This window comes from Helianthus annuus, chromosome 2, assembly GCF_002127325.2.
Source record: "Helianthus annuus cultivar XRQ/B chromosome 2, HanXRQr2.0-SUNRISE, whole genome shotgun sequence".
Classification (NCBI taxonomy): domain Eukaryota; kingdom Viridiplantae; phylum Streptophyta; class Magnoliopsida; order Asterales; family Asteraceae; genus Helianthus; species Helianthus annuus.
In genome coordinates, this window is record NC_035434.2 from 99,948,825 (window position 1) to 100,020,913 (window position 72,089).

Consider the following 72,089-nt stretch of genomic DNA (forward strand, 5'->3'; position numbering starts at 1 on the left):
TGGGTATCCCGGGGAGGGATAAGTCGTTTGGGTAAAAACTGGTATATATTGGATAATATTCTCATCCTATCATTCTTAAGTCCCATCTTTTGTTACCGGGGAGGTAACGGGGTATTAGTTGGTAGCGCTACTTAGGTTTGCACCCTCACGCCGTACCGGGGAGGACGGTTGTGAACTAATGACCCAGTCGGGCCCAGTGCTTTGATAGGAGCTCTGGGGAAAGGGCAAAACATATATTAGGAGCTGTCTTGTTCAGAAATGCGATATTATCAATATTACTTGCATTTGTTAATGAACTGTTTTATACATCTGGTAACAAACGTTTTCTTAAACTGTGAACTCGTCAGCTTTGTCTGATACACTTGTTGCATGCTCGCAGGTCGATAGGTATCTTGGATGTGGAAACTTGCTGTCTGGAGGAGCAGGAGTGGTCATGGGTCGACTGAAGGGACTCATGTGATTACTTAATTATTATTTTACATTGGTTTTTGAACAACGTAGTTATGGTTTGTTATTTGCTTCCGTTGAAGTTATTGGTTTTCGAATAAACTTGTGATGGGATTTATTTAATAATTTGAAAACTTTATTTGAAACGTGTGGGTTCAATGTAATTAGTGGCTCATTGTCAGTACGTCACACACCTATCAGGGACACTCCCTAGGTGGTATTTTGGGGGTGTGACACCATATTCAAGTTGGAGACGGGTTATGAGAATAATTAAGTTATTTTTACGGGTTTGGACATCAGTATGGTATTTAGGTGATTATTATTTGATTATCCAATTTTTTTAGGTCAATTGTCTTTTGTTTTTTTTTTATTTTTTATAAACTTTGAATTTCACACCTTAAATTATAAATAATATACACATTTAACCCATTTGGTTATTATTTAGTTTATTTTTCTATATTAACTTACGTTCGTTAACTTTAAAAAATATATAAATATATTTTATTCTAAACATTCCGAAATAAATATTAATGAAAACTAAAATGAGTAAAGAAATCGATCTAACAAAATCGCTATATGCTTTTATAGTTTTTGATAGATGTATAACACGTCTTTCAGCGATATAACAACTATAAATTTTGAATTACCTTTTGGTTACATGGAGGCGTCATATTATGTAAGTGAAAAAGTATGCATTATTATTACTATTATTATTATTAATTATATATGATATGTGATACCATATTTTTATGCAAAAAAAGTATTTATGATTTAAAAAATCATAATTATATATTATATATCATATCATATTTTCATTAAAACAACATCTTAGATTTAAACATTGTAAGAGATTTGTATACAATTAATTACTTTAATCGTAAATTCCATATAAAAATGATTCAAAATAATGTAACGAGATTGTATCACATTCTATCATTTTAATAATAATTCCATATAAAAATGATTGAAAAATAATGTAATGAGATTGTATCACATATTACGTTATTACTAATAAATTTCATGTATAACGATGGAAACAAATGCAATGAGTTACAAGCTTTCTAGGTTATTTTGCTTTCCACCGTTACCAAACCTTAATCTGAACAGGGGGATTTTGGTAGTTGGCTAAACCCTAGATGAGTAGATGACATTAACGAAACTTAGTAAGGCTTAAATAGAAGGGACTGTGACTCGATTGAACCGGGTCACAAAGCTTCTCTATTTGTGAGTTTATTAAAAACAATAATAAGAAAATCTTGACTTTAAAATTGAAAATATATAAAATATATGGTGTGAGCATATTCAAGTTGGAGACGGGATATGAGAAAAATTAAGTCATTTTTACGGGTTTGGACATGAGTATCGTATTTAGGTGATACTTATTTGATTATCCCATATTTTTTAGGCCAAATGTCTTTTTTTTAATTCTTTATAAACTTTAAATTTCACCCCTTAAATTATAAATAGTATACACATTTAACACATTTGATTATTATTTAATTTATTTTTCTCTATTAACTTACGTTCGTTAACTTTAAAAAATATATAAACAGTTATGTTTAATATTTTATTCTAAACATTCCGATATAAATATTAATGAAAACTATATGAGTAAAGAAATCAATCTAACAAAATCGCTATTCGCTTTTCTGGTTTTTGATAGATGTATAACACGTCTTTCAGCCAAATAACAACTATAATTTTTGAATTACCTTGTGGTTACGTTTAGGCGTCGCATTATGTAAGTAAAAAAGTATGCATTGTTATTATTATTATTAATTATATATGATATGTGATATCTTATTTTCATGCAAAAAATAAGTATTTATGATTTAAACATTTTCATACAAAATCGCTATAATTATTAATTATATATTATATGTCATATCATATTTTCATTAAAACAAGTATCTAAGATTTAAACATTGTAAGAAAATTGTATACAATTTATTATTTTAATCATAAATTCCATACAAAAATGATTCAAAATAATGTAATGAAATTGTATCACATTCTATCATTTTAATAATAATTCCATATCAAAATGATTGAAAATAATGTAATGAGATTGTATCACATTTTACCGGATTACTAATAAATTTCATGTAAAACTATGGAATCAAATGCAATGGGTTCCAAGCCTTCTTGGTTATTTTGCTTTCCACCGTTACCCAACCTTTAATCTGAACATAGGGATTTTGGTAGTTGGCTAAACCCTAGATGAGTAGATGACATTAATGAAACTTAGTAATGCTTAAATAGAAGGGACTGTGACTCGTTTGAACCGTGTCACAAAGCTTCTCTATTTGTGAGTCTATTAAAAACAATAATAAGAAAATCTTGACTTTAAAATTGAAAATATATAAAATATATGGTGGGACCATATTCAAGTTCAAGTTGGAGACGGGATATGAGAATAATTAAGTCATTTTTACGGGTTTGGACATCAGTATGGTATTTAGGTGATACTTATTTGATTATCCAATATTTTTTAGGCCAAGTGTCTTCTCTTTTTTTATTTTTTATTTTTTATAAACTTTGAATTTCACCCCTTAAATTATAAATAATATACACATTTAACCCATCTGGTTATTATTTAGTTTATCCTTCTATATTAACTTACGTTCGTTAACTTTAAAAAATATATAAACATATTTTATTCTAAACATTCCAAAATATATATTCATGAAAACTAAAATGAGTAAAGAAATCGATCTAACAAAATCGCTATACAATTTTCTAGTTTTCAAAGAGGTATAACACGTCTTTCAGCCATATAACAACTATAATTTTTGAATTACCTTTTGGTTACATGGAGGCGTCGTATTATCTAAGTGAAAAAGTACGCATTATATTAATATTATTATTATTAATTATATATTATATGTGATACCATATTTTTAAACAAAAAAAAGTATTTATGATTTAAATATTTTCATAAAAAATCGCTATTGTTATTAATTATATATTATATATCATATCATATTTTCGTTAAAACAAACATCTAAGATTTAAACATTGTAAGAGATTTGTATACAATTTATTACTTTAATCTTAAATTCCATATAAAAATGATTCAAAGTAATGTAATGAGATTGTATCACATTCTATCATTTAATAATAACTAGTTGATTTTTCATCCGCGCGTTGCGGCGGGGACCTAATGTCTGCAAAACGCTTGTCGGCAACGGCAAGCAGATAACGAAAATCAAAACATAAATAACAATGACGTGGTAACGATAGTCACTCCGTCCTAAAAAACGATTTTAAATAAACTAATATATAATAATAGGACCCCACACGTCCTACACGTTGGAAATTCAGTTTAATTATTATGGTGCTAACACGTTAAAAATGGATGAGCTCGGTACCGGTAACAGCACCAGAGTACCGATCCGGAATACCATCGAAATTAGGTACCTGCACCGAAAATGCTCAGTACGATAAGGTATGGTATGATATGGTATTTGAAGGTAAAAATCAGTAAATACAAGTATGGTGCTAGACCGATGTCGAACCGAAACTGACGATTTTGAAAACGCCAAAAGGTGGGTACCAAATTGGTACCGAAAATGATTGGTATAGTAAATTTGGTACCAATACGATACCAGTTTGATTACAGGATTTAATACGATTTGCTCATCAATAATCTAAATATCCAAGTTAATTTTACATGCTACAACTCATTCATTATAGAAAAAGACAAAAAATAAAACAAAATAAGTTGTTGTGTATATAAAACCTCAATCAAACGAAATACAGTTTACTTACAATTTGTATGAAAAGTAATCTACACGGTGCAATTACGTGCGTTGCTACAAGATTTGATGAGCTCGGTACCAACCGGTACCGAAAATACCGTTACCGAAAATCCCCAAAAGTGGGTACCGGTACCGATTATACCTGGTACGGTACAGTTAGGTACCGGTCGGTATTGGTATGGTACCGGTATTTGAGGGTAAAAGCTGGTGAATACCGGTGCCGAACCAATATCGAAAATGTCAAAAGTCGGTACCGATTAAGTACCGAAAATATACTCGGTTTGGTAAATTTGATACCAGTACCGATACCCGATACCATTTGCTCATCCCCTTGATGATGTTACTATTCATTGGATTGTGTATGACAAATAATCTAAACCGGTGCAATTACTTGCGTTGCTACATGATTTGATGAGCTCGGTACCAACCGGTACCGAAAATACCGTAACCGAGAATCCCCCAAAGTGGGTATCGGTACCGAATATACCTGGTACGGTACGGTTCGGTACCGATCGGTACCTTTACGTTATCTGTATTTGAGGGTAAAAAGCACTGAATATCGGTGCCGAACCGATACCGGGAATGTCGAAAATCGATACCGATTCGATACCGAAAATATACCTCCTTTGATAAACTTGATACCTTATTTCCTTTACTGTTCATTTGGTTTGATTTTTAATATAAGGATAATTCCATATAGAAATGATTGAAAAACAATGTAATGAGATTGTCTCACATATTACGGAATTACTAATAAATTTCATGTAAAACTATGGAATCACATGCAATGAGTTACAACCTTTCTAGGTTATTTTGCTTTCTACCGTTACCAAACCTTAATCTGAACAGGGGGATTTTGGTAGTTGCCTAAACCCTGGATGAGTAGATGACATTAACGAAACTTAGTAAGGCTTAAATAGAAGGCACTGTGACTCGTTTGAACCGCGTCACAAAGCTTATCTATTTGTGAGTTTATTAAAAACAATAACAAGAAAATCTTGAGTTGAAAATTGAAATTATATAAAATATATGGTGGGAGCATATTCAAGTTGGAGACGGGATATGAAAATAATTAAGTCATTTTTACGGGTTTGGACATCAGTATGGTATTTAGGTGATACTTATTTGATTATCCAATATTTCTTAGGCCAAGTGTCTCTTCTTTTTTTTTTTATTTTTTATAAACTTTGAATTTCACCCCTTAAATTCTAAATAATATACACATTTAACCCATTTGGTTATTATTTAATTTATTTTCTCTATTAACTTACGTTCGTTAACTTTAAAAAATATATAAACAGTTATGTTTAATATTTTATTCTAAACATTCCGATATAAATATTAATGAAAACAATAATTAGTAAAGAAATCGATCTAACAAAATCGTTATTCGGTTTTCTGGTTTTTGATAGATGTATAACATGTCTTTCAGCCATATAACAACTATAATTTTTTAATTACCTTTTGATTACATGGAGGCGTGGTACTATGTAAGTGAAAAAGTATGCATTATTATTACTACTACTACTACTATTATTATTATTATTATTATTATTATTATTATTATTATTAATTATATATGATATGTGATATCATATTTTCATGCAAAAAAAAACGTATTTATGATTTAAACATTTTCATACAAAATCGGTATTATTAATTATATATTATATATCATATCATATTTTCATTAAAACAAGTATCTAAGATTTACACATTGTAAGCAATTTGTATAAAATTTATTATTTTAATCATAAATTGCATATAAAATGATTCAAAATAACGTAATGAAATTGTATCACATTCTATCATTTTATAATAATTCCATATAAAAAAGATAGAAAAATAATGTAATGAGATTGTATCACATTTTATATTTTATGGTATTACTAATAAATTTCATGAAAGACTATGGAATCAAATGCAATGGGTTACAAGTTTTCTAGATTATTTTGCTTTCCACGGTTACCAAACCTAAACCTTTAATCTGAACAGGGGGATTTTGGTAGTTGGCTAAACCCTAGATGAGTATATAACATTAATGAAACTGAGTAAGGCTTAAATAGTAGGGACTGTGACTCGTTTGAACCGGGTAACAAAGCTTCTCTATTTGTAAGTTTATTAAAAAAATAAAAAGAAAATCTTGACTTGAAAATTGAAAATATTTAAAATATATGGTGGGACCATATTCAAGTTGGAGAGGGGATATGAGAATAATTAAGTCACTTTTACGGGTTTGGACATCAGTATGGTATTTAGTTGATACTTATTTGATTATCCAATTTTTTTAGGCCAAGTGTCTTTTCTTTTTTTTATTTTTTATAAACTTTGAATTTCACCCCTTAAATTATAAATAATATACACATTTAACCCATCCGGTTATTATTTAGTTTATTTTTCTGTATTAACTTTGTATTAACTTACGTTCGTTAACTTTAAAAAATATATAAACATATTTTATTCAAACATTCCGAAATTAATATAAATAAAAACTAAAATGAGTAAAGAAATCGATCTAACAAAATCGCTATATGCTTTTCTGGTTTTTGATAGGTGTATAACACGTCTTACAGCCATATAACAACTATAATTTTTGAATTACCTTTTGGTTACATGGAGGCGTCGTATTATGTAAGTGAAAAAGTATGCATTATTATTACTATTATTATTATTATTATTAATTATATATGATATGTGTTACCATATTTTTGTGCAAAAAAAGTATTTATGATTTAAATATTTTCATAAACAATCGCTATTATTGTTAATTATATATTATCTATCATATCATATTTTCATTAAAAGAAACATCTAAAATTTAAACATTGCAAGAGATTTGTATACAATTTATTACTTTAATCTTAAATTCCATATAAAAATAATTCAAAATAATGTAACGAGATTGTATCACAATCTATCATTTTAATAATAATTCCATATAAAAATGATTGAAAAATAATGTAATGAGATTGTATCACATATTATGTTATTACTAATAAATTTCATGTATAACGATGGAATCAAATGCAACGGGTTACAAGCTTTCTAGGTTATTTTGCTTTCCACTGTTACCAAACCTTTAATCTGAACAGGGGGATTCTAGTAGTTGGCTAAACCCTAGATGAGTAGATGACATTAACCAAACTTAGTAAGGCTTAAATAGAAGGGACTGTGACTCGTTTGAACCGGGTTACAAAGCTTCCTATTTGTGAGTTTATTAAAAACAATAATAATAAAATCTTGACTTGAAAATTGAAAATATATAAAATATATGGTGGGAGCATATTCAAGTTGGAGACGGGTAATGAGAATAATTAAGTCATTTTTACGGGTTTGGACATCAGTATCGTATTTAGGTGATACTTATTTGATTATCCAATATTTTTTTGGCCAAGTGTCTTTTCTTTTTTTTTAATTCTTTATAAACTTTGAATTTCACCCCTTAAATTATAAATAATATACACATTTAACCCATTTGATTATTATTTAATTTATTTTTCTCTATTAACTTACGTTCGTTAACTTTACGAAATATATAAACAGTTATGTTTAATATTTTATTCTATACATTCCGATATAAATATTTATGAAAACTATAATGAGTAAATAACTTGATCTAACAAAATCGCTATTCGCTTTTCTGATTTTTGATAGATGTATAACACGTCTTTCAGCCATATAACAACTATAATTTTTGAATTTCCTTTTGGTTACATGGAGGCGTCGCATTATGTAAGTGAAAAAGTATGCATTATTATTACTATTATTAATTATATATGATATGTGATATCATATTTTCATGCAAAAAATAAGTATTTATGATTTAAACATTTTTATACAAAATCGCTATTATTATTAATTATATATTATATATCATATCATATTTTCATTAAAACAAGTATCTAAGATTTAAACATTGTAAGAAATTTGTATACAATTTATTATTTTAATCATAAATTCCATACAAAAATGATTCAAAATAATGTAATGAAATTGTATCACATTCTATCATTTTAATAATAATTCCATATAAAAATGATTGAAAATAATGTAATGAGATTGTATCACACTTTACCGGATTACTAATAAATTTCATGTAAAATTATGGAATCAAATGCAAAGGGTTACAAGCCTTCTTGGTTATTTTGCTTTCCACAGTTACCAAACCTTTAATCTGAACATTGGGATTTTGGTAGTTGGCTAAACGCTAGATGAGTCAATGACATTAATGAAACTTAGTAAGGCTTCAATAGAAGGGATTGTGACTCGTTTGAACCGGGTCGCAAAGCTTCTCTATTTGTGAGTTTATTAAAAAAATAAAAAGAAAATCTTGACTTGAAAATTGAAAATATATAAAATATATGGTGGGACCATATTCAAGTTGGAGACGGGATATGAGAATAATTAAGTCATTTTTACAGGTTTGGACATCAGTATGGTATTTAGGTGATACTTATTTGATTATCCAATATTTTTTTAGGCCAAGTGTCTTCTCTTTTTTTATTTTTTATAAACTTTGAATTTCACTCCTTAAATTATAAATAAAATACATATTTAACCCATATGGTTATTATTTAGTATATTTTTCTGTATTAACTTACGTTCGTTAACTTTAAAAAATATATAAACATATTTTATTCTAAACATTCCAAAATAAATATTAATGAAAACTAAAATGAGTAAAGAAATCGATCTATCAAAATCGCTATACGATATTCTAGTATTTGATAGATGTATAACATGCCTTTCTGCCCTACAACAACTATAATTTTTGAATTACCTTTTGGTTACATGGAGGCGTCGTGTTATGTAAGTGAAAAAGTATGCATTATAATTACTATTATTATTATTATTATTATTATTATTATTATTATTATTGTTATTGTTATTATTATTATTATTATTATTAATTATGTATTATGTGTGATACCATATTTTTATACAAAAAAAAGTATTTATGATTTTAATATTTTCATAAAAAATCGCTATTATTATTAATTATATATTATATATCATATCGTATTTTCATTAAAACAAATATCTAAGATTTAAACATTGTAAGAGATTTGTATACAATTTATTACTTTAATCTTAAATTCCATATAAAAATGATTCAAAGTAATGTAATGAGATTGTATCACATTCTATCATTTTAATAATAATTCCATATAAAAATGATTGAAAAATAATGTAATGAGATTGTATCACATATTACGGTATTACTATTAAATTTCATGTAAAACTATGGAATCAAATGCAATGGGTTACAAGCTTTCTAGGTTATTTTGCTTTCCACCGTTACCAAACCTTTAATCTGAACAGTGGGATTTTGGTAGTTGCCTAAACCCCAGATGAGTAGATGACATTAACGAAACTTAGTATGGCTTAAATAGAAGGGATTGTGAATCTTTTGAACCGGGTCACAAAGCCTCTCTATTTGTGAGTTTATTAAAAACAATAATAAGAAAATCTTAACTTGAAAATTGAAAATATGTAAAATATATGGTGGGAGCATATTCAAGTTGGAGACGGGATATGAGAATAGTTAAGTCATTTTTACGGGTTTGGACGTTAGTATGTTATTTTGGTGATACTTATTTGATTATCCAATATTTTTAGGCCAAGTGTCTTTTTTTTAATTCTTTATAAACTTTGAATTTCACCCCTTAAATTATAAAAAATATACACATTTAACCCATTTGGTTTTTATTTAATTTATTTTTCTCTATTAACTTAGGTTCGTTAACTTTAAAAATATATATAAACAATTAGGTTTAATATTTTATTCTAAACATTCCACTATAAATATTAATGAAAACTATAATGAGTAAAGAAATCCATCTAACAAAATCACTATTCGCTTTTCTGGTTTTTGATAGATGTATAACACGTCTTTTAGGCATATAACAACTATAATTTTTGATTTACCTTTTGGTTACATGGAGGCGTCGCATTATGTAAGTGAAAAAGTATGCATTATTATACTATTATTATTATTAATTATATATGATATGTGATATCATATTTTCATGCAAAAAAAACGTATTTATGATTTAAACATTTTCAAACAAAATCGCTATTATTATTAATTATATATTATATATCATCTCATATTTTCATTAAAACAAGTATGTAAGATTTAAACATTGTACAAAATTTGTATACAATTTATTATTTCAATCATAAAGTCCATATAAAAATGATTCAAATAATGTAATGAAATTGTATCACATTCTGTCATTTTAACAATAATTCCATATAAAAATGATTGAAAATAATGTAATGAGATTGAATCACATTTTACGGTATTACTAATAAATTTCATGTAAAACTATGGAATCAAATGCACTGGGTTACAAGCTTTCTAGGTTATTTTGCTTTCCACCGTTACCAAACCTTTAATCTGAACAGGGGGATTTTGGTAGTTGGTTAAACCCTAGATGAGCAGATGACATTAATGAAACTTAGTAAGGCTTAATTAGAAGGGACTGTGACTCGTTTGAACCGGGTCACAAAGCTTCTCTATTTGTGAGTTTATTAAAAAAAATAATAAGAAAATCTTGACTTGAAAATTGAAAATATATAAAATATATGGTGGGACCATATTCATGTTGGAGACGGGTTATGAGAATAATTAAGTCATTTTTATGGGTTTGGACATCAGTATGGTGTTTTGGTGATACTTATTTGATTATCCAATATTTTTTAGACCAAGTGTCTTTTCTTTTTTCATTTTTTATTAAATTTGAATTTCACCCCTTAAATTATAAATAATATACACATTTAGCCCATTTTGGTTATTATTTAATTTATTTTTCTCTATTAACTTACGTTCGTTGACTTTAAAAAATATATAAACTATTATGTTTAATATTTTGTTCTAAACATTCCGATATAAATATTAATGAAAACTATAATGCGTAAAGAAATCGATCTAACAAAATTGCTATGGGTTACAAGTTTTCTAGATTATTTTGCTTTCCACGGTTACCAAACCTAAACCTTTAATCTGAACAGGGGGATTTTGGTAGTTGGCTAAACCCTAGATGAGTATATAACATTAATGAAACTGAGTAAGGCTTAAATAGTAGGGACTGTGACTCGTTTGAACCGGGTAACAAAGCTTCTCTATTTGTAAGTTTATTAAAAAAATAAAAAGAAAATCTTGACTTGAAAATTGAAAATATTTAAAATATATGGTGGGACCATATTCAAGTTGGAGAGGGGATATGAGAATAATTAAGTCACTTTTACGGGTTTGGACATCAGTATGGTATTTAGTTGATACTTATTTGATTATCCAATTTTTTTAGGCCAAGTGTCTTTTCTTTTTTTTATTTTTTATAAACTTTGAATTTCACCCCTTAAATTATAAATAATATACACATTTAACCCATCCGGTTATTATTTAGTTTATTTTTCTGTATTAACTTTGTATTAACTTACGTTCGTTAACTTTAAAAAATATATAAACATATTTTATTCAAACATTCCGAAATTAATATAAATAAAAACTAAAATGAGTAAAGAAATCGATCTAACAAAATCGCTATATGCTTTTCTGGTTTTTGATAGGTGTATAACACGTCTTACAGCCATATAACAACTATAATTTTTGAATTACCTTTTGGTTACATGGAGGCGTCGTATTATGTAAGTGAAAAAGTATGCATTATTATTACTATTATTATTATTATTATTAATTATATATGATATGTGTTACCATATTTTTGTGCAAAAAAAGTATTTATGATTTAAATATTTTCATAAACAATCGCTATTATTGTTAATTATATATTATCTATCATATCATATTTTCATTAAAAGAAACATCTAAAATTTAAACATTGCAAGAGATTTGTATACAATTTATTACTTTAATCTTAAATTCCATATAAAAATAATTCAAAATAATGTAACGAGATTGTATCACAATCTATCATTTTAATAATAATTCCATATAAAAATGATTGAAAAATAATGTAATGAGATTGTATCACATATTATGTTATTACTAATAAATTTCATGTATAACGATGGAATCAAATGCAACGGGTTACAAGCTTTCTAGGTTATTTTGCTTTCCACTGTTACCAAACCTTTAATCTGAACAGGGGGATTCTAGTAGTTGGCTAAACCCTAGATGAGTAGATGACATTAACCAAACTTAGTAAGGCTTAAATAGAAGGGACTGTGACTCGTTTGAACCGGGTTACAAAGCTTCCTATTTGTGAGTTTATTAAAAACAATAATAATAAAATCTTGACTTGAAAATTGAAAATATATAAAATATATGGTGGGAGCATATTCAAGTTGGAGACGGGTAATGAGAATAATTAAGTCATTTTTACGGGTTTGGACATCAGTATCGTATTTAGGTGATACTTATTTGATTATCCAATATTTTTTTGGCCAAGTGTCTTTTCTTTTTTTTTAATTCTTTATAAACTTTGAATTTCACCCCTTAAATTATAAATAATATACACATTTAACCCATTTGATTATTATTTAATTTATTTTTCTCTATTAACTTACGTTCGTTAACTTTACGAAATATATAAACAGTTATGTTTAATATTTTATTCTATACATTCCGATATAAATATTTATGAAAACTATAATGAGTAAATAACTTGATCTAACAAAATCGCTATTCGCTTTTCTGATTTTTGATAGATGTATAACACGTCTTTCAGCCATATAACAACTATAATTTTTGAATTTCCTTTTGGTTACATGGAGGCGTCGCATTATGTAAGTGAAAAAGTATGCATTATTATTACTATTATTAATTATATATGATATGTGATATCATATTTTCATGCAAAAAATAAGTATTTATGATTTAAACATTTTTATACAAAATCGCTATTATTATTAATTATATATTATATATCATATCATATTTTCATTAAAACAAGTATCTAAGATTTAAACATTGTAAGAAATTTGTATACAATTTATTATTTTAATCATAAATTCCATACAAAAATGATTCAAAATAATGTAATGAAATTGTATCACATTCTATCATTTTAATAATAATTCCATATAAAAATGATTGAAAATAATGTAATGAGATTGTATCACACTTTACCGGATTACTAATAAATTTCATGTAAAATTATGGAATCAAATGCAAAGGGTTACAAGCCTTCTTGGTTATTTTGCTTTCCACAGTTACCAAACCTTTAATCTGAACATTGGGATTTTGGTAGTTGGCTAAACGCTAGATGAGTCAATGACATTAATGAAACTTAGTAAGGCTTCAATAGAAGGGATTGTGACTCGTTTGAACCGGGTCGCAAAGCTTCTCTATTTGTGAGTTTATTAAAAAAATAAAAAGAAAATCTTGACTTGAAAATTGAAAATATATAAAATATATGGTGGGACCATATTCAAGTTGGAGACGGGATATGAGAATAATTAAGTCATTTTTACAGGTTTGGACATCAGTATGGTATTTAGGTGATACTTATTTGATTATCCAATATTTTTTTAGGCCAAGTGTCTTCTCTTTTTTTATTTTTTATAAACTTTGAATTTCACTCCTTAAATTATAAATAAAATACATATTTAACCCATATGGTTATTATTTAGTATATTTTTCTGTATTAACTTACGTTCGTTAACTTTAAAAAATATATAAACATATTTTATTCTAAACATTCCAAAATAAATATTAATGAAAACTAAAATGAGTAAAGAAATCGATCTATCAAAATCGCTATACGATATTCTAGTATTTGATAGATGTATAACATGCCTTTCTGCCCTACAACAACTATAATTTTTGAATTACCTTTTGGTTACATGGAGGCGTCGTGTTATGTAAGTGAAAAAGTATGCATTATAATTACTACTATTATTATTATTATTATTATTATTATTATTATTGTTATTGTTATTATTATTATTATTATTATTAATTATGTATTATGTGTGATACCATATTTTTATACAAAAAAAAGTATTTATGATTTTAATATTTTCATAAAAAATCGCTATTATTATTAATTATATATTATATATCATATCGTATTTTCATTAAAACAAATATCTAAGATTTAAACATTGTAAGAGATTTGTATACAATTTATTACTTTAATCTTAAATTCCATATAAAAATGATTCAAAGTAATGTAATGAGATTGTATCACATTCTATCATTTTAATAATAATTCCATATAAAAATGATTGAAAAATAATGTAATGAGATTGTATCACATATTACGGTATTACTATTAAATTTCATGTAAAACTATGGAATCAAATGCAATGGGTTACAAGCTTTCTAGGTTATTTTGCTTTCCACCGTTACCAAACCTTTAATCTGAACAGTGGGATTTTGGTAGTTGCCTAAACCCCAGATGAGTAGATGACATTAACGAAACTTAGTATGGCTTAAATAGAAGGGATTGTGAATCTTTTGAACCGGGTCACAAAGCCTCTCTATTTGTGAGTTTATTAAAAACAATAATAAGAAAATCTTAACTTGAAAATTGAAAATATGTAAAATATATGGTGGGAGCATATTCAAGTTGGAGACGGGATATGAGAATAGTTAAGTCATTTTTACGGGTTTGGACGTTAGTATGTTATTTTGGTGATACTTATTTGATTATCCAATATTTTTAGGCCAAGTGTCTTTTTTTTAATTCTTTATAAACTTTGAATTTCACCCCTTAAATTATAAAAAATATACACATTTAACCCATTTGGTTTTTATTTAATTTATTTTTCTCTATTAACTTAGGTTCGTTAACTTTAAAAATATATATAAACAATTAGGTTTAATATTTTATTCTAAACATTCCACTATAAATATTAATGAAAACTATAATGAGTAAAGAAATCCATCTAACAAAATCACTATTCGCTTTTCTGGTTTTTGATAGATGTATAACACGTCTTTTAGGCATATAACAACTATAATTTTTGATTTACCTTTTGGTTACATGGAGGCGTCGCATTATGTAAGTGAAAAAGTATGCATTATTATACTATTATTATTATTAATTATATATGATATGTGATATCATATTTTCATGCAAAAAAAACGTATTTATGATTTAAACATTTTCAAACAAAATCGCTATTATTATTAATTATATATTATATATCATCTCATATTTTCATTAAAACAAGTATGTAAGATTTAAACATTGTACAAAATTTGTATACAATTTATTATTTCAATCATAAAGTCCATATAAAAATGATTCAAATAATGTAATGAAATTGTATCACATTCTGTCATTTTAACAATAATTCCATATAAAAATGATTGAAAATAATGTAATGAGATTGAATCACATTTTACGGTATTACTAATAAATTTCATGTAAAACTATGGAATCAAATGCACTGGGTTACAAGCTTTCTAGGTTATTTTGCTTTCCACCGTTACCAAACCTTTAATCTGAACAGGGGGATTTTGGTAGTTGGTTAAACCCTAGATGAGCAGATGACATTAATGAAACTTAGTAAGGCTTAATTAGAAGGGACTGTGACTCGTTTGAACCGGGTCACAAAGCTTCTCTATTTGTGAGTTTATTAAAAAAAATAATAAGAAAATCTTGACTTGAAAATTGAAAATATATAAAATATATGGTGGGACCATATTCATGTTGGAGACGGGTTATGAGAATAATTAAGTCATTTTTATGGGTTTGGACATCAGTATGGTGTTTTGGTGATACTTATTTGATTATCCAATATTTTTTAGACCAAGTGTCTTTTCTTTTTTCATTTTTTATTAAATTTGAATTTCACCCCTTAAATTATAAATAATATACACATTTAGCCCATTTTGGTTATTATTTAATTTATTTTTCTCTATTAACTTACGTTCGTTGACTTTAAAAAATATATAAACTATTATGTTTAATATTTTGTTCTAAACATTCCGATATAAATATTAATGAAAACTATAATGCGTAAAGAAATCGATCTAACAAAATTGCTATTCGCTTTTCTGGTTTTTGATAGATGCATAACACATCTTTCAGCCATATAACAACAATAATTTTTGAATTACCTTTTGGTTACATGGAGGCGCTGTATTATGTAAGTGGAAAAGTATGCATTGTTATTACTATTTTTATTATTGTTATTAATTATATGATATGTGATATCATATTTTCATGCAAAAAAAACTTATTTATGATTTAAACATTTTCATACAAAGTCGCTATTATTAATTATATATTATATATCATATCATATTTTCATTAAAACAAGTATCTAAGATTTAAACATTGTAATAAATTTGTATACAATTCATTATTTTAATCATAAATTCCATATAAAAATGATTCAAAATAATGTAATCAGATAGTATCACATTCTATCTTTTTAATAATAATTCCATATAAAAATGATTGAAAATAATGTAATCAGATTGTATCACATTTTACGGTATTACTAATAAATTTCATGTAAAACTATGGATTCAAATGCAATGGGTTATAAGTAGGGGTGCAAACGAGACGAGCCGAGTCCGAGCTTGACCAGGCTCGAGCTCGAGCTCGATTAACTTTATGTGAGCTCGGGCTCGAGCTCGGCTCTATTCGAGCTTTATTTTCAAGGCTCGAGCTAGGCTCGTTTGTATTTTCTCAAGCTCGAGCTCGGCTCGGGCTCGGCTCGTTTATTATCTATTAATTAATATATTAAATAAAAATAATATAAATAATAGACTTTTTAGGCTCGTGAGCTCGATAAGTGAAGCTCGGGCTCGAGCTCGTTTACTAAATAAGCTTAGTTTTAGGTTCGAGGTCGGTTTGTAAACAAGTTTGAATAAGCTCGGCTCGACTCGGCTCGTTTACACTAAGGCTCGATAAGGCTCGACGAGCCAAACGAGCTTCACATGCGAGGCTCGAGCTCGGGCTCGATAAACAAACGAGCTTAAGCTCGGCTCGAGCTCGATAAAGCTTGGCTCGTTTTGAGCTTTTTCTCGAGCCGATCTCGAGTAGCTCGCGAGCCGCTCGGTTCGTTTGCACCCCTAGTTATAACCTTTCTAGGTTATTTTGCTTTCCACCGTTACCAAACCTTTGATCTAAACAGGGGGATTTTGGTAGTTGGCTAAACCCTAGAAGGGTAGATGACATTAACGAAACTTACTAAGGCTTAAATAGAAGGGACTATGACTCGTTTGAACCGGGTCACAAAGCTTCTCTATTTGTTAGTTTACTAAAAAAAATAATAAGAAAATCATGACTTGAAAATTGAAAATATATAAAATATATGGTGGGACCATATTCAAGTTGGAGACGAGATATGAGAATAATTAAGTCATTTTTACGGGTTTGGACATCAATAATATGGTATTTAGGTGATACTTATTTGATTATCCTATATTTTCTAGGCCAAGTGTCTTTTCTTTTTTTAATTTTTTATAAACTTTGAATTTCACCCCTTAAATTATAAATAATATATTTATTTAACCCATTTAGTTATATTTAATTCATTTTCCTCTATCAACCTACGTTCTTTAACTTTAAAAAATAAATAAACAGTTATATTTAATATTTTATTCTCTACATTCCCATATAAATATTATTGAAAACCATACGGAGTAAGGAATCTGGAACAAAATCCGTACTCGCTTTTATAATTTTTGATAGATGTATTCTTTTAGCCATATAACAACTTTAATTTTTGTATTGACCTTTTGGTTACATGGGAAGCCATATTATGTAAGTGAAAAGTATGCATTATTATTATTATTAATTATATATTATATATCATATCATATTTTTATGCAAAAAAAACTATATATCTAAGATTTAAACATTGTAATAAGTTTGTATACATTTTATTCTTTTAATCATAAATTATATATAAAAATGATTTAAAATAATGTAATGAGATTGTATCTCATTTTATCATTTTAATAATCGTTCCATATAAAAATGATTTTAAATAATGTATGTATCACATTCTACCGTATTACTAATAAATATCATGTAAAAGAATAATTAGAATCCAAAATGTGTAATAAGATTGTTTAACAGACTCTTCAAATAGATCGTTTAAAAACCAAAATAAGTATTATCGTTGCATCTAGCAAACAGGAAACAAAATGATGAATTCCTAGGTGAACAATCCGTCAGGAGTAAAGCTTAAAGCTTTACTCCAAACAATATTGGTGATATGAGGGTTCGGATGCTACATATATACACATTACGTAACTTACCTATATATATATATATATATATGTGTGTGTGTGTGTGTACACACAAACACGTATAATATACACACATACACACGTACATACGTGGCGTAATTTGGACGTAATTATTTATATAAGCTGTGTAACTATGGTGTGAAACTATATTAACATATACACCCGTGTCTCAAAATACATGACGTGCGGTGACTTTCTATATTTTGTAAGTTAAGAATACTTGGTAAACCCTCCGCTTTGGGGATCATTCATTGGATCAATAATGCAAAGAAAAACGGCTGAGCTGGAAGCTATGCAAAAAGACATTGACAACCAACGACAAGTTTTGATGTAGAAAGTTATGAAGCGACTGCCTATTGGAGATCGAGATGAGTAGATTGTTTCCATTTCTTTTTATTATTGTATTGAAACTTTGTGTCGACCACATTGTTATTTAAGTTTGAACAAGTATGTTAAAGTACACTATTTCTCTATCAATGATACTTGTCATTATCTGTTCTAGCGTAATTGCGATTCAATGTATATCGAATAATAGCAATAAAATTTATAGTACAAAATTGCATTTGGGTATAAAAGTAGGATTAGTTGTGACTAAAATTCGTAAAAATGTTGTATTTAGTGTAAAAAAAGGTTGCATTTTTTCTAATAAAAAGAAAATAATAGTTGCAGTAACTCTAAAAAAGGGTTTCCTTTTTGTGTAACTAAACCATATTGAAGGTGGCATTTACGTGTATAAAAAGTGGCATTTGAGTGAAAAAAAGGTTACATTTTTGTAACTAAAATATAAATAAAAGTTGTATTTGAGTGTTATAAAAGTTGCGTAGAAAAAAGTTGCATTTGTATACTAAAAGCAACACTTAAGAAAAAAGTTGCATTAGGCCCTAAAAAAGTTGCATTAGATCTAATGTAACTGCTTCTAATGTAGCTCCCAATAAAAAGTTGCATTAGGCCTAATGCAACTTTTTCAAGGCTTAATGCAACATTTTTTAGGGGTTACCCTAGCTTCATTTTCTTGTAGTGTCATTTTCCTCTTTAAAATCAAAATAGTAGATAGACTGTTTTATTCTTTTTCCACTTAAATAGATCTTATTGTCATCCAGACCAATTAGCAAACATTTTTCTGGTAAGAAGGTTACTTGAAAACCTTTGTCACAAAATTGGCCACAACTTAGCAAATTGTACTTTAAGCCTTCTACATAGGCTACTTTTTCGATGGTCAAAGATCCATACTTTATACATCGATACCCTAATATCCTCCCCTTTACTCCATTTCCAAAGTTAACTAATTTACCTAGTTTTGAAACAAAATTACTGAGCAAGATTCTATCTCCAGTCATGTGCTTGGAGCTACCAGAATCGCAGTACCAGATTTGCTACACATGATGGTCCTGAAATGGTAAAGTTAGAGGGTTTTTGGTACCCAGACTTGCTTGGGTACTTTTTCTGATGAAGTTTTAATCAGATTGTCTTCTTTTGATGAACTTTCATCAGAGTATCTATTGCATGTTGAGCCATGAACAGATTTTCAATTTTTGTTTGGAGATGGTGTTAAACTAGCTTCAGAATGTCAACACACATACAATTTTCTTTATCAGAATTTTCTGATTTCTCTTCTTGTGATGGAAGGTTTGGAAAATTTTGAAATTTTCAATGAATCACTTCTAGATTTTTTGAAAATTTTTGTTTGGATTCATTTCTTTTTCCTTTTAAGTTGAATTTAAATTTCAAAAGAGTTCTCGGAACTTTTTGATCTGCAGGATTCTAAATGAGATTCGACTGTCAATTTATCAAAAATTTGATGTGTTGCGTTTACAAAGGTGGTGGGTTTACTTACATTTGTTTTTATATACCCTAAACCTTCACCTTTGTTCTTGGGTGTTGTTTCAATAAAGTTAATGAATTCTCTTGCCTGCTGAAAACCCATTTCTTTGTCATGAATTTTTTGGTACATATCTTTCCTTTCTGTTTCATAAAATTCAATTTTAGATCTGTTATTTAAGTTTTCTTCAATCAGCAACTGGTTTTTAATTATAACTTTATTTAAGGTTCTTTGCAACTCATCTTATTTTTTGTATTCTGATTTATGTTTTTCTTGCAGGTTTAGAAAATCTGACATAAGTTTGTTTAATTTATGTTCAAGATCAAGATTATCTAAATTTACCTTTTGTTCTGATGTTTCAGGTTCTTCACCAGAAAGTGCCATGAGACAGAAATTTTCCATCGCTTCTTCTTCATCATCAGAAGAGTCATTTGACAGCCATGTATCTATCCCAGCTATCAAACTGACCCTTTTGCTTACATTTGTAACACACAACTTCCGATTTTCCTTTATCCCTTGATCTTCCTTGCATCCTCCCTGTATCACTTTTCTGGTACTTCTGACTACCTCCCCTTAACCTCTGCTCAAAAGTTTTGGTGAGCAATGCAATTGCCTCAGCAAATGCAGAAAAATCTGATGATGTATCAGAATTTTCAATATTTTGGCAGTTTGAGGTTTGTGGATCACAGATAGGTGCTCTTTGTAAGCTTGAGATTAGAGCTAATGATCCCCCTCTTTGGTTTGATTCTTCATATATTTCTTCTTCTCTGGGGACAAGAATGCTATATAAGTCATGAAGACTCATATTTCCTAGTTCTAAAGTGGAGGATAAAGTCATGGTTAGACTTCTCCATTCTCTAGGTAGAGCATCCAGAAATTTTATATTCCTTTCATCATTTGATTTTACAATTCCAAATTTCTTTAGCTCATTTAAAAGTTTTGCAAATCTATCATAGGTTTCACAAAGTTTTTCATTTGGAAAACTTTTAAATCTCTCATAAGAGGAAACACAATTTGTTCACTTGTTCCTCTTCATCCTTTCCCCTCTTTCACAAAGATTTTCTAACTTATCCCATATCTCTTTAGCTGATGCACATGCATCCACTTGAGAGAATATGTCATTAGGAAGTGCCATGATCAAAAATGATTTGGCCCTTTCATCTGCAGCCACCATCTCCTTGTCTTCTTGGCTTCAGTGAATTTCACCTTTGGGAGCGAAGGAGGTAGGGATGCCTGGTGATTGATTAGTTCCTGGAATAGCTGGTATTTCAGTAGTTGGTACATGTGGACCCCTTTCAATGGATTGAAACAGAGCTCGGTTATGTCCATTATGGAAGTTGACCATCCTGATTTTCCATTGTGGGTATTCCTCTCTGACCAAGGTCGGAGGTTTAGACATAGAACCAATATTGAAAGCATTATTCTATGTTTGAAAGTTTTCCATATTTAGAAAAAGGAATGATCAATTAATCATTTGAAAATAATTTATTCAATACACTCTGATACCAATTGTTGGTCCTAGTTGGACTTAAAAAAAAAACTTTCTTTTCTCGTAATATGGCAAGTGATTTCAACAGATGTGAAAATAGTGTGCGGAAATAGAAATCAGACTTTCAAGAAATAAGAACTACAGAATTTTCAAGTTTATATCACTATGAAACAAAATGGTTTACAAGGTGATTGTGAGGTTATTAGCTATTACAAACGAATACATGTGTAATTCTGAGGTGAAAGGACAATGGAGTTTTGTTGTATGTATTGAATGCTTGGCTTAACTCATCGTCCTTTGCTGAAGAGCTTTCTATTTATAGAAAGTCTTGGGGCTGAATAAACAAATGTTTATTCATGCACTTGTCCTACAAAAAGTAGTTTCTTAACATATTCATTGAATCCAATAATGTCAAGTTGCTTCGGTTATTTCATTGAATCCAATAATGTTAAGTTGCTTCGATTATTGTGGCAGGCTAGAACTCGTTCAGACAAGTAGTGTTTATCAGAATTTCTAATAACCACTTCATCCTCATGAACAAATCATCAGAAAGTCCGATGATCAGATTTACCATAAACTGATGATATTTGAAATATCATCAGATCCATCAGAATGGTCTTTTCTGATAGCCTTCCCTTGTATGTGATTAGCTTCTAATTCTTTGATGAAGATATGTTGTTCTTTTCAAGTGTCCTATCTCGTTTCTTCTTGTTGTTTGATCTTCAGGACAATATCTTCTTCTTTAGATCAGACTGAATATGTTTTTCTTCAATACTTACATAAAAAGTTTCCAAACAGTATACTAACCGAATGAATAACAACTTGAAAGAAACTTCGATAGGAGCCTTCAATCGATCAGAACATGCATATATATAACTGTATATTGACACACTATTTATACTTGTGAACTGTTGTGTTTTTGGAGAGAGGTGTCGATTGGAATCGACATGTTTTTTCCACGATAACCGCCAAAACAGTTATATCTCCGTACACGCACCGATTCACATGTTGAGCCCAAACTAAACAAAAAAAAACAAATTGTTCGACCCATTCAAAACTACACACTCTAAATGATGGAAGATGGATGATGGTGGTGGATGTGAATGTTGTAGTGGTGATGGAGTGGTGAAAATTGTGAGAGAAGTGGTTTGCCAAGGTATGGATTGGAATGGAACCAAGCACCCCTATTTATAGCTGAAGTCAGACGCTCAACACGGCCCGTGCCCGCCTGACACAGCCCCGTGGTCATATTTCTCTCTCTTCCTCATTAACTGCAGTGTTAGGTCTTATACTAACACGGTCCCATGTGTCAACGGCACGGCCTGTAGCCATTGTACTTGCTGTACTATCTCAGATTCTATGAATCTTAGAGTTAACCACGCGCCCGCGTTGGTTGTCTGGTTTGTCCTTTGTTGTTTTTCTTTTCTTTTGTAGAGAATCTTGCCTTGGGTATGGCCCCGTGTCAGAGCTTCTGATCTTGCTATTTTCTTGGTTTGGGTGTGGATGAGGGCTTGGCAAGTTGTGTCAATCTTCTTTTATTGCATTTATGTTCGTTTTTGTTGTTATTTTGCTTCTTTCGTGCGTTTAAGCTCTTTTGACCCTGTAAATTAAAAAGAAACAAAGAAACAAGCTTTTTCCAACATTAGTACTGAAAAAGGGTTGATTTTATATCGTATTTGATATAATTTATATGTTGTATTTTACGCACATCAAATACCCCCACACTTGAATCTTTGCTTGTCCTCAAACAAACTCTAAAATGTGGCTTACACACCCAAACGGAATAGGTATAAGAGAAGGCTTTGGACTTTTCTTTAGAGTGTCGGGAATCCAAGTTCTAAATTTATTTTGTTTTTATTTTATTTACAATCTTATTCGTCATGATTTATTTAAAACACAAATTAAGAAAAATTATTTATTTTGGGCATAACATGCCTTTATAAAATTCTATTTAATTATATACAAATTTACACACCTCATAAGTGGTCACTCAACACTTGGCCGAAGTTGTGTAAGTGAGAACGCTCGTACCCGGTTTGGAACTTACTCCTGCCATAGGATTGACAAACAATCAAACCTCCTCCTTTTTCACGTTTAATCCTTGTAAATATCAAGAGGGCTTTAAAGGGTAGTTTGTGGTTCGGGTAGGTGTGTTTTATTGAAATGGCGAAAGGCGTAAAAAGCATCGGTCTATCCCATTGCTTTTTGGCTCAGCAAAAAAAATACTTTGTTATTTTTACCAAAGTTGAAACTGAGCCATAATTGTAATTTTATAACTCATATCTTTACAAAAATAAAAGGTGAAAATAAAAAGGTCTGCGGTGAGGGTAATTTTGCAAAAATATTTTTGTGGGTTTAGAAATGAAAGTGTTAAGACTTAAATTTGTTTATCTAGCGGGATGTTTTTGGTAAAGAAAAGAAAAATAAAGGTTTTGAAGTGAAAAATGGGTTTGATCCTAATGCCTCGGTCATTTACTTACTTGGATTTGTGTCGGTAAGGACTTGGGATGCATCGCTTTGGCAAGTTCTAGATTTGTAAGAACCAAATGGGCTATTCACACAAGAAACGAAAATTGAGCAATTAGGATAGATGTGTATTTATATACTCAGTAAATGCTCAAAATTCACTTTTGTGAGAAAAAAGGTTTATAGTGTAAAAATGTATATATAATCAAATTTTACAAAGATTTGTTATGCCCATTTTTATAAATTTCATAATTGGTTCTTTTTATCACGACGCTATCAGGTGTAAATTAGTAAAAACATAATTTTTATAACTTATTATACCCGACTAAACCAAGATAAGTAAAAGAAAATAAAAAATTTTGAAAAAGTTTGGGGTGATTAGCGGTTTTCCAAGGCGAGTTTTTGTGTAAGGCTTGTTTTTAGCACAAACGAATCAAGGTTTTAACATCCCCCCACACTTAAATTACACATTGCCCTCAATGTGTACCAAATAGGATTTATTCTGGTTAGATGTGTAAAAAGTGTGTGAAAATAGCAATTATTATGGTTACTGGAACTTACAGCACGGGGGCGTGCTATGGGGACACGGCCCCGTGTCCAGAGTGCAAGTAACAAATTTGAACAGAAGACTTAAAGTATGGTGGACACGGGGGCGTGCTGGATGAGCACGGCCCATGCCACCTTCTCGGAAGAAAAATTTTGGACATCAGACAGTTAAGCACGGGGGCGTGCCTGCTGGGCACGGCCCCGTGCTACAGACATTATTTTGTAGTCTTTGAGTCGGGAGGCTCTGGTTTACGTGCATAGGTTCCATTTTTCATTGTCCATCATCCTGTTTTGAGCATGCTTTATTCCTACAAAGATAAAACTTAAAAGAAAACATTAAATTAAAGATTAAACTAAGATTTAAACTACTTAGCTAGTGGATAGTCCATGGAATTTATCCCTATTTATACTATCCTGTTCACCTTTTCGAAATACAAAATTTGGAGCCTAAACATACACGTGTATTCACAGGTACTCATTAGCAGGTCCTATCATATGACAGCTAGCGCCTCCAGTTAAGTTCCCAGGTGTACCTTGAGAATGATTTTTTTGTTTCCTATCTTTTATTTTTTATTTCTGTTTTTTTTTTCTTTTTTGTGGTTCAATGTTTTCTTAAGTCCGACCCCATGCCAAGTTCCCATAGCATCGAGCTGGGGGACATGTGGAGGAATGACCCGCTCGGTCATCCCGGATCAGGCAAAACATCATTAAATAAAGGATATTAATAACAATAATATCTAAATATCCCCATGCAAATAGAAGATGTTCACGTTCACTACCCCATGCTCACTCTCAGCCACCATCACTGGCCCTCCTACCATCACATGTCATGACATCATGCCAAGGTGGTGGAGGGTGGTGATCACAATGGTGCAAGTGACAAAGAAATCAATGAATCGTTAGTATCGATTAATGGCGACACTTAGATAGCTTTAAAACAATAATTGAAAGCGGAGGGTGGTGATCACAATGGTTTATGCCTAGAATGGTTACTGTACTCACGCGAACCGGGGTATAGAAAAAGTAAGTAGATGACGAATGCCTGATTTTCCTCTATAACAAATTTTACGATTATGGTTTAGTAAAATACGTAGATTTTGTCAATTTATGCTCACTTATGTAAAAGCTTTTTAAGGTTATAAACATAAGGAAATTTGATAAACCAATATCTTTTTAGCATTAATAGGAAATATACTCACCCAAAATTGTGTAAAGACCAATTTTTAAAATTAACCACTTTTTTTACATGTCCTGTTGCTTCTGTAAATTGAAATTATAATGGTTTAACATGTATGCTTATAAGTGTTTACACATACATATGTATGAATACACCATTCCTCAAAACCTGATACTTAGATAGTGTGACATTTGGGCCTTTACAACCATCAAACAATTACGAATCCAATGAAATATTGTGTTTCATTTTCGGGATTTGTACAATTACATATGACAAGTACACATATCAAATTTTGTATGATTCCGAACTCTCAAGAAGGTTTTCTGGAAGTTTTACGTAAACTATTACGCAAACGTAATCAGTTTAACACGACATACACTCTGGAATAGTGACATAAGCTTAACATACCTTAAATAACCTTTACATAACATAGAAATAAGTTTTAGAGGATTTGGTATGGCAAAAACAAGTTTATTCGATTACTAGGACTATTTGCAACAAACTACAAAAGACTGCCAATTCGTATGGCAATGTACACTCCGGAACAAGATCATAAGCTAAACATACACTAAATACCCTTAACATAGCTTAGAAATAAGTTTTTATGGGTTCGGTATGCGAAAATACGCTTATTTGATCACAGGGACTAAAAGCGTCAAAACTGCCAAAGTATGCATATGCGTGCATATCTTACGTTCTGACCATATCCGGACATCCAAAAACTTTTGTAATCATTAAAATAATGTATTTTAGTGATGGGAATACAAAAATACCATTCGTTTCGCAATTTGGATCGTTTTTGCATCCGTTACGATTTCCGTCGACCGAAAACCTCAACCGTACAGCCAAACGAACCGACATCCATGACATTTTTTAGCATAATTCAAGTTAAATATACTATAACTTCATCATGGAGCTTGAAAATGGGCTTGACGGGTGTTAGAAGTGCCGAAACGCGACAAAACAAGTTCAGGGACCAAAGCTATCAATTTTCAAACTTTGGCCCCTGATGACACGCATACGGACCGTATGACCATAACCCTTACGGTCCGTAAGCTTAGCCCAGTAAAGCAGAATCCGGAATCTTCAAATCAGCTTGCTGCACTTGATTTTAATCTTGGTTCTTGGATCTTGTGGGCTGGTTTATGTGATCAACAAGGCATAATCTCCTGGACTAACAAGTGTATGGTGTAGATCATTCCTTGATCACCACACAAAACACTTGGCAATGATCTAAAGGCCCATGATTTCCTATATAAATCCATGTTCTTCATCATTCAAACTTGCTCATTTCCTTCTTCTCTTATCTCTGCTCTAATTGAGGCTCCCACACTTGTTAGAGGCCTCATACTTGAGCATTCTTAGTCATTTTTCCAAGCTTAGGACACTTGTAAGTGTTCTTTCATTCTTTGTTATTTATTTCAAGCAAGAAAGTCAAACAGTGTCTGACTTTCAGCTTTGACCATGATTTGGTCAAGAAAAAGTTCGTTTGAACGTTGCAACGTGAGCGTAATCACAATGGTTATAGTCCCTTGAGACTATACCTACTGATTACCAAGTTGACCAGTCGAAGTGACGAGTCAAAGTTTCGGTCAAAATGCACGATTGTTGGTGCATCCGTCTGTCGACTACGTCTTGTATCGAGTCTTGCGTTGTATAGGATAGAACAGGGCACGAAAATCAAGAAACTTGTATTAGAGGTGATTTCGCCCCAAATGACATGTGGTCATTTGGAGCGAAACCCCATTGTTCTGATTTCGCCCTAGTGTCATTATAGAGCTGATTTCGCTCATGTGGCAACCTTGAGATTTCGCTCTTGTGTACATGGTATGTAGGAGTGAAATCAGTGAACCTATATAAGGGTTTGTAGGAGCGAAATCATGAGGATAGTTCTAGGTGTTTTCTTCCGGTAAGCCACGAAGCCGAAGTGTTGTCAGAGCTTGTAATCGTTACAGTGATCAATACAACAACAGTTAAAAGTGAATACGGCTGAGATTGCACCAAAGCATTAGTTTCCGCCTCTTGTTTTGGATAGGAATTCTTCTGATCCCGAAAACGATCATACAAGTGGTATCAGAGCTCAGGAGGAAGAGTTCTTGCCATTTCAGCTGCATTTTACTGATTTTCTTCACCTTCTTTCAAGATTTTAAAAATTTTTCACTGTAAAACCAGCTCAATTTCACACACAGCACTCATAATCATGTATTAGTAAACCCTTGAAAGTTTCAAAGCTAAAATCAAAGTAAAACTTAGGGTTTTAAGGGTTTCGCTCCAAACAACTCGTGCATATAGTGACGTCATGATGATTTCGCTCATAGTTGACATCTGATTTCGCTCGAAATCACAAGCTAGTTGGTATTTCGCTCCAAAGTTCAAGCAGATTTCGCTCCAAAATCACTTTTCAGTGATTTCGCTCGAGTGTCATAATCTGATTTCGCTCTTGTGGACAATTTAAGTGTGATTTCGTTTATAAACAACAGTTTGGGATTTCGCTCCAGTGTCACTATAGGATTTCGCTCGAACAGAACTTGCTGATTTCACTCCAAGTTCATTTGGTGATTTCGCTCAAAAGATCAATTGTTGATTTCGCTCAAACAGCATTTGCTCCAGTTGGACACTAAACCTGATTTCGCTCCAGTTGATACTTGATCTAATTTCGCTCCACAGCTAAAGTTTTATTTCACTCCAAAAGGTTGAAGTCTAATTTCGCTCCATAATCTGAGTTTGCCTAAACTTGAAATTTGGGAACTTTTGGACATTTGAACTGTTTGACAGTTTGAACAATGGACAACGAATTTTACAATGCCTTTGCTAGTCCAATGAACATAACTCAGAGTGCCTTGCTTGAAAATGAAACCGGGACGTCTCAGAAACCACCTAAGCTCATGGATATTGATGATTAAAATGCATGGTCTGAACGGTTTGGAAACTGGGTAGAGGCATATCATTTGGATGCCTGGGAACACACTGAAGAGCCATATGTTAGGCCCACAAGGAATAATAATCAGCTAACAATTAGAGAAATGAGTACTGAAGATAAAAAGAAATATAGAGATGACAAATTGATGGTGAGTCTGCTTCAGCAAGCGATAAAAGAAGATATTTTGATACTGCTTCAACATGATGAAACTGCTTATTCAATTTGGACAGAATTGGAAGCAAAATTTGTTGGAAGCGATGATATGCTCAAAAACAAAATGTCTCTCATGAAGAAAGAATTTGATTTGTTTCGTGGTTTGAAATCTGAGAACACCAAGCAAATTATCGAGAGATATTGTAACTTGGTGAGAAATATGTCGAAACTTGGTATTAAAAAGGATACTGATGAATTGATTGAAAAACTTGCGGATGCGCTACCTCATGAAATCTGGGGAACTTTTCTGATGATGCTGAGATCCAACAAAAAAGATTATAAAAAGATGACACTGGGAGATTTCATCAAACACCTGAAAGCTCAAGAGATGGAGCAGAGAAAGATCGCCAGGATGAAGAATTATGATGGAGAACAGGACATCAGCTTGTATTACAAGAGTGGTGTTACTGGAACGACAAATCTTTCTCCAAAAAGTGAAACTGCTTTTAGTGTGAAAGACTCTTCTGAAAAGAAATCTCAGGGATCAAGCACCACAAGATTTTCATCATTTGATCCAAACATTTCTGCAACAAAGAACGAAAGAAAACTTCAATGCAATATTGTATTAAATCTTGAAAGTGATCAAGATTATTCTGAAGAAGTTGCTAAAAATCAAATGTCTTTGTTGGGAATGGTGTTGGAATCCTATAGTAGTTTTGTGGCCGGAAAGATCGGTAATCCAATGCTCACGAAAGAGGATTACGATCAAATTGATGCTGAAGAAATGGAACTTATGGATATTAAATGGTGCATGGCCAGTGTTTTGAGACGAGCTGAAAAGTTTAAACAAATTGCAGGCCGAGATGATTTTTGTGAGGCTCATGTTTCACCTTTATGTTTTGATAAGACTAAAGTTACTTGTTTCCGTTGCAGGGAAAAGGGGCATTTCAAGAGAGAGTGCACAAATCGAGAAGCGAGTGGAGCTCAGAATCCTTTCGGAAACAACGATTATCACAAAAAGGCGATTTATCATCAAATCACACCACAAGCATCACATCAGGCACAAACTGCACATGGGAGAGGTGTGATTGAAGATTCAAAAAGAGCATGTCTAGTTAATCAGGGCAAATATGATAATTTTAGCTGGGACAAATATCTTCCAACAAACAGCAAAGTGTGTTTGGTAGAACAAGATGATGAAAAACTGGCTGAAGGTTTCTGTTGGGATAATTTTTGCCCAGATCAAGAATACATGGCCAAAGAGATGTCCAAAGACACTTCAAATGTTAAAGCTTTCATTGCAAATGCCTACGATCTGAAATGGGCAGAAAAGTGCAGAAAAGTCATGGAAGCTGCAGAGGAAAAACGGAGAAAGCTTGAAGAAGAAGAAGAAGAAGAAGAGGAAGAAAGGCTAAAAGCTGAGGCTGAAGCTGAGAGAAAGAGAAGAAATGAATTTTTCCAATCAAACAGAACAGTCAAAGACGTTCTAGAATTTTAGATCAAAGTTGATGCTGAACCAGTCAAAGTTCCAGAAAAGTGTTTAAACTGTGATTCTTTAATCAAGCAGAACAATGAATTGCTACACAACATAAACAGATTAAAAGAATCATATGATACAATGAACAGAGAGATCAACAAATACACTAAGTCAAACAGTGAACAAGCTGTAGCAATGAACACACTCAAAGGAGCTTACATAAGGCAGCTTGATGATGTCAACTTCTACATAAAGAAGTGTGCTAATCTGGAACTGAAGCTGGCAACACAGAAAATAGAAACTGAGAGAGTTAGCAATTTATTGCATAGTTACTCGTGTTCTACTTTTGTTGTTGACAGGATTTATCCGATCGTGGAGGAATTGAAGACGTTTGAAGGAGTGAACACTTCAGAAGAAAAGAAATCTGTGACAGAAGAGGAAGATAAAGTAGAGATTTTTGGTAAGAAATCGAGTGTTATCTATCACAGATGTCCGCCCCCGGTCGAAAATGGATATTCACCTCGAAGTCCAAATTCCGAGAGAGTAAAAAAGGCAATTAATTTGCAATGGGAGTCTGGGCCATCGGATAACTTGCAAGAAAATATTGATGTCACGTACACGTCATCCGACACTGATCATGAGTCAAAGTTGATAAAAAGTGTGGTTGATCAGGTGTTAGATAAAGATGACTGTGAGGAGTCAAAGCCGGAGTCCAAACCAGAGTCAAAGTCTGAGTCTGATGCGTCAAAGCCAACAATCAAAAAGGATAAACGGGTTTATGATAAAGAGTTTTTGCTATCAAAATCTAATTTGAATGATGAATCATTCAAAGTGGCATATACTTTGAAAGATTCTGACAAATTATTTTCTGATGAAGCTTTTCCAATAAGAAGTGTTAAAATGGAAATGATTAACAAGGTCTTCAAAATCACAGAAATTAATATTTCTGAAATAAAAGATTTAAATCTTATCGGAAAACCTAAACAATACACTTCAAGAGAACAACAAAGAATTAACAAGAAAATGGGTTACAATTGTGGTTACAGTTTCCAAAAGAAGCCAAACCATAATCGTAATTTCAAAAAGAAAGGTCTTGGTTTTATTCAACCGAAAAATTGTAAAAATGAAAAAGTTTATAAACCAAAAACTGTGTTTGTTTCAGGGAAAACATCAGAGGCTGAGAAAGAACAAATGTTCAGAAAGCAGACGAATCAAGAATTCCTTGCCAAGTAGCAAGAAGATCTAAAGAAGAATGTTTAGAAAAAGACAGAGACGAGAACCTGTTTTCAGTGTAAAACTGTTGGTCATGTTGCTAGGGACTGTCCGAAGACATTCAAACCAAAACAGGAAGTCTCTGGTAAACTGAAAGAGAAAGTTGTTGAGAAAACTAAACTTTCGACCTGAAAGTTTACTGGCTTTGAAAATTCAACCTTTGAGAAGGGAGAATGTTCAAAGAGTGCTTTGAAAGGAAAAGAAAATGTAAAAAATCAAAAATGGGTTGTGAAAGGTTCAGGTAACAATTCTGGTGATGAATCTAATTCCACAAAATCAGAGGAGCCACGTGTTGAGAAAAAGGTTGAAAGATCAGTTCCAACTATGAATGATGAAAATTTTCCACCGTTGCGTGCTGAAAATTTTATGAAGAAAGTTGGAAAAACAGAAATTCCAAATCAATTTTATTCTGACAAGAAAAAATTTGATGTTGAAAAGACTTTCAACGGAAATGTGAAACGTATCTTTGGACAAATGGTCAATGGTAAGGCCAAAAGTGTCAAAGAATTTTATGCTTCTAAAAGACGTGTTCACAATTCTGTTGAAAGAAAAGATGAAGATGAAGTTGTTGTTACACCCAAGGAAGGTCAGGCTTGGGTGGATATATTCTTCAAAGAGTAAAAACCTGACTTGCCGGAGCTCCCAAGTTGGTAATCGTGGAGCGTGAATCGGCATCATTCTTTATCATGATTGAAAAGTTTTGTTTTGAAAAGCAGGAATTGCCGGAACTCCCAGGTAGGTAAGCGTGGAGAAGGAATCGGCACATTGAGAATTCAACCAACAGATGGTAATTGGTTGAAAAACAGGTTTGAAATGTATAATTGTTAATCCTACAAGTGGTTTAATCATTGATTCTACAAGTGGTTAATCAAGGTCATTAAATTGAACTTGAGTTAACTATCATTCATAAGATTGGTAAACGTTGTGATGAAATGACCCCAAAACCTACAATGGTTGATAAATGAACTTATTTTCCGAAAAAAACCATTCTGATTAAAACAAACTTAAGTGTTTAGAAATCTTAATGGGAAAATAGTTTGTTGAAAGGGGGAGTTCTGATTGTTTATGCCAAGCGGATGGAGATTTGAGGCAATTCGATATCAGTTGTCATGTTCTGTACAGTTTGTTTTCATTCTAGTTCAATGTTTTTGAATTTTAGGGGGAGTAAGAAATTTTCAGAAAATCCAAAAACATTAGAAAATTTGAAAAATACAAAAACATGATAAAATTGAAAAATGAGTTTTTGTTGCATAAAAGAGGAAATGAGTGAACTATCACAACACGCTAAAGAAATGCAAAGTCAAAATGTGATAAACAATCTCACTGCGGTTGTGTCGGTAGGTTTTTACACATTTAGTAAACTGTAACGAGATATAAACCTAAATTCAAACTTGCTTATTCTGTGGGTTAACAACTTCTTGGATATATAGGTAACCCCTGAAATTTTGTTTGAAAGGTCCCTTATTCTGAGATACTAGGTCTTTATACTCAGTGATATCTGGGGTATTATCCCGGGACTTCTGCTGTATGGAAGTACTGACCTAGTCCCCGGATAATGCTTTCCGCAAATGCTTGAAACATAGCATCGCCCTCAGCAAGCTGATGAAACAATAAAATTGATAGTCACTGAACAAAAGATCCTCTAAAGGGGACACACCGAAAAGTCGAAGCCGTCATCTCTTTGCGTATACGGAAGTATCGACCTGAGCTCTCACGGCCCTCGCAATTTAACCCCTTTACAGATATCATCTGTGGTATACTCACCTGTAAGACTAAATATTGGGATCTGGATACGGGAGTATATTCATGTGGTGGGACACACAAATAAGTTTAAGTCATTAAGACATTAACCGCATATCTCGAAACAGTTGAAATCTGTGTGAAAATTTAAGAGGACAAACATACTGACAATCTAGGTGAATTGTTAGAGCTTAAAATGTAATCTAGCTTAACGGTGTTAATGATATGTCTCAAAACTGATATGATCCTCTTGCACGAACTCGCAAAAATATTGTCTGTAAATATTTCGTTTCTGCATTTACTTTCGTTCAGAAAATCCAAAAAGATTTTAGTGTGTTTTAGCATAAATTTTGAAAAATTCAAAAAGATTTTCGACAGCTGGTGTTGAAAAAGCTGATTTTCGAAATTTCAAGTGCTAAACATGACGAACAGGTTTGGGAGAGAGTATGTGAAGATGTTAAGTTTGCATGATAAGAGCTAGGAAAAGATCCTGAATGTATAAATCATTATTAAAGGCTGCTTTCAATGGTTTCTAAAAGTTTAAAGGTCTAATCTTTAAAAGAAACTTATGTGTTGGGTAGAGATTGTGCAGGTAAATTTGAGTCAGGTGACGATCTTGAACCAAATGAGAGCCTGATAATGATCTTGGAATGAATCTTGAAGCTGAAAATTCCAGACTAAGATCCCAGCAGATTGAGAGGGGGAGTCTGAAGACAACATTGATAAAGCAGGGAAAGCCAGTATTAATCCTGGATTTGCTGATGCTGATGAATTTTAAAGATTCAACATTCGAGAGAGAGGAGTTTGTTGATGATAAAGATAGAGAATGAGGATTCTTGCAATGACAAATACTTCAGAGAAAGAATGAAGACTGATAAAGACTGAAGGTTGATAACCGAAGACTCGACACTGAAGACTCCGTCAACATCCGAGGGGGAGTTTGTTGGTGCATCCGTCTGTCGACTACGTCTTGCATCGAGTCTTGCGTTGTATAGGATATAACAGGGCATGAAAATCAAGAAACTTGTATTAGAGGTGATTTCGCCCCAAATGACATGTGGTCATTTGGAGTGTCATTATAGAGCTGATTTCGCTCATGTGGCAACCTTGAGATTTCGCTCTTGTGTACATGGTATGTAGGAGCGAAATCAGTGAACCTATATAAGGGTTTGTAGGAGCGAAATCATGAGGATAGTTCTAGGTGTTTTCTTCCGGTAAGCCACGAAGTGCTGCCGAAGTGTTGTCAGAGCTTGTAATCGTTACAGTGATCAATACAACAACAGTTAAAAGTGAATACGGCTGAGAGTGCACCAAAGCATTAGTTTCCGCCTCTTGTTTTGGATAGGAATTCTTCTGATCGACTCATTCAAGGCCGAAAACGATCCTACAACGATTATGTGCATTTTGCGTCGAAACTATTTTCGGGTATCAAAACACTTTGTTTTGATATCAAATCAGTTTTCTAACTTAGTTAAACATGTTTTAACATATTTAACTCGTCACTTTTAATTTAGTACTTCTTTAGGGTCGTAAGTCAAGCGGTCTTGACAACCGCTTAGACTTTCGAACCCGATCCGTTTGGTCGATCATTAGGATCCGACCAAGCATATTTTGTGACCATTGTTGTATAGGGAATAACCTTCCGAGGTTATACCTTATGGTCACTTAGTTTAATTAGTTGTATGATAGGTAGTTTATATGCCTTAGGAAAATGACCAAAATGCCCTTTTTATGCATAATCTGAATTTAAGCATATGTAACCAAAATTTTGACACATAAACTGATTATGCAACATAATTAAACATGTTTAGGCATATAATACTTGTCATAGGACTAGTTAGGCCATCCGAATGCGCATTTGCGCAAATGACGCGTTAAAGTAGCGTAAACTACCTTAACGAGTCATAACGGGTCATAAGCACTTAGGATAGGTTTCAAATCAGAATGTAGGCTTTGTTAAACTATATCATATGAGTTCCAACACTCATTTGGTTTACAAGACCTCATTCTACCCGATCTCCCGATTTAGGTCCCGATTATTAACATAGTGATTCCATACTAGGTGCCACTTGGTTCCTTGATTTCCCGAGCTTTGTTAGGTCACTTAATCAAGGATACTTGCAATCTCAAGTGAGTACATAGCTCCCCTTTTTTATGCTTTCAATTGTTTTGGGGTGAATCATATGTGCTAAATGCTTTTCAATTTTTCATGAACAAATGCTATGGTTTATATAAAACATGATGTTTTCAATAATGTGAACGTACTTGTTGGGGCGTTAGTCGAAAGACATTCGAGTGACATTCATTAACTATGATCAAGCCGACCAGTAGTATGTTATGGTACCATAGGATCTGACAAATATTGTTATCGGACTATCCCTTTGGTGGGTAATGTGGGTAACGACAAAAAACTATTTTTCTGATTAACAAATCATGTGTTGGTTTGTTAGTCTTGTTAAAGAGGTCTTTCAGGGCCTATTAAAGATACCCCATGGGTTATATATCGAGTCACACAGGTTTGAATGTATTCTTTAAAGAATGGCCAAAAGTTGTATTTCACAATTAAAACATGAACGATTGAACGATTTGAATGATATGAATGATTTGAACCATTGAACGATTTGAACGATTGAACAATTTGAACGATTATGGACAATTTTTTTCAAACCATGTCACAAGACGAGGTTTACTTAAAGATATAAACCATACAATGGTTACTTTCAAAGACGATTTACTACTTGGTTTTACAAAGACAAATGTTTTCAGTCAAGATTCATGGCTACAATGGTTTTGGTTTTACTCATATCAACTTGTAAAGTTGATATAACATATTGCAATATCAAACACTTTTTGATTTCAAGGTACATACTCGACAACTCTCGTAGTTGGATGAGGTATTGCAATATGGATTCAAAGCCATGAATTTGACATACAAAACCTATGTACTCGCCGGCATTTTTATGCTGACTGTTTTCACGTATGTTTCAGGTTCTACTATGTGATGATTGTTGATTGCTTGCTACACATAGGATGGACGTGGGCTTTAGTGACTTGAAACTCGAAAGACAGTTGTTGTAATTATTTGGTTTGTACCAAACCAATGAGACATATAATGAAATAAAACAAAACTTCAATTACCATGTGTTGTGAAACAATGATTTTGTACGACACTCCCCAACGTTTCCGCTGTGGTTTGTTGTATTACGCGGTAGAATGTGACAGATAGATCTCAAAACCTGATAATTTGATTGTTACACCCCGAAAATGGGTTTGGTAATCAAACCACATTATTATTAAATGACGGGTAAAGTACCGTTAGAGGAAAAAGTAAACCGGTGAATATTAGGATATAAATAAATAAACCTAATATTAAATAAAAAACGGTATAAAGGCTTTTGAGGAAATACAGTTTATAAAAGGTACGAGTTAGCGGGACTTAAAATAAGGTGAGTTATAAATTCCCCAAACCCACTAAGTTAACTAGGAATGTTTAACCTAGTTAATAAGTGGGAATATTGTTAGAAATAAGTAGGTTGTGCCCTACTTAATAACTAACCAAATAAGAGGGGCCAGATTCAGATAAATGGAAAATTAAGTTATAAAAGAAACATAAAACAAAACACAACACTTAGTGTGTGTTCTGGGATCGACATCAGGAAGCTCCCAGGAGCTTAAAACCCTAATTCTCACATAATCATCAAATTGAAGGGCCAAATGACTTGCAAATTCACAATTGAACGTGAATTAATGATCACCCAAGGTAGGGGATCATAAGGTATGTCAAATTTTGATGATTTGTGAAGTTGTGAAATTTGAATAATCATCATAATCGCGAATTGTGAATGAAATATTGAAGCTATGGCTGAATTAGTGATGTATACTTGCTTAGGAACAAAACCCTAAGTGAAAATTGTGCATATGATGCTATGAATTGAATGATTATATGATTTACCACACTAGGATAAGTGGGTTTTAATCATGTGATGAAGTTGATCATATAATTTTGATTAGGATCATCATATCTGATATTAATAAGATGATACTTAAACAATTTAGGTGTTTAAGTATATAAATTATACTTACTAAGTAATGAGTTTAGTATGATAAGATGAAAGAATCGATGATATGTTCATTTTGAATGATGTATGATATTGTTATGTGTCAGAAATGATCAAAGTTGTGTGAAATTGATGAAATTCAATTACAAGAACTTGATTGAATAAGTAATTAAACCGGTAGCATAAGAATGATGCTTACCAGATATTGACAAAGTAATAAAACGAGTAATTATTCTACATCGTGTAATTACTTTCGTCAATAGGTAGTTTGACTTTTAAAAGTCAAAATGACCAATTATATGATCGAATGATAATTTTGACATAAAACCCGTAAGATGGAGTAGTTGTGATTGATAATGACTAATTTAACTATCTTACGAATTTAGATGATAGTTTCACGCTTGACAGGCTAGGTGGAAGCTTGGGAATGAAGCGGGTCAAACGAATCAAGTATGAAGAAAAAAGCTAATTTAGAGGCAAGGTAAGTATAGCTTACACTATTCTTAATCGTAGAATATTCTCTTATCATATTAATTATGAATAAGATAAATAAGCAATTGAAGTATAATGTTCTGGCGTGTGGTTGTACGAAACAAGATAAGTGAAATGATTTATAAGTAAAATGACCGTATGGTGTTAACCTGAGCGAGTCATGTAGAGGAGATGGTAATAAATACCACCTTGCAAAGATAAACGGTCATTTAGATCAAACGGGTCAAAAGGTGAAAAATATCACCCTTTGACGATATCGACTAATTACTTTGTCGAGTGTATGATTACAGGAACAAATATCGAATGGATATTTGCATCGCTATTACTTAGCGGTTATTAAGCAAAGCATTAAATGGGTCAATATATTGATCCGAGCCAGGTATGTGTAATAGTTTAACTACTCATTTAGAACTTAAGGTTCAAGGAGAGTTAAATAAGGTCAAAAATGGACATTTGGTTATCTTTTTAGGTAAACCGAATGGTTTAAATTATAGTCATTGTGTTTTGAAAACATAATGATTGTTCAAACAAGATCATAGTTTAATATGTGAGATTTTGGGTCAATATGCCCTTCAAAATCATTCATCGTAAATGAAAGGCTTCAACGGACCAAAATGCCCTTGATCGACAAATCAAGCAAGCGATCGTTATGGGTTGTTTAGAAATAAGTCATTTGATCATATAAATATTTGGAACAAGTATAAAAGTGCAAAGTATGATTCTTGTAAGTCAAATGCCTTAAAATGCGGTTTGCCGTAAAATGATAATCTGAGGGGTAAAACTCGGGATATATTGGTCACAACATTAAATCCACCACAATTATAGTTGTGGTGGAAGATTAATTGATAAATAATGTGTAAATAAGATGCTAGAAGTAAATGAGCATGAATTATGCGGAAAAAAATGCTTAATTACCCTTAACGGGTCAAAATAAGCATTTAAGTTAAACAAAAAACGGGTTTAAGAATGCATATAAACCTGGGAATTTAATATAATATGATAGACAACGTTGAATTTATAAGGTTCATAAGAAACTAATAGAAACAAACAGGTTTGTTTGATATATATACGAACGGGTCAAAACTTAGTAAATACATTTTAGGCCGAAGGCTTAAAAGTCTAAATTTTTTTTAATCCGGATGTTGGATTTTAACTCCATATTATGGATAATCAATTTACGATCACGTAGGAAGAAACGGATCATAAAACGGATCAATAACGACCAAGTTATGGCCGTTTTCGTAAAACTGAGTTTGGCTGGGAAATATGCAGACCTGAACCAAACTTACTGTCGAAATAGGGTCCTCGCGTCGCGCGACGGAGAACCCCAAACGTGGTCGCGGAACGCGACGGTGGTCGCGACACGCGACAACTAAACATATACACCGTCGCGGCACGCGACGGGTGCTAAATCCATCAAAAACTGTTGCTGTGTTGTTTTTACGCTACGGATACGTTTTCATACGTTATAAACTTCAATAACTGATGTTTATGACCAGTTTTGGTTATAGAGACCAAGCAACCGGCGTTGTACGCGATGGGTTAAAATCTAGCGATGATTATAATCTATTGTTTTGAGCTACGGTTTTGTTTAAATACTTATAAATTCCGTATAACTAAAACATTTCATGTTTTTATGAAATGCAGGTATAATGTAACGTACCGGAAGACGATCAAGCTCAACAAAGAACCGAACATGATCAAGAATCAAGCTTCCGCTAATTTTTTCGTCGTCATGTTTTAAACGGCGAATGCATTTTCAAAACGTTAGAATGTTTTATTTATTAAAATGTTTTAATAAACACATATTTTAAGTGTATGTTTAATCGTAACTATACTATTATTGTCGGAAATTATATGATAATTGTATAAAATGGACTAAGGGTCTTACAAGTTGGTAATCATAGACGGTCAAATCATTATTTTGTGATTCAAAGTCCTTGTTGGCCACATCCATTTTACATAGGAATATAATTGACAGAATGCATGTGATTGAGTGATTCATGTATGCAGGTACTTTGACTTGAAAACAACATTGTCTCTTGATCGGCTGGCATAGCCGATCGAACAGCAGTCTTAGGTGTCTCTTGATCGGCTGGCATAGCCGATCGAACATCAGGCTTAGCATTGTCTTGAATCGGCTAGCAAGTTCGATCGAACCAACCACTCGATCGGCTAGCAAGTTCGATCGAACCAACCACTCGATCGGCTAGCAAGTTCGATCGAACCAACCACTCGATCGGCTAGCAAGTTCGATCGAACCAACCACTCGATCGGCTAGCAAGTTCGATCGAACATCCCACTCGATCGGCTAGCCTAGTCGATTCATTGCATCACTAACACTCATTTTTGACGTTGACTTGTTGACCCTAGCCGATCGGCTAGCAACTCTTGTTCGATTAACCGTCTTTTGCATCCAATCAGCTAGCAACATTTATCATTTAGTCAACATATTATCAGCTTTGACAGTCAACTTTATCTGATTACATGTGATCTTAAATGCAATTAAAAGTGTTGATACATGTGATTGTCTATCCATTCATAATCAGTTGGCCAAATTAAAAACTTGCAATTGTCAGTACATCACATGAAACTTTAAATTCTCAAAGCATTTGCATGTGAATCTATTAATATGGGTGTCGGCCATTACATTTGATAAAACTTAATTGTTTCATTGATTACATCAATTAGATTCTTTACTCAATTATATGTGAGGTCCAATGATAGTGCAGTATTCTTAATTGTTGACAGCCATCAATGTTATGCATGTGAAATTATATTCTCGATAGTTGAAGGAGTTAACAGTTTAGATTGGAGGTCCTATGAGAGAATAAGTTGAGTGTCTGGCCAAATGAGATAATGATATGCGTTAATTTTGTAGACAATTAATTCTGAAGTTGTTAATTTTGTCAAAGATGCGTGTGAATTTCAATGAGAAAATTGATCGGTTAAATCTTGTTGTTGAGTGCCAACAGATTCAAATCTGATTTGAGAAGTGTTTTCATTCGGTTAGTATAACTGATCGGCTAGCTACCTCGATCGGCTAGCATTGTGTTAAAATTCATTCGATAGGTTGGTAAGTTTCTTGATCTAGTAGACCACTCGATCGGCTAGCAGGACATTTCGCTCGATCGGCTAGCAGGACATCTCGCTCGATCGGCTAGCAGGACATTTTCGTTCGATCGGCTAGCACTGTCTTGGTTCGACCAGTTCACTCGATCGGCTGGTGTATTCGATCGAACTGCACAAATCACTATCCAATTGTTCAAACTCCCGTACGAGTTGATTGATATTTTTGAACTAATCGTTTGTTTACGTGATTGATTCAGGTGATTCAAGGTAATTCAGAAGTTCAAACCATTGCTGAGGAATTCTATAACACGTTTTTCAACGCGTTCACATCCGAATCGTCCGAGATTGCAAATGTTACACCAAAAACCATCACGAAGGTGATCAATGAGAACATCAAGCATGATAACTTTTATGGAACGCACTCAAAGCCACCAACTCTCGAAAGTATTGAAGACTACACTTGGTGGAAAGAACGGTTCATTAACTGGGCGAAAGCGTATACGCATGAAAGTTGGTTCTGTCTAAAGTATGGATACGAAAAGCCAAAAGATGACAAAGGAGAAGAACTACCATTCAAAAGATTCTCTAGAGATGACAAAGCAGAATTTGCCGCCGAACAAAGGATGATTGCATTGATACAGTCAGCAATTAGGAATGATATATTTGCATTGCTTAATCATAGTGGGTCATCCAAATCGGTTTGGGAAGCTTTACGTGTTAAAGCTGAGGGTGGCAAACTGATAAAAAAGAACAAAATAGCTTTACTTAAAAAGGAATTTGATCTTTTTGATGGCTTAAAAGGAGAATCGGTGAGGCAAATGATAGAGAGATTCTGTCACCTTAAAATCGAGCTTGAACGTTTTAAAATTGACAAAACAAGAGAGGAACTTATAGATAAAGTAACTGAAGCGTTACCACGAGTTGATCAGTGGCAACGTTTGTTTTTATCTTAAAAAATGATGCTTCATACGATGAAATTTCTCTTGATTCTTTGTTTGAAAAGATTGAAAGTCATGACTTGGAGCTACAAAAGCAAAGCAAAATGACTGGTTCTTCACATCAACAGAATGTTGGATTGTACTACAAAGGCAGTGTACCTTCTGATAAAGGCGTTGGTTCACCAAAAATAGCATTCAGTGGTGAAAAGATGAAGGAACCACAAACAATGTCAACAAGTCATCATTCTGGATATCATTCATCCTCACAAACTAGTTCTGAAGATGGAGAAGAGATTTTGTGCAACATTGCTCTTAAACTAAAGAATTCTCCTTCGATGAGAATCAATGCAGCAAAGCAGCAAATGAGCTTTCTTGCATCCGTTCTGGTATCATATGAAGGTCTTGTAGCTGGAAAAATCGGTAATTCTGAACTGACAAAAGAAGACTACGACCAGATTGATCCAGAGGAAATGGAGCTTATTGATATTCGTTGCTGTTTGGCAAGCTGCATTCGAAGAGCTCAAAGATACATGGAAATTACTGGGAAACAATCTCTTGGTGGTCCATCAACGAAGCTCGGATTCGACAAGTCAAAAGTGACCTGCTTCAGATGCAAGCAAAAGGGTCATTTCAAAAGAGAGTGTAAAAATGCAGAAGTTGCTGAAGTAAATGAACGTCCTTTCAACGGTGACTATTATCGAAAGGCAATCTACCACCGAAGCAGAGAAGAGCCGAAATTAATCGAAGATAAACCCAAGGAGAAATCAAGAGCCTGTTTTGTCATTCACGATGATGAAGGGTTTGACTGGAGCGAAATTTGTCCAGAAGAAGATCGTTTGGAAAATGTTCAAAAAACAGCTTATGGTAGGGCTATTACAGAGAAAAGAAAGTTTGTTTTCGTTGCTGAGATTCAAGATGAAAACAAAGACAAAGACACTGCTGAAATCCATGAAGAAAAAGTTGAGATCAAGGAGAAAACTCGAGAAGATATCTTGAGTGAGAAGACTTACAGAGAAAGAAATGTGGTCTACAACAGAATGGATGAAATGCAGGAAGAATATGAAAGTGCTGTCAGCAACAGAAGATGGGATAAGAAGAGAGAATGTTACTACAACAGAGAAGGAGAACCGGTTGTTCCAAAGAAAGACATAATTTTTTATGATGTTCTTCTTGTTGTCCCGTTGAGAGCTGAATACTACAGAAGGGTGATGACAGATGATGCATACGTTAAACAATATGAAAAAGATATCAGATATGCTATGCTGTCATGTTTGAGAAAAAGGGATGAGGAAAGAATGAAGAAAAATGTTGAAGAGATGGTGGATAATTTGAAGAAGGTTGCTGAAAAGGTTGTTAAAGCAGAAGTTGTGAAAGAAGTTGTTTCTGTAGAACAGCAGATTGAAGAAGAGGTAAAAGAAGAAGAAAAGAAGGATGTGAAGTCAGAAGCTGGTGATGTTGGTGAGAGAGTCAGTGTTGAAGAAAAACAAGATGATGCTGATCAAAAGCAAAAAGAAGCTACTGAAGACACCAAAGTGCCAATCACTGAGGTAAATTCTGATTCTGAAAACTTGAAACTGATTGTTCAGTGCAAGAAATGCATGGAACCGTGCAGAGCTTGTACTGAAAAAGATGAGCAATTCAGAACAAGAGATCTTGAGTTCACAAAGATTGAAAACTTTTTCAAAGAAAAATGCAAAGAAATGTTAGAAAAAGAAAAAGTTTTAAAAGAAAATGATGAAAAACTTTCAGAAAAATGTAACAAATTGGAAAAAGAAAATGAAGTTTTGAAGGAAAACATTTTGAAAATGACAAATGAATGTTCACAAAAAGAGAGTGTGGTTCAAGAAATGAAGAAAGAATATGACTCAGTGAAATTATCATATCACATTATAAAAGAATCATATGAAAAGGTGAAAGATGAAATGAAATATGCTCAATCAAGAATGAATCATTTATGTGAAACAACCAAAGAACTTAAACGAATGTATGCTATAAAACAAGATGTTGTTAATTCCTATATTGAGGATGTTGCTAAGCTAAAGCAACAGATTGTTGATTTAGAATAGGAAAACAACAAGTTAAAAAGTTATCACGTGTCGTCATATGTGCTTGAACGAATTTTCAATATAAAACCGGGTGATGGTGAGTCTGAGCAGAACAAGAAAGGCATTGGCTCAGAGTATCATCAAGTTCCACCACCTGAAAAGTTTGCATTTTATGATGAAGAAAAGGTCGAGAAAGCTTTCAACATGGTAGATCAATTGCCAGATAACATTGACATAACCTATTCCAAATCTGATGATTCTCATGATTCAGAGGTGGTAGGAAAAGTCGTTGAAAGTGTGTTGAACGAAGAGTCGGTTGATACAGGTAAATTTAAAGAAACAAAATTGGAATAAAAATGAAACTCCGAATTTTCAGGCAAAAATGAACTTCGTTCACGAAACAAGTTCAGAAGAAGAGAAAGAACTCAAATTTAGACAACAGTCTAATGAAGAGTTTCATGCTCAGAAAAAACAACAACAACAGGTCAAAGATGTGTCCAAGAGAACATGTTTCAAATGTAATCAAATTGGACATCTTGCACGCAAGTGTCCGAATCTGAAACCTGTTGGTGTTGAGACGAAAAAGAAGTCTGTTTATGTTGAGAAACAGAAATCTGAAGTTGTGACTCAAAAGTCAACCAAGTTTGAATCAAAGCAAACTGTTGGTGCACTTGTGTCTGTACTTTGTCTGTATTTTGTCATGATATAAAACGATGTCTTTTGTTAGTCTTGTTTATGTCTTATGTTTGTTAATATGTGTATTTGATGTAAGTTTGACCAAGTCAACCATCCTCCTGGTTTGACTTGGCCAAACAGTTAGCACATGGTTGTAATATGTTTGTGTCGAAGGATGAGTCATCGAAGGATTGTTTAGATCCTTCGATGAGCTCGAAAGATAAGCCTTCGATGGATGTTGATGGACCTCGAAGGATATCATCCTTCGAGGTATATGTGGATCCTTCGATAGGTTTCAGATCGATAGATGATCCTTCGATCAGTCTATCTGATCCTTCGACCAGACGATCTGTGATGGGTATATATACTCATGTAATGTGTTCACTTCAGTGTGTGAGTGAACTTAGTCTTGTAGAGAGCGTATTTTCAGTTTGGTCAAGGGCTGTAACCGTGTCCACTAAAATACAAGAGAAAACTTTGATATCTCGTGTGTCTACCTTTCTCATTGTAGCTTGTGTTCTCATATAAACTACCGGTTTGCATTCTAGCTTGGATTCCGCACTTGCTAGTGTGTTAAACATAACAAGGATAAGGTTTAACCTCAACCTCCGGGGGACCTACAAGTGGTATCAGAGCCGTGGCTCTTTTCCTTGTTAAAAACCGAGTTTATACAAGACTTTGGAGTGTTTGAACAAAAACTCACATGGTTTAGCACCCGTTTTTAGTGTTTTTCTCGCATTTCTAGACATAAAAACGTGTTCTAAACTAACCGGGTGTGTTAAAGGACGGGTTGGGTAACTTAAAAACTTGTTTTTAAGAAGTTTGGTAATTTCCGGCCAAATTCCGGCTTACTCCGGTGACTGGTTTTTCTGGATAAGAACCTTCCTTTTTAAGTAATATTTTATTGAGTCAAATCTGGTTTGGTAAAAAGTATGGTCTGAACATACCTTCTGCCGAAAGCTTTCTACCAACCAATCACCTTTTCACCAACCTGTCACTTTTTGTCAACTGTGTCAGTACAGATCGAAGGATATCCTTCGAAGTCGAAAGATCATCTTTCGATCAAAGGAAGTTCGATAGATAATCATCCTTCGAACATCCTTCGAAGTCTGTGACTTATCCTTCGATCCAAGGAATCTTTTCGAAGGATATATCTTTCGATCTACAGTTCTTATTCGAAAGATAAGGATCCTTCGATTGGAGAATCTTTCGAAATCATTGTTCGAAATTCAACAGTGATCTTTCGAACACTGTTGATCCTTCGAACAAGTAGTGTTCCTTCGATCCTAGTCTGTTTAAGTTTAACAAGTTTGTGTTTTTCAGGTCTTTCGATCAGGGATCCTTCGGCTGGTTGTTATCATTCGAGATATTAACATAGTTTGTGAAAATTAAATTTTTAAAAAGGGAAAACTTGTTTTTCAAATTTTAAATCAATTTTCACTTAATATATTAATTTTTATAAAATGGGAACAAACGGTCAGTGGGATTGGGCACAGAATATTAAAACGAATCAAACAAATCAATCAACAACGTCAGATTTTAATCCAGCTGCGTGGACTCAAACAACTTTGACTCCACAATCATCAGCTACACAATCTGCGTCAGATTTCAACAAAACTGCATGGATGCAGGCTATTGCCCCACCTCAAGCTGCAATGATAACTGCAAATAAATGGGCATTGGTCACAAATCAAAGCAGCAACATTCAAGCAATGATGCAGAACGACAGTGAAACTGGTACAAGCACAAAACCGCCAAAACTAAATCACATCAATGATTGGGGATGGTGGAAAGAAAGGCTGAGAACTTATGTTCAGGGGCAAGGTCAAGATCTGTGGATGTGCTTCTTCACCGCATTTGACAATGATTTGGAAGTTGCAGGATCTAATCCAACAACTTACAGCACTATGTCTGATGATGATAAGAAGAAATTTGAGTTAGAAAAGAAAGCATTCATGATTCTCACACAAGCTCTTCACAGAGACATTTACCACCAGTTTGTTTATTGCACGACTACTAAAAGCTTGTGGGATATGCTCACGTTACGATGTGAAGGAAATGCTCAATCTAGAAAGATCAAGCAAGAATTACTGAAGAAAGAGTTTGAAGGATTCACGTGTATGGAGAATGAGACTTTGGCAGAGTTATCTACAAGGTTCCATCACTTGTTGAGCGAGATGTTTGCTTTTAGAGTCACTGCCACTCCACAAGAAATGGTGCAGAGATTCGCTGATAGCTTACCAGCAAAGTGGAGCAGTTTTCTTGACATTCTCAAACAAAATGGTGTTTTAGACACAATCACCGTTTATGAGTTAATTCAAAAATTGGAGAACAAGGATGTAGAAGAAAAGCTTAAGGCAAAAAGAACACTAACTCCTCAAAATCCAGAGATGTACTATGGGATTGCAGGAGGTATCAGTGGAGAAAAACCAGCTTCTCAACACGCGAAGCTTCAAACAGCTTTCATCTCAAACACCGGACCTTCCACAACAAATCAGTTTGATCCTTCAGCATTCACGATGTATTCAAGACCAGATTCTTCTTCTCAACAACAGTATGTGCAACCGACAGCTCAGCAATTCACACCACCGCCTTTCTTAGACCCAAGCAGAGCTCAGCAGCAACAACCGCAACAGCAAGGGTTTTATGGAAGCTCTTCAAACTTTCAAGCCACTTCCAATCCGAACACAGTCAGATTAGACACTTCCAACTTTTCCAAAGTCAGTGTCGAAATAGCCAAGGAGCATATGGAGATGTTGAACACCTTGGTTAGTGCTTATTGTGGATTGGTCGCAGGTCAGATTGGGAATATCAATCTAACCAATGAAGATTATCAGCAAGTGGATAGAGAATAGTTTGAAATGATGGATATCAAATGGGCTCTTGCTAGTGCAATTCGTAGAGCAAAGGAGTTTATGGAAAGAACGGGGAGAACCAACTTGGATAGCAAAGAATGCTGTCACTTGCTTCAATTGTGGTGAAAAGGGTCACTTCAAGCGGGAGTGTCAGAAGCCACCTAAGCAAGGAAATCAGAATCCCTTCAGGAATCAAGGACAGCCACAGCAGCAACTGAACAACAATTCTGTCAGATCAATAGTTCCCGTTGGAGGAAATGCATCTGGATCCACAAACACTAATTCCCATAGAGGATTGGTTGTTCGAGCTGATGAAATCTGCAACTGGAACCTTCAGCTTGGAGAAGGAGGAAATGGTGGAACAGCATGTTATGCTAAAGTGATTGAGAAGGTAGTAGAACCCGTGTCTGCTGGTGAATCTTCAGAAGATGAAGATAGTTCGGGTTATAGTTGGAGCATGGATGGGGAATCACTTGATGCTGGTGATTTATCAAGTGATGCTTTAGATTTGGAGGTTGATGAGCTTTTGGCTGAAGCTGAAGCATTATGCAAGAGGAGATCTATTCTCTGCCAGAAATCTGCTGGAACTTCCGAGAAGCTTGCTCAGTTCTTTTCTGAAGATGGATCTTTTTCTTTTCATACAGCCTTTATGGCTCACGTAGAAGGTCAGACTTCTCAGGTATGTGATACTAATTCTGACTCTATTTCTGTTCCTATTGAATGTGCAAAGTGTTTAAAATATGCTGAAAAGGAAAGTCAGTTTGAAATCACACACAAACACAATCAAGAATTGATTGTAGATCTTTCTAAAGCAACCAAAGCTAACTTGTTTTTAACCAGAAATGAAAAGGAATTTAAAGCAACAATTGCGTCATTAAGACATGATGTTTCAGAATTACAAAAGGCTGTTTTGCGAAAACAACATGCTAACAATAATCTTATTGACACAATTGAAAAGCAAATGGTAGAGTTAGCAACAGCTCGATGTGAATGTGAGACAATTAAGCAGAAACTGGAAAGCTATTCCAATTCTCGCTATGTATTGGATCACATCATTGACGTTCAAAAGAAAAAGGGGGATGCAAAATGTATTGGATTCAAATCATGTCCTCCCCCAATGAATCACAATTACTCCAAATTGCCTGATGACGAGGATATGCCCCGTTTTGAACCTACTGTGCCACTCGGTCTAGATGACTTTGCAGCAGGCCTCGGGTTCACAACTGATACATCATCCTCGGGTCAATCAGAATCTGAGAATGTGACAGATTCATCGTGTGTTAAGGAACAGAGTCCTCCCATTGTTGAGGATGCTGATTCTTCGGACGATGAATCTGAAGAAATTGTGAAACAACAGTCTAACTCGGTTACAACAGATATTCCAATCGAGAATCACATCTTGTGTGATCCACCAGTGAAACCGAGTAAGACTGAAATGTCAAAAGCAATGGAGTCCATTGTATCTAGCCTTGAAGGGAATAATTTGTTGTACACGCTCAAAGGAGATAGCAAAATCTACTCTAACAAAGATTTTCCAATTAAAAATGTAAATCAAGATTTAATTGAGCAAATTTTTGAAGGATGCACTGATAAGTTTTTGGGGAACAAAAGTGGCAAAGTTACCGTCACTCAATGTGATCCAATTCCGTGTGAACAAATTAGAAAACAATACGGAAACCAAAAACTACCAATTGAGCGAAAACAACAAGTCAACTCCGGAAAGGGTAAGGTACAGGGAAAGAAGGCTCAGAACAAGAATGTTCAAGCACCTAAAGTTCAGCAGCCTAAGACTGAACAACCAAAGGTTCAACAACCTAAAGTTGAATAGTCTAAGGCTACTCAATCTAAGGCTGCACAACCTAAAATTCAACAATCAAAGGTTGAGCAACCTAAGGATCAACAACAAAAGGTGCAAAACAAAAGAGCTCCTGTTAAGAAACGAGAACCGAAGATGAACTTTGTTGGATCCACGGGTTCAGACAAACTTGAAACATTTAAGGATAAATCTAACGTTGATTTTGTAAAACAAGTTAGAATTTTAAAACGAAATGATCAGAATAATTACACCCAACACACCAACGGATGTGATTTAGGTCCAAGCACGTCTAGATCACAAAGTTCATTGTCTGGTTCTCCGTCTGGTCATCAACATGTTTCTCCGAAGTTTGTAGAGCGGAGAACATGTTTTGAATGTGGCACAGTTGGGCATATTGTAAGATATTGCCCACACGTGCAAAAGATGAAGTCAAAAATGAGTGCTCCCCAAGAAATCGATTACCAAAAACGACCAGTTTCCCCGAAACAAGACCCACGTGTCTTGAAAGAAAGGGAAAAGAAGTTAAAGCAAAAGAATCAAAAGGTAATTGAAAAGGCCTTAAAATCAGAGGTCAAAGAAGAAAAACCTGTACAAGCAAAACCTGAAACTGTAAAACCGGTAAATGCTAAAACAATAAATTCAAATACTGGTAAAAGACAAACAGCTTGGAAGCAAAAGCAGGTAATTCAATCAGGGGGAGCACCACAGGTTCTTTTTCCTAATCATCAAGTGATTGAAATCACTTTCCTTGATGATCAAGGACAACCCAAGTCCACAAAGGCTTGGGTCCCCCTCTCAAACTGATAAGTTAGTTGCATGTGCAGGCGGCTCTAGGAGGAACTATTAATAGTCATTGGATTGTTGATAGTGGGGCTTCCAGGCACATGACGGGCGACTATCGTCTTCTTTTCGATGTGCGAAGTATAAGAGGAGGATATGTCGCATTTGCTGGAGACAAAGGAGGGTATATTACCGGCGAGGGAATGATCTCAAATGGAGTTGTGAGTTTCGACAAAATCAATTATGTGCAACAGTTGGATCACAATCTCCTGAGTGTTTCTCAGATCTGCGACAAGAAGTTCACCGTGCATTTTGATGATGCCGGTTGTTATGTGCTGAAGCCAGGATTCAAGATTCCCGAAGAATGGATTCTCTTATCAGCACCAAGAGTTAATGATTTGTATGTCCTCGATATGAGCCAAGCAATAACTAAGTCCAAACAAGTTACTTGCTTTATTTCAAAAGCCACTGAAAAGGAGACGATCTCTTGGCACAGACGGATGGGTCATATTCACCTCAGAAAAATGAATCACCTTGTCAAAAACATTCTGGTGAGAGGTGTAAATGTGAAGAATTTTCAACTTCAAGATGTCTGTGTGCCGTGTCAGAAAGGGAAGCAGATCAAGAAATCACATCCATTGAAAAAGGTTAACACTGTAAACATGCCACTCGAACGTCTGCATATGGACCTTTTTGGGCCAATCAAACACAAGAGTGTGCACGGGGAAGTTTTCTGCTTGGTAGTCACTGATGACTATTCAAGATTTTCATGGGTTGCTTTCATGGTCCACAAGAGCGAGACTCCAGAAATTCTAAAGAATTTGATCACCTTGTTGGAAAATCTTTATAATCTAAAGGTGAGGCGAATTCGAAGCGACAACGGAACCGAGTTCAAAAACAGGGTTATGGATGAATTTTGCACTGCAAAAGGAATCCTTCATGAATACAACACTCGGTACACGCCACAACAAAACGGAGTCGCTGAAAGAAAGAACAGAACCTTAATTGAGACTGCAAGAACCATGTTGGTTGAGTCTCAGCTTCCAGTTCGATTCTGGACTGAAGCTGTTGCCTCGGCTTTTGCTACACGTTAAACAGGGTTCTCACAGTGAAAAGACATGGCAAAACGTGCTTCGAACTCCTACACAAGAAGACTCCTGACTTGGAATATCTAGAACCTTTTGGTGCACCATGTACCATGATTGAGCCTGACGGGAAGTTTGGTGCCAAAGCTATCGAAGGTTACTTCCTTGGGTATGCTACTCCTAATCTGCGAGTATGGAACCTGACTACCAAGAAGATTGAAGAGTGGGGTGAAGTAAAAGTTCAAAGATATTCTAATCCACCGAAGCCTTCTGGAGATCCATGGATGTTCGATTATGATGGTCTTTTCGACTCATTCAATCTGCCGACATTTGATGATGACAATGCAATTGCTCAAATGTTGTCTGAAAGCGAGAATGCGACTGGCTCTCAGTTAGTTCGCCCAATCATTGTTGACTCACAAGCATCTTCTTCTGTCAACAATCTCGTTTCAAATGAGGTGTTTAATGATGCTGTCGACTACAATTTGTCATCGGAAGATGAGGAGTATGTTGATGCAAATGATGGTGAAGCACCGCGTCCGGTTCAAGGTACTTCAGAAGCAATGGATCCAGTGTCTGCGCCAATTGTCCAAGAAGAAAATGCATCATCTTCTACAACTCAACAGCTTCAGAATGATATCGGGAATTTAAATATCAATAACTTGAGGACCAATGTTGAAATTCCTCCAGTTCCTGAAACCCGAATTCATAACATTCATCCTCAGCAGAATATTATAGGTGATGTTCTCAGTGGTCTAAGGACAAGGAATCAAATCAGAAATAACGAAAATGCTGGCTTGTATGCTGAGATACGAGAATCGGGACAACAAAATGATTGGTCTTTCGCCTGCTATGTTAGCCAAGAAGAGCCTAGATCTTGGAAGGAGGCATTGAAAGATGATTCCTGGGTGGAAGCCATGCAAGAAGAACTTCAGCAGTTCGAGAAGTTGGGCGTATGGAAATTGGTTGATAGGCCCGACCACTACAAGAAGATCGGAACTCGTTGGGTGTTTAAGTGCAAGAAGGACGACCGTGGGATTGTTGTCCGAAACAAAGCAAGGTTAGTTGTTCAAGGCTTCAGTCAGATAGAAGGTATTGACTACAATGAAGTGTATGCACCTGTTGCACGTCTGGAGGCTATTAGAATCTTTCTAGCCTACGCATCCTTCAAGAAATTCAAGGTGTACCAGATGGATGTTAAAAGTGCATTTCTTCACGGAGTAGTCGAAGAGGAAGTATATGTCGAGCAACCACCGGGGTTTGAAGATCCATTACATCCTGACAGAGTTTTACTACTTAACAAGGCGTTATATGGTCTTCATCAAGCACCCCGAGCCTGGTATGAGACACTGTCTACCTACCTGCTGAACAACGGGTTTAGACGGGGTTTGATCGATTGTACCCTCTTCATCAAAGAAAAAGGTGAAGATCTTCTGTTGGTACAGGTATACGTGGATGACATTATCTTTGGTTCTACCGATGATAAGTTATGCAAGGAATTTGAGAAGGTGATGCAAGATCGATTCGAGATGAGTGCGATGGGTGAAATGACGTTCTTCTTGGGTTTGCAAGTTAATCAGTCCGAATCTGGAATTTTTATCCATCAAACCAAGTACGTCGGAGACATCTTGAGCCGGTTCCAGATGTCCGATTCGAAGCCAATTTCTACTCCTCTTCCGCAGAATCACGGGATTACTCCGGATGAAAAAGGGGAAGCTGTGGACTCTTCACTTTATCGTGCTATGATTGGATCTTTAATGTATCTCACCGCATCAAGACCCGACATTATGTATCCAACGTGCCTCCTCGCCAGATACCAAGCGAATCCGAAGGTCTCTCACTATGCTGCTGTTAAAAGGATTTTTCGTTATCTGAAGGGTTGCCCTGACACCGGGTTATGGTACCCTAAGGATGATAACTTTGATCTCAAGGCTTACAGTGATTCTGATTTCGGCGGCTGCAAGAAAGATGGCAAATCAACTACAGCAAGATGTCAGTTCTTAGGCAATCGCCTAGTCACTTGGCAGTGCAAGAAGCAGACATGTGTGGCTACGTCTACATGTGAAGCGGAATACATTGCTGCGTCTAGTTGCTGCTCCCAGGTTCTATGGATCCAACAATAGATGCGGGACTACGGTTTTGAATTCCTAACTACTCCTATTTATGTTGATAATGAAGCTGCTTTACAGATCACTAGAAATCCTGTACAGCACTCAAAAACGAAGCACATCGATATTAAATATCACTTCATACGTGATTGCTTTGAAAAGAGACTTATCGATGTGGTTCACATTCATACCGATCACCAACGTGCCGACCTTTTTACCAAAGCATTTGATAAATCAAGATTCGATTATTTACTTTTGGTAAACGGCATAAAGGTGAAGCAAGAGTAACCGACATCGGGAAATCGTTTTTGTAAATATTTTTCTAAAACCAAAAATCCAAAAATATGTTTTTACCTTATTTTATTTTTGAATTTTAGGGGGAGAAAGTTTCAAGGAAAATACAAAAACATTGAAAAACCGCAAAAATACAAAAAATATGTCTTTACTTTATTTACTTTCTGCATTTAAGGGGGAAGAAATTCAGAAAAACACAAAAACAATAGAAAAACAAAAATGAGTTTCTTGGTAATATAAGAGAAAATGATATTACATCAGAGGTCGGTCGAAACATGTTTCTAGAAATCAAAAGAAAAGAAAATGATAAGTAGCTCTACTAATGATGTACCGGTAGACTCACGATCATTTTAAAGTATGCAGGAGATATAAACATAACGAACTGAAAACCGCATGGGAACCGCTCATTGGCATATGGTCTTGGTACCGAAATTTCGTTTGATAGATTGCCGAGGTTCTGAGATATTCGGGGTTTATGTTGTTTATCATCTGGGTATCATGGTTGTTTCTATAAAAGACAAAGTCTAGTTCTTCCATGATACCATACATACGTGTACATATCTCATACTGCATTTGGCACAAAAAAAAAAATAAGTGATAAAATATGACAGCCATCAAATAAGTGATCAATGAATCACATTGCATATCATTCGAGAGTCAAGTTCGTCTCTTTGCTGTACGGAAGTACTGACCTGTTCACGGACTTGCTCTCAACCCAATAAGTGAATTTATTCACATTCATGCATGCATAGAAAATCAAGTTCCTCATCAATAAGTGATTTCATCACATAGGGCTTGGTTTTCAAACTCAAATAAGTGACTTGTTCACATTTTATATACGTTAAAAACGGATGATAAATGGTATACTCCCCAGTAAGATGAACTCTCGTGCATACCTTGATACGGGAAGTGTCGTGAGTGGATGAACACCGGTCGGTAAGTATAAATCATACCTTAAATGTATCTCAATGTATTATGATTACACTTGATCGCTGAGTTTAAGTGGATAACAATATCGGTAATTGTGGTAGAATACTTATCCACATCTGTAAAAGAATATTAAAAGGAAATGTGTTTTGACAAAAGACCGCAAACTGATATGATTCTCTTCGCCAGAAACTCGCAAAAACATTGTTGTGTTTGTACATATTTATTTACTGCTTAACTTTTATTGTCTTATTTTAAACAGTTTTGTCGTTTGGTGCATATCAGCACGACATTAGCGGTGATGTCGTTTGATAACATTCAAAAGATATTAAAATTGTTGTCTTTTATTTTATCAAAATCCAAAAAGATTTTCAATTTAATCTTATTTCTGATTAACCGATGTTGGTGTTCGATCCGATACCTGGCAAGCCGAGATACTTCATAAAACTGACCTTTGCAGAACTTCATAATGGGCAATTTTTCAAAACGGTCGTTTCTGAAAACTTTTAAGAATTTGAAGGGTTTGAATTGCAAATTCCCAAAATCCAAAGTGTTGGTGAAAATCTGATCCTTCGAGGAAGCAATGGCCCTCAAAAGATCAGATGGTCAATGAAAGTCAATCTTGATGCTCGAAAGATGAATTGGTCAACGAAGGATTTGACCAATTGGATCCTTCGAGCTGATCAGACTTTTCGAAGGATGGATCAGGTCGAAAGATATCCTTCGAGGATCGTCTTTCGAAGTTGTTGAGGGTCCCTACAAATATCTGGTATCTTTCGATCCAGATCTGGATCCTTCGACCCAAAGTCTCATCTTTCGGAGCACCTTTTTCATCTTTCGAAAGGTTAATGATCCTTCGAGGCGGTTCGCGTTTCGAGGACAGAGTATAAAGGGGGCCTTCTTCTTCATTTCAACATAACAGTTCAAATTTCAAAAACCTCTGATCCTACCAAAACTCTGCCAAAATCGAAACAAAAGTTAGGCTAGCAGGATTTCAACAACAATCACGGTAGGATAATCCTAATACACTTAACAAACAACAACATGAACACCTCATCTGATCATGTGATTTTATGTAATGTGAATGTGTTCTAAATATGTTATGGTAGGTTTTGATGATCATAAGGTTTTTATCTTGACTGATGTTTTGTGTTACAGAGGTTTGTGTTGAATTTTAATGGTCTGGAAGGGTCTTGTGTGTTCTTAGGGTTAATCGGTACCTGTGTCTGTGTTAGTATCCGGGTTAGGATTAGTGTCCGGGGTTGGTTTTGATGTTGATGACAATTTTGGTTGAAATACTCGGATGAAACATGGGATGGTAGTTCCTGATGTCAAGGGTTTTGGGTGTGGGTTAACCAGAGTTTTGTTTTGGGGATTTTGGTTTAAATCGGACACCAGATGTAATGTATTTGACACTAGGATGTTGATGTTTTTAAATGGTTTGATGTTGATGTTTTTAAATGGTTTGAAACACACTTAAAACAATCACCGGAAAACACGCCGATGAACAGTGCCACCGGAAAACATCCTTCGATCACGAAAGATGATGTTTCTTAACCTCGAAGGATGGACTGCAAAATATCCTTCAAACTGAGACTCGAAGGATACTAAGCTTTTCGAAGGATCCATGATCAATCAAACATCATCCTTCGATTGATCAGATCTTTCGATTGACCAAGATATCTTTCAAAATTAATGATCTTTCGTAAGTTGATCCTTCGATAAGGCCTTTCATCTTTCGAGGAAAATAACATCTTTCGATCAAATTGTCATCCTTCGAGTCAAGTGTCAATCCTTCGATGTCTAAATGGTATCCTTCGAGGAAACAACACTTAGAAATTTTTCAAGAAACTGAAATCTTTCTAAGTGTGAAATCTTTGTTGACTGTTTGACTGTTTTCTCATTAAGTGTCCTTGTTTTCATGAACAGAAATGGCACCGAAAGAGAAGAAGGAACGGGCAAAACCAACTAAGAAAGAAAAGTCTGAAGTTGAATCTTTGTCCAAGCCAAGACACAACATGGCCGCGTATCTGCAACCGGAAGACAAAGTTAGTCCGGAATTCGATGGGATAATGCAGTATCTTCACCGGGCACGAATCAACTATGCCATTACTACACAACACACCGCCTTCCAGTCCCAGATCAAGGAATTCTGGAATTCTGCTGTGGTTGATACAGTGAATAACCAAGAAGTGATTAGAGGATTCGTTACTGAGAAACCCGCGGTGATCACCGAGAACACCATCAGAGCGCGTTTGCAATTGGGAGATCAACCAGAAGACTTGACTTCTATTGATTTACAGTGTCAGCGTGGTTTATTGATGAGGCTACGTTACACCGAGAATGTGCTAGCAAATTAGATAAACAAAGGGTTCATGCCGTTACGATACAAGTTTTTATTGCATATTCTTATTCACTGTCTGAGCAACAAACTGTCTTGATACGATCTGTCGCCTATTAAATTGACGGGATTGTTTACGGCTTTAATTCTGAACAAGCCGTTCAACATATCACGTTACATCTTTGACAATCTGAAAGAAAATGCCCCCAGGCCACTTCCGTCAGCAAATCAACGGACGTCAACCAAGTTTTGGTTATATCCAAGATTCTTGCAAATGATGATGGATGATCAGATTCCGAATCTTCCCAAGGTTGATGCAGATATTCTACCAGTTAATCCGATGAACGAACGTACATTGCTGATCTTCAAGTCTATGTCTAAGTATAAGGAATCCAATCCAGTCAGAAAGCTTATTGGCCACCTCGATGATGTGACCTACGAGGCACCACAGAACAACAAGTGGCGTCGAGATGCAAGTGATTCTGATGACGAAGAGCCCAGGTTAATCGCGTTGGCTAACACACAACTCGGGGCTAACCACGGAGTTAAAGCATCGAGCAAGAAGTCTGCTGGCAGTTCCAGTGCTGCAACACATGTTGAAGTTGATGTGAATGTTGCTGCAGAAGAAGTTCAAGGAGTGTTCGTCGAATCAGATGTCCGTGGTAATGTTGGTGGTTCTGCAAGTCGGTCAGGCGATGATGCGACCGACAAAGGTAAAGGTAAGGTGGACGAGCAAAGGAGGTTGGTGGATGAAAGCAGTTCTTCTTCTGATGATGAAGGAGGTTCTGGTAATGATGATTCGTCTTCTGAGGATGATAATCCTCCTCCACCAGGGATGCGAAAGGTTTATGATCAGCGCGGGAATCTTCGTGGTCTTGAACGTATAGAGAAACCGGTTAGTGCCGCAGAATCTGACAAAGATGATGATTATATTCCTGTTGCTCCTGGTTTGGTTAGAAAGAAGAGGAAAGCAAGAAAACAGGGTACTCGTACTTCAAAGAAATCAAAGGACGGATCAGGGTCAATGGGTGAAACTGCTGGTGATGTCCCTATACCTGATTCGATCCAGCATTCAACGCCTCCAGAGCATCAGATGTCACCTGTCAGTGATCAATTAACTACATCAGAGATGCTGGCGCTGGTCTCTTCTCCGCATACGTCTACTGGGACACGTACGACGACTGTTGATCAACAGCTGCCTGCAACTCCTGTCTCAGGTACACACGCACGTCCTCCTCTTATTATTATTGGTCCAACAGGTACTTCCGGTCCATCTGGTCAGTCTGGCTCCTCAGGACCTGAGCCTTCACGGCCGACTCTAGCAGAAACATTGTCTGGTTTGTCTGAAGCTGAGAGAATTCACTTCCTGATCGAACAAGTCAGTGAATTGGGTAACTTAGTCGGTCGGCATACTAGAAAGATTGAAGAGTATCGTGTACAGCGATCACAGGATGTGGAGGCACACAACAAGCTAGTCTCAATTATTAGTGCTCAGAATCTTAAGATAAACGAACAGGCTCTAGAGATTGAAAGGCTGAAAGAAGCAAACAGGGCTCGTGATAGGGAAGTTGAGATAATGAAAGGGCGGAGCAATGTGTTAGAGCATGAGGCAAAAGTGTTAAAGTAGAAGCATGAAGAGCTGTCGGATCGCTATAAAAAACGTGATGATCGATTAATAGAAGCCTTCAAGCCTGTTCAAGCAAATTTCAAGAAAATGGATCACAAAGTAGTTACGCTTTGGAATGAAAGGTGCAAAGCATTAGGCATCGTTCCCTCAAAGAGTGGCGATGACAAAGACGATGATGCAGCAAATCCTGATCAACCAGCTGCCTCAGGTTCCGGTGCAACTGCTTCCGGTGCTACAGGTGGGTCTGGTACGTCTCAAGCTGCTCCTACTGCTCCTCCAACAGCTACTACTGGTCCATCTGAGCAGACTGAAACGTTGGAAGCTTCGGCAGGGTTTGAACATGTTAGTCTTGAACCGGAAGCGTTTACGGATCTCCCTGAATCCTCAACTGGTCAACAGTATCATCCAGTCACGGGTGAACTATTAGAAGAGGGAGAACACGTTACAGAGATGTCTGATGAACGTATATTATCTCTGAAGGAATTGGCTGAAGTTGATTTGAAGACGATCGATGATACTCCGTTAGTTCCGGACGAAACCGATTTCTCTACGATTGAAGAAATCTTCATCGGTTCGGATCTGGAACGTCCTGTTTATGTTGGTCAAGATAATGCAGAGTTTAATGCGCTTGATGATGAGTTTGTGGAGGCAAAGACAGCAGAATTTACTAATCTTTCTTCAGATTCTCCTACAGCTCAAGAAAGCCGTGAGAAGATCGTGAACGAATGGCGAGCGGATTTCCTAGCTAGGAATCCTCCTCCGCTCCCTCCGTTGGATCAGGCCAACTACATGAATCTGGAAAGGAATCAGGCTCGGGGACGTATTATCAGCTGGATGTTCATCAAGGAGCTTCACTGCATGGTTGTGAAGCGAGAATGCGGCCTTCAGTACTTCAGGTCTCTTCTCAGCATTCTTTCACTTCCTTATTATGATGTTGCGGTTTTGGCTCAGCTGAGGGTTATTAATCGAGTCGAAGACAAAATGGTGAATCTGTTCGCCAAGAAGATCAGGTTGGAACGAAGAATTGGTTGGAAGGATCCGCTATATAGGCCGCAGTTCCCTCGATACGAGCAGATCAGGTTTACGCTTGATCCAGATACAAATACTGCTCGTTATCGATTGGTTTATGATCCTCCGAAGTTGATGAAGAAAATACCGTTGTTGAAGATGAGGACAGATTTTCTGGGTAACTTTCGTTGCTGGGTTTATGATGCAGATACTGGAGAAGCGGTGATCTTATTCCAAGATAGTCCAGAGAACTTTCGAATGATAGATCCAATGTGGATTACTAACATGTCCAGGTCGGATATTATTATTCTTAAGGATCACGAGATCAACTACTTGGTTAGGGATCGTGCACAAGCAATGAAGTTTCAGAAGATGGCTTTGTATTGCTTCAACCTACTTGTGAATGCAGGAAGTAAATGGTCAATGCATCACTTAACGGTTGAAAGGACGTCAGAGACTTGAAGACACGAAGATCGAGACAAAGCTACAGCCAAGGGGGAGTTTGTTGGTGCACTTGTGTCTGTACTTTGTCTGTATTTTGTCATGATATAAAACGATGTCTTTTGTTAGTCTTGTTTATGTCTTATGTTTGTTAATATGTGTGTTTGATGTAAGTTTGACCAAGTCAACCATCCTCCTGGTTTGACTTGGCCAAACAGTTAGCACATGGTTGTAATATGTTTGTGTCGAAGGATGAGTCATCGAAGGATTGTTTAGATCCTTCGATGAGCTCAAAAGATAAGCCTTCGATGGATGTTGATGGACCTCGAAGGATATCATCCTTCGAGGTATATGTGGATCCTTCGATAGGTTTCAGATCGATAGATGATCCTTCGATCAGTCTATCTGATCCTTCGACCAGACGATCTGTGATGGGTATATGTACTCATGTAATGTGTTCACTTCAGTGTGTGAGTGAACTTAGTCTTGTAGAGAGCGTATTTTCAGTTTGGTCAAGGGCTGTAACCGTGTCCACTGAAATACAAGAGAAAACTTTGATATATCGTGTGTCTACCTTTCTCTTTGTAGCTTGTGTTCTCATATAAACTACCGGTTTGCATTCTAGCTTGGATTCCGCACTTGCTAGTGTGTTAAACATAACAAGGATAAGGTTTAACCTCAACCTCCGGGGGACTTACACAAACTTGGAAGCCGAAAATGTCAAAGGCTGACTCACAACAAACATGGAAACCAGTGACACCCAGACTTAGAACAACACAAAGTTGGAAAACAACTGTTGATGCAACAAAACCAAACCTGTTTTGGAAACCAAAAGTTGTTGTTCAGGATCAAAATGTTCAAAAAGAGTCACATTTTTACAAAAGAGGGACTCCAAAAGGTCAAACATGGAGTGTTAAGAAACAAATTGCTTCGGTAAAAGATGAAAAGGTTGAAGTCAAAATTGACAAAGTCTTTGAACAAAATGACAAAGATTTTCCGAAGCTGAATGATGCATATTGTGTTGAATTGCCTAAGGTTCAAGAGACCTTGGCTAAATTGTTCAAGTAATTGAATACTTTGAATGTGCAGGTGCTTCTGAAGAAAACTGAATGTCAATCAAGGGAGAATCGAAGCAGCCTGGCACGAGAGGAAGAGGCTGCTAATCCCTGCGACTGTTAAACAGGGAGTTTGTTTGTTTTCTGTATATAAATAAACAATATTCTAAAAAAAACCTAAAAATTTAAAAATTTAAAAACCAAAAATTATGTTTTCATTGTGTCAAAATTTGAAAAATCAAAAATATGTTGTTTTTAAATTTGTCAAAAATACAAAAATTCAAAAATATGTTATTTGAATTTGCCGGAACTCCCAGGTTGGTAATTGAGGAGTAGGAATCGGCATCTTTCTTGAGAAATGTTTTATCAAGGACATTAAGTTGTACTTGATTTAACTTTCGTATTATTTGATGAAAGAACAAGGTGATGAATAAACCCCGTGTATGAATCAAACAAAACTTATTTTCCGGAAAAAACAATTTTGATTAAAACAAACTTAAGTGTTTTGAAATCATAATGGGAAAATAGTTTGATGTCAGGGGAAGTTCTGATTGAATATGCCGAAACCCTCACGGCAGAACAAACATGATTAATTTCACAAGATTGAAAAACGGTTTTAAAACTGTAAAAGATCAATGTGTTGTAAATCATGGGGGTATGTTAAATTTTCTGCAAATTAGTGCATGAGAAGCAGAAAATGGATGGCGAGACAAAGCTATCAATGTCAGGTTGTCAAATTTTCTTTAAAATGATTTTGAATTTTAGGGAGAGTAAGAAATTGTAAGAAAATCCAAAAACATTAGAAAATTTGAAAAAGCCAAAAACATGATAAAATTCAAAAATTGAGTTTTGTGTAAAAAGAGGAAATGATAGTACATCAGTAGACAGTTACAGTATGCTAAAGAAATGTAATGATTAAATAGCGTTAAACAGTCTCACTGATGATATGCCGATAGGTTTTTATATATTTAGTAAACTTTTTCGGGATATAAACCTAAGCAAGTTTGAATTTTACTTATTTCGTGGGGAACACTACTTGGATATATAGGTAACCCTTGAAATCTCGTTTGAAAGGTCTCGTATTCTGATATACTAGGTCTTTATGCTCAATAATGTCTGGGGTATTATTCCGGGACTTCTGCTGAATGGAAGTTCTGACCTAGTCCTTGGATAATACTTTCTACTAATGCTTGAAACATAGCTTAAACCCTCAGCATGCAGATGAAACAATAAAATTGATAGTCGCTGCTGTTGTAACTAAAAGATCCTCTAAAGGGGACATACCATAAAGTCGAAGCTGATATCTCTCTGCGCATACGGAAGTATCGACCTGAGATCCCTCGGCCCTCGCATACCTAATTTATGTACAGATATCATTGTAGTATACTCACCTGTAAGACTGAATATTGGGATTCTGGATACGGGAGTATATTCAAGAGGTAGGACACATGAATGAGTTTAAGTTCTTAAAACATCTAATTCGTATCCTGAATCAGTTGAAATTTGTATGAAAATTTAAGTGGACAAATATATCGACAATCTAAGTGAATTGTTTAATTCTTAATGTGAAAGTAAGCTCAACGGTACTTGTGACTTGTCAAAAACTGATATGATCCTCTGACGCATACTCAAACAAAAATATTGTCTGTAAATATGTTTGTACATATTTCTTTACTGCTTTATTTTTCAGAAAAATACAAAAAGATTTTGATTTCTGCTTTATTTTCGACAACCGATGTCTGAATGCTGAGTTTCAAAATCTAAGTATGCCGACCGTGTTTCTGAAAATAAATCAAGCTCATTAATTTGAAACTTGAAGTTTTAAAATAAAATCAAAAACAAGTTTGTGAGATCTCCAAGGTCATTAAGTTGGACTTGGATGATTAACCGTGAAGGATTTGGATGCTGATATTGTTAAAATCTGTTGTAAAAGAGTCAGTTTTTGATTTTGGATGTTTAATACTGCCAAATCTATGAAGCTTTTTGATAGGGGGAGAGAGTCAAGATAATCCTGGATATATTCATATTATTATATCTTAAAATCAGGATCTTGATTTAGAAAGTTTAAAAGAGCCAGATTACGATTTCTGGACAATTTCAAAACATTGTCACTTATAAATGTATGAGTGTTGCAGATGTTATTCCAGACTACGATCCCGACAGCCGAGTCTGAGGGGGAGTCTGAAGACGAGCTCAATGCAAACGGAAGCGTGTAAGGAGCCAGGTATCGTTCCTAGAAGAGCTTGTAACCGGAAAACCAGGTGTCGATCCCCAAGCACGGAAGCTTGATGAAAGGGGGAGCCTGAAAAGTTAACCGAAAGGGGGAGCTGAAGCTGAAGACAGATCCACCGGGATTCTGTTCAAGCAAGAGGGAGTCTATGTTGCTGAATACGTGTTAAAGCTTCAAGAAGACTCAGAGAGAGAGAAAGACAAGACGCTACGAGCTTGACTACGGATTGACTACGGCAATATCCAAGGGGGAGTTTGTTAGTGCAGTAATGTCTATCGCCTCCGTCATTTCCGTTCGTAGCAGAAACAGAAGAACTTTAGTGATTATAATGTAATATCTTGTTACTAAAAGGCAAGGTGGCATTATTGTAAATAAGGAAAGATTCCTTATCACCTTTGGCCTATTAATAGAACCATTAGGATTCTCATTTAGAACTTTTGCCATTTGGAGCTTTGAAGGTTAGAGGTTAGAGAGAGAAGCTAGAGAGAGAAAGTAGAGAGAGGAAGGCAAAAGGTGATTCGTGTTGCTTGTACATTTTCATACGTTTCTATAGAATCATAGATTGAGTACGTCTCGTGTGTTTCGGTCGTTCACGTTCACGGATTCCGCACGTCGAACGTGTCATACGCAATCGTTTCGGAGTCAAACCGGTCCTAACAGTCTTCTCGACAACTTTCTCTTTCATTTTACCAGAGACTTCCTGTTTTGGCTTGAATGTCTTCGGACAATCCTTCGCCACATGACCAGCAATCTTGCACTGAAAACAGGTTCTCTTTTCAATCTTCTTCGGAACTTCATTCTTCTTCAGTTCTTCTTGCTTCTTGGCAAGGAATTCCTGATTAGACTGCTTTCTGAATGATTGTTCTTTTTCAGCTTCTGTTGTTTTCCCTGAAACAAACACAGTATTTGGTTTATACATTTTTTGTCACACCCCGACCACGTGGAACATACAAAACGTGGCGGAAACGTCGGGGTGTGTTGTAACAGAATCAATTGTTTCAAATCCATGGCAATTGAAGTTTCGTTTTATTAATCAAACATGAAAGTTTACATTGTTTTAAACAAGAACCAAAGAGTACATAACATAATTTAACTAGTTCTTGTCTCGTTTTAAGTCACTAAGGCACAGGTCCGCCTAAGTATGTCTTGATAAGTCCTATGCATCATCTCCTGAAAACACATGTGAAAATAGGTACGTCAGCGTAAAAAATGCATGTGAGAGACATTGGTTTTGTGAAAACAGAATTCATGACTTATGTTTGAGAAAATGTTTAGTCATGAACCTTGTAATTTGCTTTGTCTTGTAAATCATTTGAAAAACGATAAGATCAGATGATATGTATAAATAAGAGAACACTGTATGGTTAAATGGATAACCATGTAAAATGAGTTTGTATAAGATAAGTCGTTTGTAAATCAATGTCTCATGAAAAGTGTGTTATTTGTATAAAATGTTATATGTCTCAAATTGAAATGATTCAAATAACGCTACGATATGTAATACCATACAAACACTTATATATAGGAAGTACCAGCGGCGTATCCACCATGCTTGTATCATATTACACACGCCTCGTTACTTAGATCACTTGCTCAAACCCAACCATCAAGATGAAATGTTTAACAATGGTAGAAATGTTTATGTATAGTCAAATGTCTATTGTCAAATGTAAATAATGTCAACAAATATAGCTGGTTCACACAGTTCAATGGTTACAAACGGTTCATATAATCAAAGGGTTAAGACGGTTCACATAGTCAAATGGTTACAACGGTTCGAAATGTAGTATAATGTGTTCATACGCTGGATGAGCATATGCAACAGAAATGCAATGTAAAACAATGTACTAAGTATGCACACAATGGGCGTACGTAGCATGAAGTGTATTGTAGAGTGATGTACTAAGTATGCACACAACGGGCGTACGTAGCATGAGATGTATTGTAAAGTGATGTACTAAGTATGCACACAACGGGCATACGTAGCATGAGATGTATTGTAAAGTGATGTACTAAGTATGCACACAACGGGCGTACATAGCATATAATGTATTGAAATCATGTACTATAAATGTACTAATGAACATAGCAAGTATATGATGTGAAAACGGGAAAGCATGAAAGTAACAAGTAGGCACATGTATTTCACCCCAAAACAGTTTGGAAAACAGTAAAAGAGGGGTTCAATGTACTCACCTGAGATTGCTTTGAAATTCTTGTATAACAACCAAATACTGCTAGAGATCACGGAATATCAAACGGCACCTAAATAGGTAGCTATATTAATATACCGGACCAAATTCGGAAGGATCGGATAGTATGCGGGTTCGTAAACCAAACGAGTATGGAGACTCATGTAATATGGTTTAACAAAGCCTACATACTAAAATGAAATCTAACCTAAGTGCTTGCGGCCCATTATGACCCGTTTAGGTAGCTTATGCTACTTTAACGCGCCGTTCACGTAAAACGCGTTTGGAACGCCTAACATCATGACCATAAGGTATAACCTCGGAAGGTTACAGCTAGGGTCACCTAATGTGTTTGGTCGGATCTTAAAGATCGACCAAATGGGTCGGGTTCGAAAGTATAAGCGATGGTTTAGATCGCTTACCTTACGACCCTATATAAGCACTAAACTAAAAGTGACGAGCTAAGCATGGTAGAACATGCTTAACTAAGTTTAGAAAACAGGTTTGGTATCAAAACAAACGGTTTTGATACCCATGAGTAGTTTGGTTACAAAATACGCAAGAAGTTGCATTTTGGCCGAAACTACGACTCGTCACTGAGCCTTGATAACGTGGTAATCAGTAGGTATAGTCACTACGGACTATAACCATCGTGATCACGCTCATGTTATGAAGTTCCAATGAACTTCGTGTTGACCATAGGCTGGTCAACGTAGAAAGTCAAACAAAGTTTGACTTTAGCACTAGAAAGCGATTAAAAGAACGAAAGAACATTTACGAAGGGTCCCTGAAAGCTAAACTCGATCCAGGAGCTCAGGTATGAAGCAATGGCATCAACTTAGAGCTCTTTTATCAGTTTTGTGGGTTTTAACACAAATGGGGGGTATTTATAGGAAAAGCAAAACCGTTAGGATCGTTTCTTGAATATCGTGCCACGATCTTATGCGTACACTTGTCAAGATGTTGTGGTGGCTCATAATGACCCTTAACTCCTGAGATTGTGAAAGGGCATTGCCCTTTGGAGTGTTTGAAAGGCCAACTTCAGCCAAAAAACAAGTTTCTGCATCTGCAGGGGCCACGCGGCCCGCGTCAGCATATAGACAAAACTCAGGCGGGCCGCCTGGGCATGTCTGATCTGCACAAACTTTCAGAAATGGCAGTTTTGGTCCCTGTTGCATATTTAAGCCATTTCCGACACTTCTAAGGCCCGTAAAGCCAACTTTAAGGCCCTAAAATGATGCCTAAACATTGTGGACATGAAACATGTTCAAAAATATGTCGGATGTTGGTTCGTTTGGCCGTACGAACGCGATGTTCGCTTAATTACGACGGAATGCGCATAAGTGCGAAAAACGATCCAAATGACGTGACGAATGCCAAACACAAAAATAAATTATTTTAGTGCTTACATAAATTTTTGGATGTCCGGATGTATTCAGAACGTAAGTTATGCGCGAAAGTGCAAACTTGTGCACTTTTTGACACTTTTAGCCCCTGAATGATCCAAAAGTTTGTTTTAGCATACCAAACCCCTCAAAGCCTATTTCTAAGCTATGTAAAGGATATTTATGGTATGTTTAACTTATGGACATGTTCCGGAATGTTCGTTACAGTTCAAATTGGCATACTTTCGCAGTTTGTCAAGTTTAGTCCCTGTAAGCGAATTAACTTGTTTTTGCCATACCAAAGTCTTCAAAACTTATTTCTAAGTTATGTAAAGGTTATTTAAGGTATGTTAAGAATGTTCCGGAGTATTTGTCGCATTAAACTGAGTACGTTTACGCACCAGTTTGCGTATAATTCTCCAGAAAGCGATGTAGAGTTTGAAATTGAACAAGAATTGATATGTGCAAAAGATACACATATTTATACAAGATCCCAAGTATGAAATACAATATTTCATCGGCTTGGTATTTGTTTAATGGTCGCAGTGACACAGGTGTCACAGTCTCCCCTACTTTAGGAAATTTCGTCCCGAAATTTATTCGTGGGAGTCTATTTGTGACTTTGCCAAATAACCACCAGCGATATGCAAGGCAATATCCTGTCATTTCCTTAACGGTTATTCTTCAGAAACGAAAATGAACAGACGGAGTCATTTTCCTCAACGGGTATTCTTCAGAAATGGAAATGACGGAATAAGCAAACGGATGTTCATTTCCTCAACGGACAAATCTTTAGAAACGAAAAATGAACAGACGGAGTCATTTTCAATGGTTGCTTCATCAGAAATGGAAATGAAGGATTACACAACGGATATTGATTTCCTCAACGGATAAATCGTCAGAAACGAAAAATGAACAGACAGAGTCATTTTCAATGGTTACTTCATCAGAAATGGAAATGAAGGATTACACAACGGATATTGATTTCCTCAACGGATAAATCGTCAGAAACTAAAATGAACAGACGGAATCATTTTCAATGGTTGCTTCATCAGAAATGGAAATGAAGGATTACACAACGGATATTGATTTCCTCAACGGATAAATCGTCAGAAACGAAAATGAACTAATGGAGTCATTTTCAACGGTTGTTTCATCAGAGTTGGAAATGAAGGATTATACAACGGATATTCATTTCCTCAACGGGTAAATCTTCAAAAACGAAAATGAACTAACGGAGTCATTTTCAACGGTTGCTTCCTCAGAGTTGGAAATGAAGGATTATACAACGGATATTCATTTCCTCAATGGGTAAATCTTCAGAAACGAAAATGAACTAACAGAGTCATTTTTCAATGGTTGCTTCATCAGAAATGGAAATGAAGGATTACACAACGGATATTGATTTCCTCAACAGATAAATCGTCAGAAACGAAAATGAACTAACGGAGTCATTTTCAACGGTTGTTTCATCAGAGTTGGAAATGAAGGATTATACAACGGATATTCATTTCCTCAATGGGTGAATCTTCAGAAACGAAAATGAACTAACGGAGTCATTTTCAACGGTTGCTTCCTCAGAGTTGGAAATGAAGGATTATACAACGGATATTCATTTCCTCAACGGGTAAATCTTCAGAAACGAAAATGAACTAACGGAGTCATTTTCAACGGTTGCTTCCTCAGAGTTGGAAATGAAGGATTACACAACGGATATTCATTTCCTCAACGGGTAAATCTTCAGAAACGAAAATGAACTAACGGAGTCATTTTCAACGGTTGCTTCATCAGAGTTGGAAATGAATAGGGTTAACTCTAGACACATGACAGAACTTGCTGTGATTTCTGTGCACTAAATTCCATAATTATGTATGCATCCATAATTACGTAATCCCTTGCACAGTTCGCACAGTTTGTTTTGTAATGTTTTGGGGAAGGATATCAAACTTGTGATGAGGGTGACTAGACTTCCATCGGGTCCTTTTAATTAGATCGACAGGGGATCTTCTTAGTTAGGCCACCAAGGAGTCCTTTAAGTTATATCATCACATGATATCCCTAACCAGATTTTTGGATCAATCTGTTTAACTAGACCACTCAAGGGGTCTAATTATGAAGTAGTACTTTATAATCCAAGGGACTTAACTATAACGTAGAAGGTCATTGGGGATTTTTACGTAGTACCTTTGGGTATCCTACTATGAATCCTTTATACGAATGATATGGAAGATTCTACAAGGATTTGGATAACATAATTTGGTTCACACAACAACACATAAGGGAACACATAAGCACAAAGTCACATAATTGTTTAACTTGATTATAATTTGTTATTAACTTGTTATCGATTGAATACGGATATGGAAACTAGTCGACGGCCTCAATGTCCACTGGGATCTATCTGAGAAGATAGGAAGATCTCCCAAAATTCGATTTTTGATTACAAGGAATCACCACATTCGAATTAAGGTATACAATAATTAAAGACTTACGGGAAATCCTTAGGTACCCTATTAAGGATTTATAGTGGTACCTTGGGTATTCGTCACGTGTTGCAACTTGCGCCTTGTACTTCGTTTTTCTTAGAAGAAACGGGTACTTAGGAATTTCGTGGAAGACGCATGAGATCATAGAATGGGAGAATTTTGGGGGTAGTTTGTTCTTTAAGGAATACGGTTCCTTGATTGTCGGTATTGTAAGGGATATGTCGTTTATACATGCAACCACAGAAATACATCGCAATGTAAATAAAAGATTTATTTATAAATAACGATAACAACTGTTTCTTGGACCTTGACAACAAAAGAAAATAATACATAAGACGTGATTATTTCTAAACGATGTTGTCTCTAGTCAGTCAGATGCTCATCCCTGTGCTGGATTTGCATTAGCAAGCTTTGGGCAATTTCTTCGGAAATGACCCATCTCGCCACAGTTGAAACAAGAGCCTGGTAGAAAACGACCGTGAGCAGGATTGTTGCCAGCTTGGTTTGGCGCAGCTGCAGTTGGGCAGACTCTTGCTGTATGGCCTATAAGTCCACAAGTTTGGCATTTGGGGCACTGTACATTGGCGTGATGATGGAGGCTACATTGGTTGCACAAGGGTGTAGTTCCATTGTATGGTTTTCTAGCAGGGGGCTGAGCTGGTTGGTTGGGGACGGCTTGACCATTGTGAGCGACCACGGCGAAGTTCTGAGAAGCCTTTCGCTTCTTTGACTTCTTAGGGGATTCAGTCTGTCATCCATGGTCTTTGATTCCTCGATTGGGTTCGATTCCCCGACCGATTTCTTGTCACCTTTCCGGAAAAGTTTACCTTTCCTGACCTTTGATTCAGTCAAGGTTGCAGATAGCTCAATGGCCTGTCTAACTGTAGTAGGGTTGCTACCAGTCACAATGTCTTGTATTGAGTCAGGGAGGCCATCAATGTACTTTTCGATTGCCTTATCCAAAGGTGTAACCATATTCGGGCACAACAAACTTAACTCCTCATAACGATCCGTGTAGGCTCGATGCTCACCGCTAACTTGCTTAAGATCGTCGAACTCTGTTTCCAAGGCCCTGATCTAGTGACAAGGACAGAATTCCTTCATCATCAGAGCTCGAAGCTCTTGCCATGTTTGAGCCAGTGCCACATCGGCACCCCTATCTCTCATCACACCATTCCACCATGTCAAAGCTCGTTTCTCAAAGATGCTAGATGCGAATTCTACCTTTCACTCGTTTGGACATTGAACATGTCTGAAGGTGCTCTCTAAACTCTCGAACCATTGCAGAAGTGCAGTCGCTCCTTGAGACCCATAAAACTTTGATGGCTTAGCCGAGTTGAACGTCTTGAAGTTGCAGGGGGCATTATTGTTGTTGTTGGCTTGGTTCCATTGAGCAAAGAGGTTTGGGAATTGAGCAGCCATTTGCTGCACAATGATCTCTGCCAGTTCGGCAGTCGCTATCTGGTTTTCGCGTTGAGGAGGCATTCTAAAAGAGAAACAAGAAAGAAAACAAATGAAATGGCATTGGGTAAGAATAGGATGTTACAATTACCGACCATAATCATGGTTGATGGTCATTTGTTTGAACCACGAAGCAAACAAACAACACCAAGGCTGAATCAAAGCAAATAGATCCTCATAGTGTATCGCGAAGACATGCTCGCCTATAAGTGGACACTCACCCCAAGAGTTCCCAGGTAAGAGTGACTGGTCCGATTATGTGGATTTGTACGAACACTCTAGCCTTAGGCAGAAAACCTAGGGTACAGGCATTCACTCTTCCAGTTTGCACGGGTTCACACTATTTCGAACCCAAAACTTTGACGAGAGTTTTGAAAATTCAAAGGGGTTCAAAACCTTATAACAGAGGGTTCAAAACCTAGAAATCAATCATCCTTGAACAGATGATTAGTTTTCAAAGTGGTTTTGAAATTTATGTTCTTGTTGTGGTCGTCGCCTAAGGATAGGTGACGGTATTGTTTTATGACTTAAACGCAAGTAAACTCGCGTTAGGGTCCTAGGAAGGTTATAGACTAGGTCAAAGCATTACTAATAACCTAATTCCCTATAACCATTGGCTCTGATACCAACTTTTCTGTCACACCCCGACCATGTGGAACATACAAAACGTGGCAGAAACGTCGGGGAGTGTTGTAACAGAATCAATTGTTTCAAATCCATGGCAATTAAAGTTTCGTTTTATTAATCAAACATGAAATTTTACATTGTTTTAAACAAGAACCAAAGAGTACATAACATAATTTAACTAGTTCTTGTCTCGTTTTAAGTCACTAAGGCACAGGTCCGCCTAAGTATGTCTTGATAAGTCCTATGCATCATCTCCTGAAAACACATGTGAAAATAGGTACGTCAGCATAAAAAATGCCTGTGAGATACATTGGTTTTGTGAAAACGGAATTCATGACTTATGTTTGAGAAAATATTTAGTCATGAACCTTGTAATTTGCTTTGTCTTGTAAATCATTTGAAAAACGACAACATCAAATGATATGTATAAATAAGAGAACACTGTATGGTTAAATGGATAACCATGTAAAATGAGTTTGTATAAGATAAGTCGTTTGTAAATCAATGTCTCGTGAAGAGTGTGTTATTTGTATAAAATGTTATATGTCTCAAATTGAAATGATTCAAATAACGCTACGATATGTAATACCATACAAACACTTATATATAGGAAGTACCAGCGGCGTATCCACCACG